Genomic DNA, 70,298 nt, shown 5'->3' with positions numbered 1-70,298 from the left:
TGCCTCGGTTTCTTCACTTGTAAACGAGCTGGAGTAGGAAATGGCGAATCGCTCCAGTATCTCTGCCAAGAAAACCCCAAATCGGGTCATGAAGAGTCGGACATGACTAAAACAACTTGACATCTCCTGCCTACTCTACAGCTGAACAAGAATTCCCCCCACCCCATACAGCCCCAGTGATTCAGCCCCTGCAGAGGTACCTTCAGGGAGAGAGGAGGGGCACCCACGGCTGTGCACCCCGCTCAGAGTCGCCGGTTCTGCCCTCGGGGGCCACCCTCTCCCCCACTTCAGCCCTTCCAACCTTAGCAGGCAGCAGTCCTGCCCCATCCCCAGTCTTCACGCTTGTGGCAGATGCGCCTGTGTCTGCCGGGCCCAGCTCAGAGCCCTCAGGTGAGTGGGCTCCCTGCCTCTCTCCTCCTCTGCTTCGAGCTCAGCTGCCCAGGGATGTCTCTGCAGCACACGCTGGGCATGTCACCTCTCAGAGGCGCCTGTTACTCACCTCTGCCAGGAAACACAGTCTTTTCATGTTGAGTCTCTCTCCCCACACGTCTCCCGGCAGACACCAGGCCGCTGGATGCTTCCTCTAATCACCAGCTCACTGCCTGTCTTGTTGAGGGGCTGCTCCAGCAGCTGCAGGGTCCTCGGCCCGAGGGGAGCTAGCTCCTCTTCCGGTTGGGGGCCAGACCTAGAACTTCAGGGCATCGCCGCCTCTCAGGGGGCTGCGACCCTGGCTAGGATAGTGGCAGCTGGTCAGGGTCTGTTTATGGCCTTGCGCTTCATGACAAAATTAACTTTATTTTTTTCTGAAGATCACCAGACTTAAGATTGACAACAATCCCTTTGCGAAAGGTTTCCGTGAGCAAGGGAAGAAGCCGAGAAGGTAACCTGGGCCCCTTGGCGGGGAGGATGGGCTTGGCAAAGGACCGGCCCACCCTCTGGGAGGGCCCCCTGCTGCACGGGACGGGGGGGGGGGGGGAGGGGCAGTGACCCATCCTCCCTCTGCTCCTATTAAAGGACAATGACTGAGGAGCCCCATCCCTTGTACAGGGCTCACAGACTCAGCCCAGCCCGGGGGCAGAAGAGGAAGAGGCTTGGGGAGCTGGTCTCCAGCCCTGAGTGTGAGAAATCTGGTAAGAAGAGGAGGGAGTTGATCTGGGAAGGAGGGAGGGAGGGCAGGTGAAGGATAAGGGGGGGAGTCTCAACCTGTCCCGAGAAAGGGAGGCCTCAGACGCCCTGGGGTGAGGCCATTCAGGCAGGAAAGAGGAGAGACGGAAGTGGGGAAACTGAGGCACCAAGGAAATTGACATGGGGCTCTCTGGCCCAAGGGCCGTCCTAGGCCCATGGGCACTGAGTTGGGCCCCTTTTCTCTTCCATGTTCCCTCCTGGTAGTTCTGGCCAAGGAAGAGACTGGGGAGGTCCAGGACGATGCCAGCCCTGGGTCAGTCAGCCGCAGGTTCTCCCCTTTCTGGGGGCCCCTCGGGCTCCCCAGGGCCTCCGCACCAGGGGAGCAGAGAGAGGAGCCACCGAAAGAAGCAGCAGGGCCCAGCCCCGGGCCTTACCCTGCATACAGGTGAGCTCCTGCTGCGGGAATCCCTGCGGAGGGAATCTCTGCGAAGGGCAGCTTTTGGGGTTCTCGTTTTTAACCGACAGTGAAATAGTAGTGACAGCAACTGTGATCAGGTGGAAAGTGTTCGACTTGGAACCCAAAGGCCCTGGGTTGGAATCCTGCCTCAGATGCTTCCTGGCTGTGTGACTGTGGGCACTTGGTCCTCAGTCTCCTCTGTAAAATGAGGAATTCAATTCCTTTTAACCAACCCGGGGCACTGGCTGGTTGTGGGCAGAAAGGGTGCTGGCCTTGGAGTCACCTGGCTTAGACTCCACAGCGCAGGAGGAGGCAGGGGAGGGAGTGGGGATGGAGGGGGGGCTTTGAGAGAACAGGCGCTGAGGAGCCTGGTTAAGGACCTGTGGATTCAGTCGCCACGAGGCTGTTTGAGGGCAGATTCAGAAAAGAGGTTGGGATGGAAGAAGCCCAGGTGAAGGTATGTCTCACTAGCCTCCTCCCCAGAAAAGGTTTAGCAGCCAAAGGAAGGAGAAAAGGGGTCTGCGGGTGGGCTGAATGAGCTTAGAATAGTAAACTCCATCCAACACACACTAAAAGCTTGAGGCAGCAGGTGGCACAGTGTTTAGAGCACAGCCTCGGGCTCAGGAAGACCCGAGTTCAAACCTTGCCTTGGACACTTACCAGCTATGTGATCCTGGGCAAGTCATTTCATCTCTGTCTGCCTCAATTTCTTCATCTGTAAGGCATCACGATAGCACTTACTTTCCCTGGGGTTTTTGTGAGGATCAGATGGGATCATGTTTATAAAGCGCTTTGCAAATTTTAAGTGCTGTAAGTGATAGCTGCGATTACAGTTATTTTGAAACGGGCACACGGCTATACTGGGAACATCAGGGTGGTCCACAATGCACCAACAATGCAGGGCCTCCCCTCATGAAAGGTGTTTACACAGAGATGGAGGGCAGGTGTAATCAGGGCACAGAACTGCAGGATCTCTCTAGAGGATCTCCAAGATCCCTCCTGGCAGATTTCTCCCATGCTTTTAGCTTTGCAAAGTCCTTTGAACATTTTTTAATAGATAACATGGTTTTATTCCACCCACATTTTGAGTGTCTCCTCCCCCTCCCCTCCAAAGTGCTTCTAACAAAGACTAAAACATAAAAATGAGCCAAAGCGGCCGGGATGTAGTGTTCCCCACCTCCATAGAGAAGGGCAGGAGGGGCGTTTTCCCGACCCATCTCCAGAGCCAAGCTCTGTCGTCTTTCAAATCAGACAGTGTGAAGTCTTGACTGTTTCACCAAACCAAGCATGGGAAGGTCAGCTCCAGGCAGTAACAAGACAGACGTTGCCTCACACAGGGACGCAGGGGCAGAGGTCATTGTGTAGAGAGGTGGGGCTGTCATGTGCATGGAGCCCCAGCCTTGGAGCTGGAGAGAACCAAGATCCAGACTAGGGGAAGGACTTATCCAAGGTCTCCCCTACAAGTAATCTGATGCCACAATGGACACTCACTCCAAAATACCAGTGTTTCACTCATGCTCCCATTCTAAAGAGAAGACTGAGGCCTGAAGGGGAAAGAGCCAGTCAGGAACCCAACGCCACCTCCTCCCACCTGGCTGCCTCTGGGGCGCCAGTGAGTGGGGGCTTCTGTGCTCTCAGATTTCTCCTTTGTTCTCCCCCAGGTTCCAGGACTATGGTCCTAGCATCTGGGAAACTATTCCTGTCAGTGATCGGCGGTCCAGGCCGGTGCTTCCAGGTTCTGTTCTCTCTGGGGTTGAGCCAGAGCTCAGACAGCTGCCCAGGGGCTGTGCTCCTCCAGACAAGGCTGGCCCCCATGGTCCCCTGTACCCTCCCTATAACCCAGAGGCTGGCTCAGGCCAGTGGCTGGTCCCCACACCTGCCCACGGACAGCCCCGGCCCTTCCCTGCCCTGGATGGTGCTGCCGCCCACGGGGGCTCCCCAGACTGGGGCCAGTGCCCCCTCTTTTCCTACGCTTGCTGGTGAGAGCAGTTGAGTCCTCCCCTCCCTCTTCCCTTGGGGCCTCAGGCCTGGCACCCGGCCTGGGAGGAATAATGAGAACCCCCAATACCCGGGCCCCTCCAGAGTGAGGCTGAGGCCGAGGTTAGAGGTGGGAGAAGAGCCTGCATCTGCCCTGAAGGTGGCTTCGGTGGCTGTGGGAAGGTGGGTCCTCGGTCCTTGGGAAAGTGGTGTCAGGAGAGGGTCCACCAGGCTGGGTGTAAGCCGCTGCAGGAATCCCAGCTGTCCTGTGCCATCCCCACTCCTGGCTGTGTGGGCCTCCGCAGGGCTCCCTCTTTCCTGACTCTGCCCCGTCTTCCTCCCTCTCCCCCTTCCCCACTGTCTTCCTGTCTTCCCCCTCTCCCTCTGCTCCTCCGTGGAGGAGATGCAGAGTTGGGGAAACCACTTGGATCCCCCAGTGCTCTCCCTGGTGGAGGGATCTTCTGGATGCCAGCAGTTAGCCTGGGTGGAAATGGATCCCCACTGCTGCCTCTCACCCACTGATCCACAGTCACCCAGCATCAGCAGGACCCACCCCCTCCTTCCTCTGCCCACTGCTCTGTCTGTAGCTGATGATAATAAAAAATCAAACCATCTATTGATCTAGTGAGAGGTTCTTTTGTGTGGGTCCCCTGGAGGTGCCCCCTCCCCAGCCTTTGGAAGCTGCTGGAGCCATCAGGAGGCAGAGAGATGGTATGGCTCTTGAGGCCCAGAGGGTATGGGCTCACCCAGTCACCAAAGGTGCCTGCCTTTGTGCAGGCTTAAGGAGAAGAGACCTTGGGGGTGGGGCGCTCGAATCCACTTACCCACTGTGAGAACTGGGAGCCTTGCCGCTGACCTATGAGGGAAGCCAAGTATAGAACTGGAAGGGCACCCCCACCTTGGAAGACCCTTGGGGTGGGGGCGGATTTCACCTCAGCAGAAAGAAGAGCCTTCTACCAATCCGAACCACCCCAGAGTGAGTGAACCAGGCTGACTTAGGAGGCAGTGGGCCACATTGCACCCATCAGTCAAGTCAATCAACAAACATTAAACACCGACTGTGTACCAGAAATGGTGATACGTTGTAGGAAAAGGATTCAAAGAAAGGCAAAAAACAGTCCATGCCCTCAAGGAGGGCTCAGTCATTGAAGGAGAATGCTATCACGGGACCTCTTTGGTGGGAGGATCAGAGTTCCAATCTTCTCTCGATTATTCTAGCTGGGGGGTCCTGGACAAGTCTTACCTTCTGTTGAACAGGAGTAGGAGATTCTCCCTCCAAGTGCTGTTGGGAGGCAATCAGATAATCAGTGGAAGATAATCAGTGGAACAGCCCTAGATCAATGCTAGGGAGTCAACCTGTTCTCTAGCATCCAAAGGCCCCTCCGGGCTCTGACGGGTGCCTGTCCTTTGTTTATGAAGGGAAAGCCCCTCCAGTCTCCAAGGAGTGGGCCCGGCCCTTCAGGGGTCCGTGGTGCCTAATCTACTCTGACTTCACACCTAAAGCAAAGCTTCTTATACTGGGGGTCGTGTAACTGAATGTGGGGGTCACAAAGTTTGGCAACAGTAAAAGGTGACATGCCTATCTGATATACTCATAGTCGTGTAAAACTTTCTCAGGATAAAAGGGGTCGCAAGTGGAAAAAGTTTAAGAAGCCCTGCTCAAGAGAAGGAAAATGGCCGTGCCCAAGGATAACCCGCTACCACTCACCAGGGCTGGGATTGGAAGCTCTGCTGCAGGGCCAGCGCCCTTCCCACCCCTAAGCTCCCTCTGTTGAGACCCAAGAAGGCCTCTCCGAGCATCAGTCAACGCGTGGAGGAACCGCCCGTTGGCCACAAATTGGGTTTTCCATCGCCGATTCCAGAGAAATGCTGGGAATGTGATTTATTTTGGAGGGGGGTAGAGACCCCTGGAGGAGGACTGAGACCATCATGAGGTTAGACTGGCTGAATTCCCAGAAGAGATAAGCTGGACAAACACCAGATGGGCCAAATGGTGGAAGACAAATTGGTGGTGGCCTATTAGGAGGTTAAATTTCATCTCCTCGACCATGGGGAGCCACAGACAGCGGCAGAGCAAAGGAGTGACTTGGCCAAAGCTTTCATTTGGGGAAACGCTCTAGGCGGCTGGTGGGGAAGGGCTGGGTAACTAACACATCAGGCACAAACTTCTGAGTTCCATTAAACAAGCATTTGTTACACCCCCAAAGGAGCATCCGGGGCCCTGAGGCCCCCGGCTGGTCTGTCCTGACCAAAGACTGACCGAAGGGTGTCAGGGCCCCAGGTGACGGGGTCAGTTTCATGATAGAAAGGCTGGCCCCCCCAGTTGCTGGGGACTAGCAGCACCTCAGAGGCTTGAGAGGAGAGGGGCTCAGCCCGGCTGCTGCTTTTCCTTAACTCTTCAGCTCGGGGTAGTGAAGACAGGAGCTGGAGATGGGCAGGCTGGGAGGGGAGAGGAGGGGGGATCTAGTCCAGGCTTTCTAGCTGAAGCAGCTTTATGACCCTAGTTTGGGGGCTGGTCCAGGGCCATAGTGGGGAGGGGGCTCTCACCCAGCCCAGTGGTACCTAGGCTTTGCTAGGGTTATCCTACAGACCCTCACAGAATTACCCCCCCCATCCTCATCCTCAGGCCTGGCTTTTTACACGGCAAAAGATGCCCACACCACCCTGGAGAGGGAAGTGGCTGTGGTGGGTCGAGCTCCAGGGAGGCCGACTTCGGCTCAGTAGAAAGAACAACCTTCTCCCAATCAGAACCGTCCCACAGGGAGCTAGGCTGCCTTAGGAGGGAGTGCGGTGCTCCCGGTAGGAGCCGTGAGTCAGCAAATATTAAACACCGACCATGTGCCAGGCACTGCTGGGGGTACAAAGAAGAGCTCATTCTAGCAGGGAATCAGCATGGAAATATCGAGGTGCACAGAGGACAGACACGGGAGAGCAAGGTACCCTGGAGGAGAGAGGCATTAGCAGGCAGCTGGAGGACCAGCAGAGGTCACCCACAGAAACAACCTCAGATAAGAGGAGCAGGGGAGGGGGCAGGGGGTGAAGAGTGCACGAGGGGAGTCAAGTGGGAGGACAGATCCTGGAGGTAATAGGGAGCCAGTGAGGGCCCTTGAGCTGGGTGGTGACAACCAGGCACCTGAGTGCAGGTGACTTGAGGCAGAGACTTGAGGCAGAGAGAGCAGGAAGGAGGCCACCAAAATATTGAAATCATCTAGGACCGAGGGCCTGAGCTAGGATTGTGGTGATTATGAGAGGGGACAAGGGGACCCAGGTGAGCGATGGGAAGGAAATATTTAGCAATGCAGTGGGTGTTCTAAGAGGCAGGTGGGGATGTGTGACTAGCTCAGCAGAGATCTTAGGCATGGGAATCACCGGCAGAGAGATGATCATTGAATTCATGATGAGATCACCAGGAGAACTGATAGAGGGGGAGAAGAGAGGAGGGCCCTGAACAGAGCTTTTTTTGGGGGGGGTGGCATGAGCAGGAGGAAGAAGAAGCAGAAGAGAATGAGGGAGAGATCAGCCAGGTAGGAGATCCAGGAGAGAGGAGAATCCCCCAAAACTAGAGAGGACAAAGGGGTCGACAGCTGCAGAGAGGTCAAGGAGGATCGAGATGGCGGGAAAAAGCCACTGGGTGTGGTCATAAAGAGACCAATGGTGGGGCAGCTGGGCGGTGCAGTGGATAGAGCACCAGCCCTGGAGTCAGGAGGACCTGAGTTCAAATCCGGCCTCAGACACTTGACACTTACTAGCTGTGTGACCCTGGACAAGTCACTTAACCCCGATTGCCTCACCAAAAAAAAAAAAGAGAGAGAGAGAGAGAGAGACCAATGGTGCCTTGGAGAAGTTGGCGGCAGCTGAATGATGCTCTGGAAGCCAAGCAGGAAGGAATCAAAGGAAAGTGCTCAGCAGCAAGGGAAGACAGGGAAGGAAGAGAGGAGATGGCCGGCCATGCTGCCAGTATTCAAGGGAAGGTTTGGAAGGCGGGGGAGCGTGGAGGAGCAGGGAAGAAGCCAGGAAGGAGGGACTGAAGATGAGAGAGGGTGGGGAGGAGAGAAGCTGGAAGGGAAAGGGACCCAGGATGACACCAAGAGGGACCAAACCAAGTGGACAGCCTGTCGTGTGGGGTCAAAACATCACCCTCACATGTACAGACAAGACGGGAGAGGAGGCATGCTCAGTCAGCAGCTGTTTCTCTTAGAACATTTTCCATATGTCTCAATTTTTCAATCAGTAAAAATCTCCCTCCTCCCCCAACCCACCCAATTGAGAATGAAAAAAAAAACAACAAAAAACAAAAGTCCTGTTCCAAGTGGAGTAAAGCCCATTCCACAGAGGCCAAGTCTGAAAATGATCGAGGTCTCATTCTGCACTGAGTCCTTGCTCCGTCAGGAAGTGGGAAGTATGTTCCATCAGGAGTCCTCCAGCATTGTGGTCGCTATGACACCCTGAGGGTCCATGCAGCCTTCAGAGTTCTTCGCCTTTGCCATATTGTTGTCTTTGTATGAAATAAATATTCTTCTGGCTCTGCTCCCTTCCCTGGGCATCAGCTCATATAGGTCTTCGCAGGTTTTTCTGAGAGCACCCTGCTCATCATTTCTTATAGCACAACAGTACTCCATCACAATCATAGACCACAGCTTGTTGGACTATTCCCCACAGATTCCCATTCTTTGCCATATCAAAATGTTAGGGGCCCAGAGCACCCCAGTTCTCTGGGCTACATCAAAGAAACTTCTCCTTCAGAAACTAATCCAAAGGACAGACACACCTAAAGAGATGTGGAACCAGATCTCAGCGGAGCTAGCTCCGGGACCCCCACCCTTCATTCTAGTCTCCCTCACCCCTGGGGAGATATGATTAGGTGTGGCTGCTGCCTTTGTGTCCTGAGGAGAGAGATGGCTTGAGAGATCCCAGCCACCCTTCACCCAACTCCTTCAGCCACCACCAGTGGGGGATGTTCCTCCCTCACTAAGGGAACTTTCCACAGTCAGATGATCACCCCCATCAGTCCTCTATAAAAGTAACTTCCTGTCTTCTGCCCGAGATTGGTATCTCTGTACCATGCCTTCTCTCCATGAGAAGTCCAAGTATTTCTCTCTTGGTTTCCCTTCCCCAGTCCCTAAATAAACTACTATCTTATTCTAATTGCTTTTGTGTGCAAGAGGGTGTAATTCTTTTTTCGTTTGTTTTTTGTGGGGCAAAGAGGGTTAAGTGACTTGCCCAGGGTCACACAGCTAGTGTCAAGTGTCCAAGGCCGGATTTGAACTCAGGTCCTCCTAAATCCAGGGCTGGTGCTCTATCCACTATGCCACCTAGCTGCCCCGAGGGTGTAATTCCTTAAAGAAGATTTCCTATGGACCCCAAACCCCTATCCCTTTCCCTAACCCCTACCCTATTTCCCCATGTCAAAAATGAGCTGCTATCTATATTTTGTATATCCTTAGAAGTAGTCAATCCCTCACTCAATCTAACTTCCCTCTTATTCCCCCTCCTCCCATGCCAATTCATTCTCCGTTGTCTCTCCCCCTTCCTCCCCTATTTCCCTGTGGATTGAAATGTATTTTGGTGTCCAACTATGGGTGTGTGTGTGTGTGTGTGTGTGTGTGCCCCTCCCCTGTCCCTCTCTGTCTCTATAGGATCTACCTGCTTAGCCTGTTACAGGACACTTTCCCCAAACCCTCCTTGCCTCCCCCTCCCAGGGCAATTCTCTTTCAGTCCTTTCCATCTTATCTGCAGAGCGTCAAGACCCAAGGGAAGGGCTCCCCACCTTCTCTCCTCCTTCCACGGCCCCTGATGGCGGGAGGGCTGGGAGGACACCACTGACCATCTCCCCATCTTTTAATGGAAGGGGCTTATTCTTGTTCGGCCCCTTACCTGGTTCATTTGCCTTTTGCCTCTGCACGTTGCTCTTAACCCGTGTTTGAACCACCGCCCCCCAGAAACCTTCTCATCGGAGAAGCCCCCTCCACCCTGTGATCGCGGCCGTTTCCCCGAGCCTCCATCCTCCGGGCGATAACCGGTCCAGCCCCACCTCGCTGCCCTCCCGGCCGCCCCCCCGCCCTGTGACGCTCCGATGAGGGGGGGGCTTTGTGTCTTCTCCGCCCCGCCCCCTTCAGCTTTCTTTGGCGAGCTGGCAGGTCCTCGGGCGCCGCGGTCCTTCCCGCTTGTATCTGCATTCCCAGCGCGGAGCTGGCCAGTTAGTGACACTTGTCCACGGACTTTGACCTCCCATCTCTTGGCGGTGGGACGCTCCTGCCACCTGGTGGCAGCGATGGGAATAGGAAGCATTAGGACCGACCGACCTACCACAATTAGTGACCACTGATGCTGGGAGGAGGGAGGGTGTGAGCCAGAGGCCCGGGACACTGTAGTTCCCCAAGCACTGGCCCCTCGGCCCTAGGCAGGAGGAGAGAATGGGCTGTAGTCCCCACTTTAGAGATGGGGAAAGTGAGGCTCAGGGAGGGATCACCGGACCTCAGGGCTGGAGCTGACAGGGGTCTCAGAGGCCACTAGATCAGACTCCTTCATTTTACAGATAAGGAAACTGAGGCCCGGGGAGGAGGGAGTGATCATAGGATCCTTGCCCCTAGGGACAGCTGCATTGCAAAAGTGATAGAGCTCTGGAACTGGAGTCAGCCCCAAACACTACTACTCTGTGTAACACAGGGCAAGTCACTAAAAAACAAACCTCTGTCTGCTTCAGTTTCCCCATCTGTAAAATGGGGGGGGGAGGGTTAAAATAATAAAATAGTGCCTACTCCGCAGGGCTGGTGCGAGGCTCAACTGAGATATCTGTAAAATGCTCAGCAGACTGCCTGGCACATAGTAGGTGTTTGTTTGCTTCCTTCCCTCACTAAAACTCAAGCCTTTCCTGTTTCCAGGCTCATCCCTCTACCCCCCTCAGGGTTTCCTTCTTTCTTTCAGGACCCAGTGTCCTCTACTCTAAGAAGCCTTCTGGGATGCCTCCCTCTCCAGCTGCCGGTGCCCCCTACCCCAAAACTATCTTGCACTGATTTGATGTGTTATCAGCATGTACTCATGTGACAGTTGTCTCTCGCTGACAAGCTGGGTTCCCAGAAATCTACTACAATCTCCTCTTGGGGCTTTAGGAGATGTTGGGGCTTGGTGGACAGAGTGCTCCAGCATGACAGTGCCAAGCCCCCAACAGCATGCTTCTCCCCTGGATTATCAGCTGATACCCACTCATCAGGCAGACTTAATTAGCATTTTAAAAGGGATGTTCACTGTGGTGGCATACTCAATATGGTTCAAAACATTGCTCCCCAAAGTCTGGGACCCTCCCACCAGAACATATTGCACACAGATTCCAGGGGGCTCAAGCCCAGAGAACGCAGGTGGCAAAGGGGTAACGGCTCCTGGTTGCTGGAAACGCCATTCTTCATGCATGTGGTGACTCTAGTTGGTCTAGAAGCACTGGCCTGGGCCTAGGATGCCTGGGGAAATCTGAACTCTTCAGACAAGTTTCATGAAGTCTTCTTCAGGGCCCTGGCTCAGCTGGCTTCCGCTCCGTGGTAGCCTGGGTTTTCTGAATTGGCCATCTTGTATCTTGTATAAAACCCAGAAGGTGGCCACACCTCCTTAGCCAAACCAAATGCACTTCCTGAGTTGGGTCATTCATTATCGAATGGATTCCAAGGACTTTTGTTTTGTTTCGTTTTGCAGGGCAATGGGGGGTTAAGTGACTTGCCCAGGGTCACACAGCTAGTAAGTGTTAAGTGTCTGAGGCCAGATTTGAACTCAGGTCCTCCTGACTCCAGGGCCAGTGCTTTATCCACTGCACCACCTAGCTGCCCCCAAGGACTTCTAAGCTTATCAAGGGTGTTTCACACCAGCCTGTGATCATTGCTTGACTCCAGAGATGTAGGGGGTCTTGCTCTTACCTCTGACTGGAGGACTGTCCAAGCACTTGTCAGTTATCCCAGAGGGGTGAGATGGGTGGGTTGTTTGTTCAATAGGTTTCTGCCCTTATGTGTATCTATTCACATCTTTGGTCCCTGTTGGAATGACTAGAGGATTGTATAGCCCTAACACTTAACACTGCGTCTTCATGGTACACAGAAGGTCCTGAATAAATATGTAATGAAAGATTGCATTAAAATAAGTGCATTTTATTACGTATAAGGTATTATGAGAGTAGATGAGGAAAATATGAATTCTGAGTGGGAAAGAATCAAGGAAGACTTCATGAAAGAAGGAACATTTTACAGGTGTGGGGTGCCCCAGGAAGAGAGGAGATGGGGAAGGTGAGGAAGTGTACCACAGACGGCTCTGCGGCCACAGCTTAAAGTAGCCTGGGACAAGCTCAAAAATGCCCAGAGGAAGATGCCCTGCAGGAGGCTGGCAACCAGGGACTTCCCCTGATTCTAAGACACCGAGAAGGGCTTTATGGGGCTGCCTGAGGATGGAGACTAGACTTCAGGGTGAGTAACTCACCAACGCAGGTTGGCACCATCTCAACCAGAAGTTATGAAGCACCCGCTGTATGCCAGGCATTGTGCTTCAGGCTGGGGAAGAAGAAGAAAGGGGGAGGAAGAGGGAAAAGAGGAAGAGGAAGAAGAGCTATTGTTTATGTGGAACTTTAACGTTTTTATCTCAATCCATTCTCACAACTCAGGAAACTACATGCTTATTCTCTTTATAGATGGGGATAATGAGGCAGACAGTGAAGGGACTTGCCTAGTGTATGTAAGATAATAAGTATGAGTCTGGATTTGAACTCAGGTCTCCCTGACTCCAAGCCCAGCACTTTATCCACAAAACCAGGCTTAGTGGATGGAGGTCTTATGGCAAAGCTTCCCTGGCTATGTTGCAGAAGATTCTTATTCACCTATGGGCTGGACTAGGCGACCCTTCCAAATCTGATGTGTTCTAAGGCCCCTCCCAGTCCTGACATCTCCTGTTCTAAGGCCCTCCCAGCTCTGACATTCTACCCTATTTTCTTGTCCATATTTAGGTGTTTGAGGTTTTCAGAGGGTTGTATTTTGCATGGAAGCAGGGTTCTTTGCTAAATCTTCCTACAGTTTCTGTTCCTACAGCTAGGTGGCGCCATGGAGCACCCAGCACCAGGAAGACTCCTCTTCCCAATTCAAATCTGTCCTCAGGCACTAGCTGTGTGACCCTGGGCAAGTCACTTCACCCCAATTGCTTCAGTTTCCCCATTTATAAAATGAGCTGGAGAAGGAAATGGCCAACCACGCCAGCATGAACCCCAAATGGGAGCATGAAGAATCAGCCACAACTGCAGAAGCCCAAGTTTCCCCTCCATTAGTCTTTTTTTTTTTTTTTGGTGGTGGGGGTGAGGCAGTTGGGGTTAAGTGACTTGCCCAGTCACACAGCTAGTGTTAAGTGTCTGATGCTGAATTTGAACTCAGGTCCTCCTGAATCCAGGGCCGGTGCTCTATCCAGGGCCGGTGCTCTATCCGCTGTGCCACCTAACTGCCCCTCCCTTCATTAGTCTTAACCCTAACCCTGGGTGAAGGCAGGTCCAATGATCCAGTTGCACCTGCCCACGCTCAGATGCTGACCTCACGCTCTCCCTGGTAGGATGTGGGCGGTCGGCTTCTGCCTGTGCCCCTTCCCCATACGCTGCTCTAGAACCTGAGCTCTCTCCAGAGCCTGCTCGCAGGCTAACATCCTAGCACACTAGAGACCCTCTCAGGTTCCCCCACTCTTACACCCCCACCCCCCAATTCAGGTGACAGTCACAGTGGTTCGGGAAGGGCCACTACTTTGAAATGTCAAAGTCCCTCTCACTTCCGAGTCTTAGATTCCCCATATGTTGGATGTCTGGAGGGCTTTCTCAATGAAGATTGGCACTTTCAGTCCTATCTGCCCACGCATTCTGGCCTTGTTCGTTTCCCTGTTAGCCTACCTTTGCTCACAGTCCTCACTCGTGGCCTGGCCCAGACCTTTCTTCTCTCCCTCCCTCTCATCCTTCCTCCAGCTTTGCCTCATGCTCCCTCCACATTCCTGGTCCTTTGCTCAGACCTCTCTTTGAGGCTTACCACAAGCAGTCTATGCCCCTGTCCTGATGGTTTGGGCTCCTTAAAGGCAGCGCTGGGTGCCCTATGCTGATTAACTTTAATAGATCTTATTTGACCAAGTATTTAGATCACGGGTTCTTAACCTTAGATAAGAATATGAGCCCTGGAGTCAGGAAGACCCAAGTTCAAATCCAGCCTCACACTTACTGTGTGACCCTGGGTAAGTCACTTAACCCCACATGCCTCAAAAAAAAAAAAAAAGTAGGAAAAAAGAAAATATAGTTCTACCCCATGGGGGTTCTAAGGGTGAATACGCTTTCACATTGACCGCTTTTTTCAAACAGAAGATTCTAAACTTGCCTCAAGAACTTGACCAATTGATCTACAAAGCTCTTGATGACAGAGCTGGACCTGATACTCCCCTGCTGTGACAGTCACTTCACTACTAGGCTGGCCTGAAGGTAGTCAGGACAGTATTTGAAGAGCTTAAATGGTGGCTATTAGTTAAATCCATTTCCTAAGACCACCAATGCTGAGCTGGAAAGGCCTGCAGAGAATACCAGCAGAGAGATCACTGAGGGTCCAGCAGTCAACTGCCAACCAGGTCTCAGAACCTGGCATCCTCACGAGTCACTGTCACCTCTCATTCCTCCAATTAAACTATTAATTTTTCCTCTCATGGGGTGGTTTTGAACATTAAAGGAGAATGTGATAAATGCTAGCTGCTCTTTTTTAAACTTTCATGAAAACTAAGTCGGGTGGCATTTGGGAGGGTTGTGGGTCCTCCAGGTGTGTGGAGTGGCATGGGAATAAGGCAATTAAGGGGCACCCCAGGGTCTGGGCTGGCTCCTGATTCCTGTCTGGAGTCACTCATACTTGGTCCAACCCTACTTCCTGAGGTACAATTGGCATTTTCTGGTTTACAAAATCCCATTCATTCCTTACACAATTTCCTTTAATTCTAAGTCCTGAAACCTAGCGACTCCCCCCAAATTCACCCAGGTAGGAAGGGCATAAAACTCTGACTCAAGTTCAGAGTGCAGTTGGCTCTGTCAGGGAGGAAGGACATAAGCAACGGAAAGCCAATGAGGTTTCAAACCAAAGCAGTTTCTGAGGATCCATTTGTCACCACGTACAGGGTCGACAGACTGGAGGCAAGAAGGAAAAGGAAACCGGAGCTTCAGTTGACAAAGCACCCAGAGGGTGGCGGGAAGGAGGGGGTGGGCTCGAAGGCATTTCTCAAACCGCAAATCTGAGATGGTTTCCACAGGGAGGCGTGGGATTAAAAACTCAAGGAAGAAGCGAGAGCTGGAAACCTTCAGGAGTCCTGCGGACATGAGGGACCCCCGAGAGAAACAAGTTCATCAGCCTCAGGGAGAATTCCCTGAGGAATTCCAACCCAACCGGCTGACACTGGATTCAGACCTAGCACTGCATTGGGGCATCCCTGTCTTACAGAACAAAGATTCCTGTTCTGACGGTCTTTCTGGACTCCCAGGCTTTCTGTGGAAGGGTCATGTGTGCGTGTGCCCACGAGCCTCAGGAATAAGATGAGGAAAAAAAACCCAAAGTGCCGCAAGTTGATGCAAGATTTATTCAGACAGTGTACAAACAGGCCACTGAAAACACTGGCTTTGCTGTCGGGCCCAGTACTGTGGAATCAATGGAGTAAGAAAAGAAAAGGCACTAATCTGTTAAGAAAAGACACTCGATGTATTCTAAGAATAGAAGTCATTTAATACTGTTAATTTTATAGCACAAAATAAAACAAGCTATGATCCCCCAAAAATAATTTTAAAAGCTTACACAGAAAATATTATTGCCTGAAGTTCATGATTTTTAAGTTACAGGTTCAAAGAGTCATCGTCTGTCCTGCTGGGGGCTGGAGATCAGCACCCCAGAACACCCTCCTCCTGGCTCGGTGCTCCAAGGCGGGGCTTCGGCAACAGGAAGTGTTAGTTGGGAATACCGTGTTAAAACCAAAGCCAAGAGCTGTCTCCTTCCCAAGATGCAACTGGGATGCTTCATCTCGGCAGCCCCGGGATCCACACCATCCCGTGCTCCTCCAGGTGGCCAGACCCAGGGAGCCACGGGCATGGAGAGAAAAGTTGCCCTTTGGATCAAGCCAGATGCACAAAGACTGGCACACGTGGCCGATGACCCAAGCCAGATGCCATCAGCCACCTCTTCTCCTTGGACCAGCTGAGGCTGAAAACCCCAGTAGCCACCTTCACCATCCATGAATGACAGAAAAAGGAGGGATGGAGCATGAGTCCTTTAACAGTGCACTGAATGAAACAGCCTCAAGACTGCCCAGTCCTGACGGAACCAAAGGATAAATAAACCACAGTGATGGCTCACGGAACATCCAGAGATTGGGGTGACAGACAAAGCAGGGATGAGAGCAAGCAGCACAAGCAGCAGCTCAAGGGGAAACGCTGCCCACGGAGCGCATGCAATCCTCTCAGGGCAGAGCGCAGACCTTCCGCAGACGGTGACCTGGGATGCTTGTCAGTGCCATGGGCCATCAGGAACCTAGTCTGCGAGCTGGGGGAAACACTGCAATGCCAGCCAGGCCATGGGAGGCTCTCGAGGGGCCTAGCCCTTCAGAGTTTCTCTCATACACCTCCTGAGATCCGGCTCCCTTTGCAGAATGTGGAGGCCACTCAGGCTCATCGGCTCACCGGAGTTCAGGAGCTGGAGGGGACACTAAGAAGTCATCCGCAGCCCAATCTCATTTTACAGGAGAGGACGTCAAGGCCCAGAGGAAGGGAAGGGGCTTGTCTCCAAATCCAGGGCTCTCTCCACTTCCCCAGATCGGACAAGGTGGACTCCTAAGTCCAGTCCCGCTGAGACTCGATTCTTCTTTCTGGGCTCTGGAACACTCTTGACATCACCAGATGCATGTGCCCCCTTCTGGGAATCCATGTACTTAGTGTAAAGAATAACTACGGGGAGAAGCCCCTTGCCCTCCTACATTTTTTATCTATTCCTTAGTGACCTACATCAACCCAGAGAGGATGAGATGAGTCTGAGGAAGAGCAGGCCAAAGAAAAGGCATCTCTGTACAGCGTGAAAGCACGCCCATGACTGACCTGCTGCTACCTGGGGCTCACCACGGCCTCCCGAGAGACCAGGCAGGCTTGTCCAAGCTCACAGATGCCAGGGTCAGTACAGAGACCTTTGGAAGGTGTGACCAAAGACAAGCCTAGCAGTGAATGCACAAAAGGGGTGAGTGGATGGAAGGCTGATCCTGCGGCCGTTCGATGAGAACGCCGTGCTGGACCTTGGCTTCTGGCTGAATAGTAACGGCAGAGTAAGTGTAACCAGAAGGGCATGTTTTCAGTAGGACAGATTGATAAATAGCTTCAAGTAGTTGTGGAAATGTCGGCTGAAGAGAAGGCATTTTTGAAGTAGGTCATTGCACACGCAGCCTGTGGTGAATAGTCACTGGCTGGGGAAAGCCAGGCCAACAAGCAATCTCCTCAAGTTTTTCAATTTTATTTTTCAAGTTTCTTGGTTCATTTTGTTATGTTCATGAGTATAATCAGGCTTGAGCTGGCTGTTGGCAGCCATATTTACTGTCCTATGGAAACCACAGGGAATCACTGAGAGAGGCAGAGTGGTGCAGGGGAGAGGCAGACCTGGCTTCCGGGCCCAACCTGGTGTGAGTCAGAGCCCATCGCCTCAATCCTCCCTCCTGAACCTCATTTCCTCATCTATAAAACTGCCTCTGAGGACTTCTATGCTGTAGCTCTTCCAGTTCTAACATTCTAGGAGTCTATGAGCTTTGGCTCAAAAATACAAGAACACGTTCTAAGTTGCTACAAAAGTCTGGAGGAAGGGCAGACCAAAAGACCAAACGAATTCACTACCAAAGGGGCACGTTCTGTTTGAAACTCGGCCTTGTCCTTTCCTAGTAGCAGAAAACGGTATTACCAATTTGAATTTTGTGAAAGTGTGGTTCAAATTCCCCCTCTCCTATTCGCAACCAATAAAGTGTGTGAAGTGTGTAATCAAGGGGCTTGGCTTTTTTGTTTAATCTAATAAAACTATCCTGGATAACAAAGTCTCCTGTGGGTTCAGCCGACTAGTACCCTGCCTCTCCTGGTCCCTCAAGCCTGCCCAAAGAGGGAGCCTGAGCCCTGGGTGTCTTCAGCTGGTGAAGATGCAGCCTAGGTATAAAGCCTGGAGCCTGACTGCTCTCTCCAGCCCCTTCAAAGGGCAGGAGCATAGACTGCTCACAGTCCACGGAGGTGGAGCCAACTCCTGGGCTCTGGGAACAATCTCACGGAAGGTGTTGCTGGTTCACCTTTAGAGTGGGCATTCATTGAAAGCAGACCAAAAGAATGAAATGGCTCCGCATGTGTGCGTGTGTGTGCTTTCAGGATGGCTTCCCCAGGAAAAAGGAAAGGAACTATTTCTCTTTGAAGTTTGTTTTCTACAGTTTTACCATGGAAGATGGAATTAAATAGGATGCTTTTGTTTGTTTGTCACATGGCAAAACAGGTTACCATTTACAACGACGAAGACATGATACAAAGACAGGCCTTGGCTTCGATGTAGTTCTTCCCTTAAGTCAAAGAAACTTCACCGTACAAGCTCAGAGGCGAGCAGAATCCCTTGAATCAAGAAACCTTGTAATTTATGCCTGTTTAGAAAAAACATTCCAATGATTCTTCCCCCAAAGTCCCAACTCAGTTTTTACTGTGATAGGACAGAATTCGCTCCTCCTCAAGTTCCATGATTTCCCCTCCCCCAAAAAAAAAAAAAAAAGATGGCACATCGAGCATCGTGCTGAGGACGAGCTATGCACCAAGTTCAAGTAGAATTGCCAAATGCTTTCCTTCTCCAAATGAATTTGATGGGATGAAGCCAAGAGAGCATCCAGGTGGGGGGAAACAGACCCTCTCCTCTTCAATGTCCTTTTGCCTGTGTGCTTCCACTCGGGCTTTCCAGCTTAAGATCCAAAAAGGTTCTACAATTGGCTAAGTCTGAGACGATCCAGCGATGGCTGCCAGCTGTGTGCATTCCAGATGTGTAGAAAAGACCACCCAACGGAAGCAAGCTGGAGAGCTGGGCCAGGCTCCCTAGCTTGCCTGTGACAGAGAATGGAATCCCATTTCAGAAGATGCTACTAATGAGAGCCAGAACATGAAGCAGTAGCGGCAGCAGCATGTGATGGGTGACAGGAATCACTCATTTTCATCTGGATTTTGAGGGTCAATGATCTTGACATGTGTGAAAGGAAAGAGCCCTTTGCGGCCATTGACCTCTCCTTCCCACTGACCGTTGATGTTCATTCTTGTCACTTTCACGATGTCACCCACCTGTTGGTAAAGGAGAAAAGGAGCATCATTATTTTCTCTTCAATAACAAGACAACTGACAAAGTCACAATTTCCTACCTAATTCAACTATTACTATATGTTAGAGGCCTCCTACCTGCAGGGCCCAAGGGACACTTGGATTTAATCTTATACTGGGCTTACCCTCAACTAAAGCGAGGAAGATAAGATCAGAACACAAAGGAGCAGAACAACATGCTCCAAGAGGTACAAGAGGTCACGTGAGAGCTGAGTGAGCAAAGCAAATTTTCAATAATACTGACTTTAGAACAATTCCTAGAAGAGAAAAAGGAAAAAAAAGGAAAATACAAATAGATCAATTTGAACAATTTGGTTTTCTTCATCAAGTTTGTATTGAACGTTAAGAAAATCTGTAAAAGATTTCAAAAAATAAAATCTGAATTACTTGAAAAAAATATTAAATAGCTACTTATTGCTATCAGGTTTCCATGCAAACAAACAGCACCATCCTATTTGACTTAGGTCATCAATCCTTGCATTAATCTTTGTTTGCGTCCTAATATTTCTTACTATAGAAAAGATAATTCACTGACCGATTCAAGGCAACGATTCCTCTATTTTGGCAGCTGAACAGCATGTGCAGAATGTGTGAATTTACTTTGCTTGGCTCCACAAGCAATTAAAAATACATGGGAGAGGGGCAGCTAGGTGGCGCAGTGGATGGAGCACCAGGTCTGGAGTCAGGAGGACCTGAGTTCAAATCCTGCCTCAGACACTTAACACTTACTAGCTGTGTGGCCCTGGGCAAGTCACTTAACGCCAATTGCCTCACCAAAAACAAACCAAAAATACATGGGAGAGAGCAGAATGAAGTTCTGAAGGGGCCACAGACAAGCAGGGCAACACCAGTGTAACAGAGATTGGGAGTGTCTATACAGTGCTCTTTCTACATGTGGAAATGTTGCATGTGGAAATGTTCATCTTTGTGATGCCTGTCAAATTCCTAAAAAAAAGAACATGGGTTTTTTGGGTTGTTCTTTTAATCAATAGCTCTCAACTCCTTGCTCTATCCCTGGGCATTGTTTCTCTTCTCTGACTTCTTACCACAAGGCCTCTGAGCCTCTATTAGTTATCCCTTCTATGTCACGACTTTCCCCACCATGGTTTCAATATGTCACAGGTCAGCATAAGAAATTAAATGGGAATTTTTTGGAGTTTTGCAGAAGCCTCAGCCGATACATGAAGGCCAGAAGACGACACAGAAAAAGTCTAGAAACTCAAAAATGCATAAAAATATGTATTGTATTGCATAATACCATAATCATTCAGACTTCTCTCATACAAAGGCAGAGTCACAAAATTTTATGTGGATTTTCCAGATCCCGGGGGGCACTGTGCCCCTCACCATGATGTAGAAGGGATAACTGTAGTGGGAAGTTACCATTACGCAGCCATGACTTCTCAGGAGATCTGTTTCTTATGACTGCTGACAGCCTATAATGCACCTACCAATGAGAAGATCCGGCTGTTGGACAGAGGGGGAGGCAACACCCCAAATTCCCCTTCTCTTACTTAGACTGATGACCATCAACTTCAAGGTTACTGAATCCTCAATTCTGGGGCAGGGACTTTTCAGTTTCCCCTTCAAATCCTTCACTGTTTCATAACTCATAGGGACAAGTTAGGGAACTAGAGCCTGAATGTTAGCCTAGAGGGTGCACATGGGAAGGGAAGATGCAATAATTGTCTGAGTATCTGAGGGACTGGCAAGCTGAAGAACTCAATTTATTCTGTGGTGTGTGTGTGTGTGTGTGTGTGTGTGTGTGTGTTTATACACATGCGTACACGCCTGCACGGCCAGCAGCAGTCCTGAGGCAGAGAGCTCTCTGGGAAAGTGCCAAGCCCTTCTTGCCTGGAGGTCTTTGAGCTGAGACTCAAAGGGATGCTGCCTAGGTACCAGGTGAAAGTCCAGTGCAGCCCAGGTTCTCCTGCAATAGCAGGAGGTGATGAAGGAATATTCTTGAACATACTCATCACTTGTGTAACCCTGACCAAGTCATGTTTGTTCTTAGCTTTTTTAAAAAGTTCATCTTGGGGGCAGCTAGGTGACGCAGTGGATAAAGCACCAGCCCTGGATTCAGGAGGACCTGAGTTCAAAACTGGCCTCAGACACTTGACAGTTACTAGCTGTGTGACCCTGGGCTAGTCACTTAACCCCCACTGCCCTGCAAAAAAAACCCCAAAAAACCCCCAAAAGTTCATCTTTTGACTTTGTCCCCTCCCTTCCCCATAGGCATTCCTTAATAAGTTTATTAAATTGTCTAGCAAAACGAATCTGAGCAATTCTAAGCATAGCTGAAGTGAACTGTAAATACTCATAGAAACACGAGTGACCTTGAAGAGGAACAATATAGACATGCACGGGGCAGAAGAACCCCTTGAGGCAGATGCCAAAGCCTTAGAAAGAAGCCAAGGTAGGGGCAGGAGCCTGGGGGGCAGAAGTGGAAGGCTGAGAGGCAGAAGCCAAGTCCAAGAGCACAGATATGCCCTAAGGACAGACAGCTTTGTCTACTCCTGTGACTACAGGAGTCACATAGGAGCCCCTATTGGTCCTAAAGGTTCTACAATAAAGGTAGTCGAGCAGCTCACCAGCACTCACATAAGCATCGAAGCAGAAAGAGGAAATTCTACCTACATCCATGGAACCTAAGAAGCCTGTGGAAAACGACGATACATTAGAACGTGTGCTTGGTTGGTACCAACCAGCACTCAAATAACGTGGACTTATCTGACGTTAAGAAAGAGTAAACGGGGCAGTTAGGTGGCACAGTGGATAGAGCACCGGCCCTGGAGTCAGGAGGACCTGAGTTCAAATCCAGCCTCAGACACTTGACACTTACCAGCTGTGTGACCCTGGGCAAGTCACTTAACCCCAATTGCCTCACCAAAAAAAAAAAAAAAAAAAAGAAGGTATAGGTGCCCCCCAGACAAATGAAAGGCATCTCAAATTTTGTCCCTGAGTTCCTCCATCCCAGTAGAGCCTTTCTATTTCAATCCTTTTCAGTTTCAAGAAATGTCTCTTAATGACCTACTCTGAGCTGAGTACTACTGGGAATGCCAAAATGGACTTCTCACAAAGGCTGCTCCTAGTCAATGCCATGACCAACTTTCATCCCAGAGGGACTTAGGGTTGAAGAACATAGGGTTGAAACATGTTTTGGGCCATAACTTAAGTGAGCATTTTGCCCAATTAGGGTTCTTGATTTTAAGCAGTTTGTTTCCTAAAAGGGGGGGGGGTAGAGAAGGGAGGTAAGAGAGAAAACAGAATACTGTTCGTTGAAAAAATAAAGTGAAATCTATTAAAATATCTTAGGGATATCTTAAAACAACAACAACAGCAACAAACCCCAAAACCTAATCCAAACATCAGCTGAATCATCAAATGCAACGTTCCACACCTACCACACTTTCCCAATTTTGCAAAGAAGGGAGACCTATGTGCTCCCATCTCTTTTTTGGGGCCAAGCTTAGACATAAGCTGAGTCCAAATTCAGTCATAGATACTAGCTGTGTGACCCTGGGCAAGTCATTTTACCTGTGTGCCTCAGTTTCCTCATCTGTAAACAGTGACAATCATGGCACCTACCTCCCAGACTTGTGAGAGGGGAAAGAGATAATCACTGCAAAGTGCTTAGCACAGTGCACGGGTGTCCAGGGTTGCGGCTGTTTATAATTAGTCATTTTGTATGCTGTTTCCTTGGTTATGTTTACTTCATTCTGCATCAGTTTGTACAAGTCCTCCCAGGTGTTTCTGAATTCTTCACACTGATTACATTCACATACCACAGTCTGCTTAGCAATTCCTCAAATGGTGGGCATTTACTCTGCTGCCACAAAAGGTACAGCTGTAAATGCTTCAGGAATTAGGCCCCCTTCTCATTTTGTCTCTGGCTGCTTTGGATCCATGTCTGGACCTATTTCTTGTTTTGTAAAGTGAAAGGGCAGGACCAGACAGTATGGACTTTAACAGTCTATGTCCACGACTCCCAGGTTCCAACACAAGTGTCTGCCCCCCACCCCCAACACAGTCGCCATTAAAGTCCTCCCATGCTAGGGCATGTTTATTAACTCCTTTTTTTGGTCTTCTATGATTATTTTTAGCATTCTTTTCTTTTTAAATTTTGAGTCCAAGTCCCTCCCTTCCACCCTTCTCCTATACAGGGAGAAGGTGTGGTAAAATTAAATGTGGTTGACTCATTTGGGAGGGGCCCCACCTGGCCCGCCCTGAAGTGACGTACGCTACTGAGGTCAGAAGGAGAAGCCTCTCTCCACAGGCAGTTTTTGAAGGACCTCCCCTTTTGGGGGAAGAAAATTGGATGCTCGCTGAGGGGAGTCTGAGTCTCTTCAGAGCTCTCTCTTCTTCCCTCTTCCTCCCTTCAGGTGGCGCGAGCAGGAGTCATTCAGGCCTGGCTGTAAGCTGTGCTTTCCATGGAAGTACAAGCTCCAGGTGGGAAGTGACTCTGCTCTTTTGAATAGACTTAGGTTAGAGCTGGGAGGGTCATCCGCATTTCTTTTTCCCTATTTCCTTGTCTTTGATTTCATTAATTTCACCTTTGCCGTTTACTTTATTCTCCCTAATAAAATATCTGTGGAACAGAGGCTATAAGGTTCCTTTCTCATTGGCCTAGAAGAAATATCTAAAGGCAGTTTCTGAGGGGAGGGAGCTTTAAACCTAGAGGTCCCTCATTATCTCGGGGACCCCAATATTTAGGCGAGCCACCCAATTAACTCTTCATATATTAAATTTGGCCCCCACAAAGGCAAACAATAGATTATCAATTATACATGTGAAATCACACACAACATATTTCCTTATTAGCCATATCGTGTAACAAAGCAAAAAAAAAAAAAATGAAAGCGGTGAGAAAATTATACTTCATCAATTCTCAGTTCTCTCTCTGGAGGTGGATTGGCATTTTTTCATCATGGGTCCTTTGGAATTGTCTTTCAGAGTCAAATATCATTACAACACTGCTGTGGGGCAGCTAGGTGGCGCAGTGGATGGAGCACTGGCCCTGGATTCAGGAGGACCTGAGTTCAAATCCGGCCTCAGACACTTAACACTTACTAGCTGTGTGACCCTGGGCAAGTCACTTAACCCCAACTGCCTCATAAAAAAACAAAACAAAAACAAACAAAAAACCCCACTGCTGTGCACAATGATCTCCCAGTTCTTCTCACTTCACATAGGTCTTGCTGTGTTTTTCTGAACTCCTACCCCAACCATTTCTGATCAGCACAATTAGTACTCCACTTGTTCATCCATTCCCCAAGTAATGAGCTGGTTACTATTCACTCTTAAGATGTAAGTGGGCCAGGGGAGCCGGCAGAAAGAGCAATTGCTGAGCCAATCCATTCAAACCTTCTCTAGTACCTGTGCTTCCGTACTTTTAAGGAAGAGCTTGAGGAGCCCTACTCGATGCACCACTTCATTCAGCTACATGGTCAAGGTGAGTCCAGCTCCTAGAAACTGGATGTGGCAGAAAGATGGAAAAACAGCCGTTTATCTCCAGGAATGCAGCTGGTTCCTCTCCACCGAAGGCCACAGTTCTCCTGTCACCAGCAAGCAGCACAGCCTCCCCCAGCCCCTGCTAGAGGAATGTGCCCATCAATGCTACTATCCATGCCACTGGCACACACAGGCAGCCTGCCCTCATCCATGTGTCCAACAGCAGTGTACTAACTCGACTCAAGCCTGAAAGTTGATGTGAACACCATGGAGAGCAGGTGGGGTCAGAATGGGCAGGGGGGCAAAGCCACAAAGCCCATCACCCATCCATCCAATGACCTAAGAGAAGCCCCTGGATGAGGAAGCTCCAACAAGGGCACAGATTCCAATGGTCATGCCACCCACCTTTCCCGAGCTCTAGAGAAGCAGTCTCTGGTCTATAGTTAATCTCCTCAATAAGACGCTGCGCTGCAGAGCTGCGAGGTACTTCTGTTCCAGGCCCAGCACAGCTGCCGCACTCGGGCCTACGTAAAGGTAGCAGGGCCATGTATTAGCTCTTTTGGTGTTCGACTCACAACAAAAGGGGAGCCACGTAGTTCCAGAAACAGAGCCAGACGAGAGCCACCATCAGCCTATCCTTATCCTACTCTTATGAGGTACAACAGCTGAGCCAGGACCTGGGCCTCGGCCTGCTCTGCTCCTCATGCAGTCCTAGGCAACCAACAATCTCTAACAACAACCACACGACACATGGAGGAAACCCAATAGCCCAGAGAGAGAAGGTGTAGGCTAGACCCTGGCTCCAGCCTGGAGCCATAAAAATGAAACAAGACCATCCCACACTCAGGGAGCTCTCAGTCCAACAGGGAGTACCCCACATATCGGCATGCTCTTATTTGTGATCAGAACAACTGACCACAAGATGTGTCCAATGGATAGGGATGAATGAGCAAAATGGACTGCAGATGAACACACTGGAATATTGCCAAGGCAGGAGGGAGGAATAATGCCCATGAATAATTCAGAGAAGCAAAGACCTGGATAAAATGATACAGAGTGAAGAGAACATAGGCAAAGAGACAATCAATAATGACAACACCACAAATAACCAAGCAACAAACCATCACAGTTAAAGGATACATTCCTCCTGTTACAACAGACAGACGGCTTTGAGGAAATGCATTTTGGTCGAGGGACTGTTTGGGTGTTTACTGAGAAGTGTCTGCCATGTTAAAACAAAATGTACTGATAAGTTAAAAATATGAAATGCTAAGAAGCACAATGTGACAGAATGGTAAGACAACTTGTTCTCTATGAAAATCTGAGCAGGGAGGGAAGAGGAATGTGGGAAGGCTTACTGCAGGAAGTTGGTCCAAGTGACTGGACCTTGAAAGAAGAGAAGTGTAGATGGGAATGAGGTTGGGGAGTTCATGCCAGGCATGTGGGAAAGCTTCCACAAAGGTCTGCGAGGGTTCCAGGGCAAAGACAGGCTCAGGGAGTTGGAATCACACCAAGAAAGCCTTCACTGTTGTGTTCTGGAGTTCACAGTTTGATCCTGAAGATGCAGACAATGGGTTTTAAGAAGAGAAATAATAGTCAGCCGTACACCTGAAACCATGTAAAAAAATACCCCAATGACCAGTGCTGACATTTGAGAAGTAGGTGTGGGGCATCTCAGGATGGAGAAAGGGCAGGAAGTCACCAAGCGGACATTCTTTGGGACAAGGCCTTTGAACCAGCCAAGCCTAAATGTAGCTCCAGTCTGCAGACACTTTTACCACCCAAAAGTCACATCTACCCATCACCACTCGGACAAGCAGTACGACATCTCGACCACTTCTGATCTACTAAGCGCCTGGCATTTTCAGCCCCGAAGCTTTGGTCCTAAAAATAAACACTGGCTCCTTCAGGTACGTCTACACCTGCTGCTGCTGCTCTTTATCATTTCCAGTTCTGTGTGCAGTGTTAAGGAGAAGCACCTCCTCCCTTCCTGGGGTTCCATCTTCTCTAACATACTCTGTCATCTCATTAGCATGAGTACCCATTTTCCAGTGATACAGACCTCCCCAGATCTTGTGGGCAGGCAGGCCCAATGCAACAGATGCCTTCCTTGGTTTGCTCCTCCCAGAGTCTTTGGGCTCCTCCCTCATTGGAGGAACGACTGGCTCTATGACATCTTGTACTCCCCATTCTTGTCCAAAGCTCCCTACTGGTAACAGCAACACTGTGTGATGAACAATGGGGACAGACGTGGCTCCTCTCAGCAGTGCAATGACCCAAAACAGTTTCAAAGAGCTCGTGATAGAATATGTTCTCAACATCCAGAAAAAAGAACTGTGGATTATGAATTCAGACTGAACCAGACTATTTCAACTTTTGAACCTTTTTTTTTTTAAGTGAGGCAATTGGGGTTAAGTGACTTGCCCAGGGTCACACAGCTAGTAAGTGTTAAGTGTCTGAGGCCAGATTTGAACTCAGGTACTCCTGACTCCAGGGCAGGTGCTCTATCCACCTAGCTGCCCCCTGAACCTTTGTTTTTATCCTTCTTTTGTGAGGTTTTCCCTTGTGCTCTGATTCTTCTTTCACAAGATGACTAATGTAGAAATACATCTAATGTGATTATACATATACAACCTATATCAGGCTGCTTTCTATCTTGTGGAGGAGGGAGGGTGGGAGAAAATTTGGAACTAAAAATCCTATGAAAACAAATGTTGAAAACTATCCTTATATGTAACTGGAAAATAATAAAATACTTTTAAAAAGTTCCCTACTGGTTATACATAGTGAAACCTGCTCATGCTCATCATCATCCCCCCGCCCCCGTCTCTTTCCATTGCTTCCCATGAAACACTTCCCTGGCTCTCTCCTATTTGATTGTCCGTCTGTCCTGTGTATCCCAGACAGACAAGCTCTACAGGTTGTCCATCTAACAATGCCATAATCTGACCAATAGCTGCTCATCTGTTTGGTTTTTTTCCTAAAGGGGTAATTAAGTAAAATTTCTTAAGAAAAAGCTCTTTGAGGTATCCATCATTGGCAAACACCTTTGTCAAGTGACCGCTGTCTATTATTTTGTGCCTCCTCCACCACGTCTGAGGGCTGAACAAGGTTATTTGTTTGGTCTTTCAGGGAATCTCAATAGACTCCATCACAGGCAACAACAACAAAAAATCTAAAGCCATTTACATCTGGGTGAAGAAATATATGGCTTAAAACAATATTAAAGATTAGCCAAGGGGTAGCTAGGTGGAGCAGTGGATAAAGCACTGGCCCTGGATTCAGGAGGACCTGAATTCAAATTCAGCCTCAGACACTTGTCACTTACTAGCTGTGTGACCCTGGGCAAGTCACTTAACCCTCATTGCCCCGCCAAAAAAAAAAAAAAAAAAAAAAGATTAGCCAGGACCCACTGCAAAAAGTGCACTGGTTTGCTGTAGGGCCCCACATGGGCCCAAAGATAAGACTGCTGTGCAAGGAACAGCATGTTTTGAGAGGTTCAGTGGCCATTCAGGGATCTACTGTTCTATTCATAGTAAGTTGAGAAGCTATCTACTAAGTTGTACAGGAGCTGGGACGGGTATTGGAAGAGGGAGCACCCAATATAGTGAGACCCTGTAACCTGAGGCATGAAGAGTGAGCTCATGGGGCAGCTAGGTGGCTCAGTGGATAGAGCACCAGCCCTGGATTCAGGAGGAGCTGAGTTCAAATCCGGCCTCAGACACTTGTCACTTACTAGCTGTATGACCCTAGGCAAGTCACTTAACCCCCACGGCCCCGCAAAAGAGTGAGCTCACCTGCAAAGGTGTAGCTACAGGGCCAGGAGGGTGGAAGGAGGGACTGTGGGAAGCCAGGCACAAGAGCAGAGCCCCTAGTGGTGGAGTTGTGAATTGGTCAGTCCATTATTCTCAGGCCCAGCCTCCTTGGCTCTAATGGAAGCAATAAAGAATGAAGCACATCCCTAGTAGCCTGGGAAACTCCTCACATTCTGAAACTCTGATAGAAAGCCCAGGAGGAAAGGCCCAGGTGGCCACAGCTGCATCATTTGCAGGAGCCCACTCTGGGCCTCTCGAGCTGCACCCAGAATCCCACTAGCTGGGTGAGCCTCATGCTCCTTGGCTGCAGGGTGACAAGTCACTTCAGCTTTCTGAGCTTTCTTCCCTGGCTGTAAAATGCCAATAAGGACCCTCATCACAGTTCCAGAAAAGAGCTGGATTAACTCCTTAGAACTAAAAGCAAGACTCAAGGGAGACAAAAGCCCTGCGAGGCCCTCTGCACAGCTCTGCCAAAGAAAACCCTCTGGAAGGGTTACAGGGAGGTGACCTGATGCTGTTAGGCAGAACCCTCCCAGGGTGGCCTGCCCCTAGCAGAACTCCAAGGCAAGGCAAAGTGGTACCAAGACTGTCCGGCATCCCAAGAGCCCATACATACAGGGTGCCGCGGGCTTCCAGAACGCACTTTTCCCTGACTGCTTATGGCCAGCTGGTCTTTTTTCATCACTTCATGGTGAAACAAGACCCTGCTCTGTCCTGCCCTCTGGAAGGGCTCCAGGCAATCATCTCTCCCTTCACAACTTTCCTGGTCTGGGACTGTCTGTAGAATCCCTGAAGGCAGGGGTTCTACCATCTTCAGCAGCCATAATCAAAGTTTGCGAAAATGAACTAAAGCAGGTGGTGCCAAGGATCTTCTCCTTCTCACAGACCAGGGACTTTAGCTGGTCTTATAGACAAGAGACTGAGTCCTGCAAGACCTATGACAAGGTCTTCTGAGTGCCAGGGCTGGGATGCAGACCCAGGGCCACATCCTGCTGCTCAAACTGACTGACTACTTGCCCCCGAGCGGCCCAAGGCCAATCCAGGCTCTTCTTACAGTAAATACCACGATGTGGGCCAATCATGCTCCAGGAGACAATCCAGTCACATGACCTATCTTAGAAGGGCATTCTGACTAGGGCACAAGAATCTATGAATGAGACTGACCAGAAGCTTGGTCTGACAGGGTTTTCAGCTATTTCTCTAGGAGCTACAAATGACACAACCATCACTGACTTAAGACTCACTTAATGACTCACGTTACCCAAACATGTATGTGGTTCACCTTAGGTATTGGCCAATGTCAGAAGATGAGTATGAAGGTCCTCCCTAACAATTCAGTTCTACATATGCTCCTCCCAACAGGTGAGGCTTCCTGCAAGGCCCCGCCTCGCCTGCAGCTGAATGGGCACTCGTTGGCTCAGTCAGTCCCCAGAGACCAGAGGCCAACCAGATGGGTCGGATTGGTGTGCCCACACTTTCTTCCCATGGCTTTCAAGAGCCCAGTTCTGTACAAAGCTTTGTGATGGAGATACACTACTGACATGGCTGAGAATCATGGGCCCCCACAAATAACTGACAGGGCGTCGGGAGAAAGTCCCAATGGGCACAATCAGGCTGCAGGGTCACCAATGAAGGATCAACTGCAGGAGACAAAGGAACACAGTCTCAACGGAAGAGACCAAATGAAGCTGCCATGAGGTTCAAAACAGAAGGGAGAAGTGGCAGGATGATGGGGGAGGGGGGGGAGAATCAGCATCCCAAATCAACATCAAAGAGACAAGCAGAGCCAGAGGAGCAGATGCAATGAAGAATCGGGGAATAGCCTGAGCCTGTGGCCAGAGAACACAGTGGCAAGGCCAGGACAGCTAACCCATACTTCCAGAGAGAGACTCCATGCAAAATACATGCACGTGCCTGTGTCATGTCATAGATGGGCTGGTCTACCAGCTACCATGTGTGCATGCGCGCACAATCAAGGAGTGTGAGACCATGCAGGGAGCAGCTAGGAATCCCTAAGGCTCTCCCGCACCCCTCAGCCCTTTCAGATTGCTCTTATCAAAGAGTTGGGGGCTAGGGAGTGGGAGGTGGGGTCTTACACCCACAAGTTTCTGGCTGGAAATGAAGCACAGCAGGAAATTGGAGAGATATCCCCATCAGCCTTCCTTCTCCTTATTGTTCAGTATTTGGTACAGAAATCCTAATGGGGCCATGTGGAATCTTTTCAAATCATGGAAGTGGGACAGCCCAGGGCAGAGAGGTATCTCTCATGGGAAGATCAGAACCAGATTAAAATGTATGGGAGGGGGGGCACAGCTAGGTGGCGCAATGGATAAAGCACTCACTGGTTCTGGATTCAGGAGGACCTGAGTTCAAATCCGGCCTCAGAAACTTGACACTTACTAGCTGTGTGATCCTGGGCAAGTCACTTAACCCCCATTGCCCCACAAAAGAAAAGGAAAAAAGAAAGGAAAAAAGGCATTGCACATGTACAAAAATATAGCGGCTCCCTTTGTGGTGACAAAGAATTGGAAATTGAGGGGATGCCCATCAATTGGGAAATGGCTGAACAAATTGTGGTATATGAATGTAATGGAATCCTATTGTGCTGTAAGAAATGATGAGCAGGAGGATTTCAGAGAAACCTGAAAGGACTTACATGAACTGATGCTGAGTGAGAGGAGCAGAACCAGGAGAACATTATATACAGTAACAGCAACACTATGTGATGAACAACAGTGTTAGACTTAGCTCTTCTCAGCAGTGCAATGATCCAAGACAATTCCAAAGAACTCATGATAGAAAATGCTCTCCACATCCAGAAAAAAAGAACTATGGATTCTGAATGCAGATTGAACCAGACTGTTTTTACTTCAGGGTTGGTTTTTTTTCCTTCTTTTTTGAAGGTTTTCCCTTTTGTTCTGATTCCTTTTCCACAACATGACTAATGCAGAAATGTTTAATGTCATTGTACATATATAACCTATATCAGATTGCTTTCCATCTTGGCAGGGGAAAGGAGGGTAGGAGAAAAAATGGGAACTAAAAATCCTATGAAAACAAATATTGAAAACTATCCTTACATGTAACTGGAAAATAAAAAAAAATACTTTTATAAAAAAAAAAGAAAGAAAAAGGGCATCGCCAGTCTACCATTCTCTGCTCAGACCAGCTCTAGAACACCGTGCTCAAGTGGAAGGAAGCATCTGGATGGGGAGGGGACCAGCTGAAAGAAGGAAGGTGGGAGGGGCTGATCTTCCACTCAAAGGGCTCTGGGAAATGGACCAGGCTTCTCCCTGCCCCAAAGCAGAAGCTACAGAAAGACAGACCAAAGCTCTGTGCAAAGAAAAAGTTCTGAGACCACTTGGTGCCACTGTATGGTCAAGTTGAGTCTGGGGCCCCAGAAAGACACTGGAGACAGATCCTCTCCTGTCCAGGGGAACCACCAGGCCATGGCCAGGCCATGCTCATACTCCCTGACTTTATTAGGTGGCATAAAAGACTCCACTGAAGAGAGGGGAGCTAGTCAGGCTCCACTAATGAGGGGGTACAATGTGAAGGGGCCATCGCCTACAGGTAACAACAAGAGGGAGACCTCTGAAGGATGGAGAACCTAAGAAAAACAGGAGGACTCCACAGGGCCAAGAGAGCAGGGAGCAGGGGGGCCCAGGAGGCAGCGATCCAGTGGCCCAGGCAGGCACCCGCTGCCTCTTTCTAATGCTTGGGAGGAACTTTACCCACCCAAATCTGATCATTCATGTTTCACCTGGGGGGTAAGAAGTTAACTTCTTGGGGACCAAGGCCACTCAATTACTTTTGGTTTATTGAAAAACAAAAAAGGTTTCTGGTGCAGATTTGTTTCTGTGCTGAGTACACAAGTGAGGCAGCTGCCTTTCCCAATGCTCATCAGCTCCTGCCCCAATGGTGGTTAATTGAGTGGAGTGGGTGTTGGATTCAAATCCAACCTCAGACATATAGTAGGTGGGTGGTCCTGGGCAAAGCACCGAAACTGTCTGCTTCAGTTTCTTCATCTGTAAAATGTTTGGGCAGCTAGGTGCCGAAGCTGAGTTCAAATCCAGCCTTGGACTCTTAAGCAGCTGTGTGACCCTGGGCAAGTCACTTGACCCTGTTTGCCTCAGTTTCCTCATCTGTAAAATGAGCTGGAGAAGGAAATGGCAAATCACCCCAGTACCTTTGCTAAGAAAACCCCAAATGGGGTCAGAGAGTCAGACACAACTGAAAACAACTAAATAACAATGAAAAATGAGGGTAATAGGGTCACCGAGAAGACAGAATGAGATAATACTTGTAAAGTGCCACATAAATGTTAGCTAGCAATTGTTATTATTCTAGAGAACCGTTCAGGACACTAAGAGACAAGCGCTTGCTGGAGAGCTTCTTGCTGTGTGATGGGCCTACCCATCCTGACCTTGGTTTGTCCTGAGGATAACTCCCCAGCGCCCCTCACACACTGTGTTGTGCCATGCCCTCCTAGCGGCCTGAGGAGCAGCCTCTAGGAAAGACGTCCCCTCTCACTTGTCTATGCTGCAGGGTGCACAGACAGTCCTGCTGGTGAACCCAGACCGTCCCCCACCACAAGCAGGACAGCATTTTACTGTTAGCATTTGACAAGAATGACAAGGATGACCCAGAGCTCTATACTCCATGCTTGGTCCCCTCTCTTTGCTTTTCTGGAGCCCCCCCCCCCCGAAAGGGCTGGAGCTGCATCTCTAGAGCCATCCTGGGACCACTCCTCGGGCATCCCTGGACAGGCCAGAGACACTCCCACAAACAGCCTGAGCAGGCTGCATTTCAAGTCTGTCAACCAGCTTCTTGAAAACTAATCTTAGGATGCAATTTTCCAAGTCATTTCCAGCAGAGTCCCCTGAGCCACCATCCTTTAGGCCACGGACGAGGGGCAGACTCTGCCCGACTTGCCTCTTCACTTCACATTTTCCCGAAGACCTAATCGCAGCCCTCCCAGGAGCAGAGCAAGAGTCGCCTTGCTTTCTCTTCTGAAGCACGAGAGGTGTCACTCTGCCCAAATTCTGTCAATCAACAGTAGATAAAGACAGGCTGCCTATAAGTCTCACTTCAACATGCACAATTGACACTTTCCAAGTCTCCTTTGGTTTTTCTAATTTTATTTACTCCATCCAAGCCAAGCTGGTACAACTGGTGACGTGCCCCGAACCTCTGGTGTCTCACTCTTGGGAATCAATTACTAAGAGGCTCAGGTGTAGACAGCGACTAGGGACTCTGAGCCCCAAGATGAGGATGTGGGTGTGGGATAGGGGCCCTCCCTGCCCCCGCCCCCGCCCCCATCCTCTTCCATCCAAACCCAAGCACAATGTGATGCAGCTTCTCAACCTCTCCCACACCCTCATATGGAGTGAATAGCTTTTTTTCATGCTAGCATTACAACTAATTACAGAGAAATAAATAAATGGGGCAAAGTTAATAAAGATAAAGGCAGCTAGGTGGCGCAGTGGATAAAGCACTGGCCCTGGATTCAGGAGGCTCTGAGTTCATATCCAGCATCAGATACTTGACACTTACTAGCTGTGTGACCCTGGGCAAGTCACTTAACCCTCTCATTGCCCACCCCCCCCACCCCCCCCCCCCCCCCTAAAAAAGATAAAATCACAAGGAAGCCTTAAAATAACCTAAGAGAGAGGCTTCCTGGCAAAATGAAGTCAGGAAGCTGTGGGTCCAGCCCTGTCTCTGACACAACAGCTGGCTGGCTGTCCCGGACAAGCCCTGTCCAATGCCCACGGGGCCCAGATTGCTCCCTTGGAGTGTATTTCAGGCCCACATTGGCAGGAGGGGCTTCCCTACACCAACAAAAGCCCCATCATAACCAGGGGACCCTACCATCAAGCTGGCCAAGAAGGCACTGTTCACGGGATCCAGTGCTAGGCCCCAGGTGGGTAACTCTCAGCACCCCTCCCCCCCCCATTCCCCACCTCCTGTCTCCCTCCCCGCTGTGAAGAAGAGGCAGAGAAAGCCCTTGGATGGACTGAGCTACAGGACCCAGGAAGGAGCAGAGCACAGGGATGCCTCAAGCGGCTTCTCTGAGGATCCAAAACCAGACCCTTAAAAACAATCCTCGTGGTGGTGGCAATATCAGCCCTTCCTGCAGCCGGGCTGCACTATCCCTAAATTCAGGTCAAAGGGCCCCCTTCCTTTTCTGGTTCAGTATGACTCCTCCCCGTGTATGGCTGGAAGAGCTTCCCCTAACTGGCCCAGACACTAGCAGGCCCTCCCTGCAACCCGGGAATGAGGTCCAGCTATGGGGGCAGTGCAAGGGCTGGGAGGCTGGACGCCCCAATTCTCTTCTGGGTTACACCATCACCTAACTCTCTCCTGACAGCTGCTGGGGCTCACACGGAGCTCTTGCTCTTCTTATCCAGCAGCCCACTGGCCGCTGCTGACACACATTACAAAAGAGAGCTTTTCCAAGACAGATTGGTGAACAAAAAGAGGAAGATTGTCTAAAGTCCTTAACTGACCAAGAAGTGCTATGGTCTTGGGTTGTCTTTCACTGACCAGAAAATGTTACGAAACTGGGACCATGCATTTACACGACTGATTTAACCTCAGTTCTTACTTAAAAATCACGTATGGTTAAAGGTCCCATTCTCTATTTCAGAAGAGGAAGGTGATGCCCACAGTGACTAAGTGACTTCCCCAAGGTCACACAGGCCTGACTCTTCCTCCACTGTGCCTTTATCAAAGTGTCAATAAGAATATCTGGTCTTCGTTTGCTCCCAAGAATGCCACGCAATGTCATACACATTTCCAACAGACTCCATCAAGGAGAAAGGAAAGGTAAACGATGGGTATCTTTGGGGAAAGATGCTAACCGCCCACACGGAGCCCCAAACCGAGCTTGGTCACATTACCTCCAAGGCCAAGGCAGTCTTGTCATAAGCACACGGGACTCTCTTCTGAATTGCTTTTGCAAAGACAGGTCCGTTCTGGGTAGAGGGCAGGGGGCTCATCACTGCCCCCGGAGGACTGGAGACCGAAGGAAGAGGGCTGGCTGTCTGAGGCTGGGCATACGCATGAGCAGGTTCTGGGATCCCATAACTGTTGGAATTCCGATTTCCGTGCTTCCCATGTGGGGAAGATCTCACAAGCTTTTCTACATAAGGCACAGGAATCATCCCAACCTGCCCATCCTTGTTACGTGCACTCCACCACTGCTCTTCAGGCTTCTCAACGATGGCCAAGATCTCACCCTTCTTAAACGCCAGATCTTCAGGGTCGTTCCCAGAAAACTCATAGAGAGTCCGCACGTATTCCACACTTTCTTCTGTGGGAGGCAGGTTGGGTGCTGAGGCAGAGCCCATAGGCGGGCTTGGATACCTGAAACAACACCAAACAGAGGTTAGTACGACTCTAAGTAACAAACAATGCCAATAACAAGTGAAGCTCAGAGAGGTGAGAGTATTCATTCAAGGTCACAACGTCAGGAAGCTTTTTAGTCGGGGTATTGAGACCCCAAAACCGGAAGAGTTCAAATCTGGCCTCAGACACATAATGGTTTGTGTGACCCTGGGCAAGTCACTTGACCCATTTGCCTCAGTTTCCTAATCTGTAAAACAGATTCAATAATAGCATCTACCTTTCAGGGGTTGTTGTAAGGATCAAATGAGATCTTAGCGCAGTGCCTGGCGCATGGTATGCTCTACATAAATGTTAGCTATAATTATTATTAGTGGCAGACCCAGGTTTACATTCTGGGTGCCATTTCCTAGCTAGGTCATTGACCCTACATCTCCCTAGCCCTAAAATGGGAACACGAAGTGGGATTACATTTCAAATTCATAAAGCACTCTATAAATGTAAGGTAGTCTTCTTCATCTGAATGTCATAAAAGATGTACCATTTCCCCCAAGCACAGGACACGGAGAACTGAAAGCGCTCCCAGAAGCCCTCCCCAGAAGAACCATGCTGCCTCGGAGGGGACTGCCCCATTTCTGAACACATCTAAGGGCTTTAAAGTTATGTCTTAATCAGCGTCTCTGCAGTCTCCACCCACTGCTCCCATTTCTGCCCTCGACCCTCCAAATGACTTTTTAAAAGCTCTCCTGTTCCCAGTGAGGCTTCTCTGGTCCAGACTAAACACCGCCAGATCTTTCTGCCAGTCCCCACATGGCAGGGCCTCGACATTTCTCACCATCCTCAATGTCCCCTTCTGGTCACTCTACAACTCCGTGTAAGATGAGGACACCAACTTTTAAAAACCATTCCATTGATTTAATCTGTCTCTCCTGACTACTTCCTATGTGTTTATCAGATGCTGGTAAATGGGGCCTGAAGGAGGAAGATAAATGAGGTGCATTTCATACAGAGAAGGGGCCGGACAAAGGAAGTAGAATGAAGGAGGCGTGCTAACAGAAGGGCCAGCCAGGAGATCTCTGCGGTGGGAGCTACTTCCTCCGGGTGTTTCAGCAGAGCTTCGATGTGAAGAAATTGCTGCTGCTGGCAGGCAGAGCAGTGCCTGGGCTGGACAGGACCCCTGGCCCACCTCCCTAGAAGCAGGTACATTTTTCACATAATCAGTGAGACACTGAGGCCAGTAAGTGCCCGGCGGCAAAGCTGGGCAGTGACTCACACTCTCCTTCAAAGTCTCCTGCACTCAAGTCAGTGAGTGCAAGGAAGCAGCCCCAGCTTCTCCCCTACCAAAGGAGGATCCCACCCCTCCCTTGACTCCTCCCTCCCTGGGGCTGGAATTCTGGGCTCTGCTTTTACTTTCAATTCTCTTTTTTCCAAACAGCCAACAGACAATAAGGACCCATGAAATATACCTGGACAAGGTCTGTTTATGTCCACAGAGCTTCTTTCCCATTTTGTGTGACGGATTGCCTCTGACAATCTGGCAAAGCCTAAGAAATGCCCCCCAGCAGAGCTTGTGGCAACCCTTCCTAAATGAAGGAAATACTCCGTCTCAGGGAGAGGTTAGGGAAAACAAAGCACCACTAGGACTCCCCAAAACCCACCCATGGGCACCAGATTCAGAGGCACCCTCTAGAAAGCCTTTTGTCAAACCAGTGCCACACCCTCCTTTATCTGCCCCACAAACAGAAGGCCCAGTTCCTGGGTGAATGAGAGGACCCAGGATTAGAATCTCAAACTCCGAGGCAGAAAGTACTTTGTGAATCTGAACCCCCGAGAATATTCTGCCTACAAAGCCTAAGCCAGGATTAGTTTGGTCCATTCTGGACTCCACGCCCAGGGATTCAGTTCTGGAAGATCTTTCAAATGAAATGAGTCAGGAGAAAGCTTACTGTTTACAAAATGATTTACAGCAGAGAGAAGCCCAGAGGGAGGGGGGCTGGACCCCAAGCTCCTTCTTAAGAGTCTAGTCACCCCATTTTCTAGGTGGGGACAGAAGAGACTTCTTTCTACTCTAAGACCATCCCACAACATTTTTTTGGGGGGGGGGGAGATGGGTTAGAGAAAAAGACAACTAGAACTGTAGGAAGGCCTCAGTCTCTTAAAGAGTCAAATATTAAATAACCCCACTGAAACTTCAAGGCCTTTGTGGTCAAATACTAACTTCCCAATTTAAAATAGAAAATTGGTTCCATTACTTTGGCTTCATCACCAGATTAATTACAACCCAACTGTCAACACTGTCAAGTCCTTCTTTAGAAAGCCCTATTTAAAACCTTTTAATTGGGCCAACCTTTAAGTAGGCCACTGAGTAGGTCTCAGTGCAGATGGGCCCAAATATAGCCTAGCCTGAGCTTACACAGCTGATCAATACAAAAAGGGGCCACTCTGCCCTCTGCTAACAAGTCCCCATCCATCCATCCATCCATGGCCATTTCAATTCAATCTCCTTTGAAGTTACTGAAACATCTAAGAATAAGAATAATTGGGAGAATAAGTCTATTTTTTTTGGGGGGGGGGTGTGAGGCAATTGGGGTTAAGTGACTTACACAGGGTCACACAGCTAGTAGGTGCCAAGTGTCTGAGACTGGATTTGAACTCAGGTCCTCCTGACTCCAGGGCCAGTGCTCTATCCACTGCACCACCTACTGCCCCATAAGTCTGTATTTTTTGAAAGATTTACAATATTACAACAGAAACATGAGTGATCTAACCAATGGGTGTATTATTCTATATGAGAAATGTCTGAAATGGTTCAGTATAAAACATGGGCTGGAGTGGGGGTGAGGGGCGGTTTACTACAGCTATTTTCACCTTTGGGCTGATGGCCTCCTTTGCTGCTGTCAAAGGCTAGCCACGGTGGTGTATTTAAGAACAAAATTATCTGGCCCCCAGCCTTCCTGCTTCCTCAAATGTCTGTAATGGTTCCAAGTCCTGAAAGGGGGAGGTGAAGGAGGGAGGAGGGCCACAGAAAACAACTGAGAATAGGCCAGTCTTGTCAAACCTGGGCCAGAACCTCTAATGGGGCAGCAGGCTGGGAACTTGTCCAAGTGTTGTGACAGCCCCTGCTCTAGTCGAACCCTTCAGCCCAAACGAGACAAGGCACAGAATTAACAGAAACATTGAGAGGGAGAAAAGAAGTGGGAGCCCCAACAAAAATCACACCCAGACTGCTCTGGGAACCTGGAGGCAGCCCTAAGAGCCCAGTGACAGTTTGCAAATGTCTCCTTCAAGTCTCTGCGAGCAGAGCCCAAGAACAATTTCTACAGTGACATGATAAAGAAAAACCAACGTGAGAGATGTGAGACCTTCCTCACCGCCATGCCCAACCAGCATCCCAGAGGAGGGGAGACAAAGGCTGCTTCCTGAGAGGTCCCGGATGTGAGGGACAGAACAAGACACAAGATGTGCAATCTGGGACATGGCCAGGGTGAGAATGTACATTGTCACAGGGTCTCTGTTTCTCCCTCAATGGGAGTGCAAGTGTGGAAAGGCGAGGAAAGATGGAGGACAGGGTGGCCCCTCCCCCACAGAAGAAAGGTGGTTTATTGAGGCATCTTAAAAAAAAAAAAGATGCTGCAGAGGAGGCCAGAAAGAAGCGCAGAAAAGCAGGACAGCTCTGAAAACTACATGTTGAGGTTACTACATATTTGAAAAGCAAGTGGTACGGAAGAGATCTGCAGATTCCAGCATAATCTTCTTGCTCAGTTTTATGTATATGGAAATACCCATTTTATTTAGTGGTTAAATAATTAAAACAACATTTATATAGCATTGTGCTAGGTGCTTTACAACTACTATTTCATTTGATCTTCACAAGAACCCTGAGGTAGAGGCTGTGATTATCTCCATTTTAACAGATAGGGAAACTGAGGCAAACAGGTTTGTTTATTGTTGGGTGTTTTTTTTTAAGGTGGCTTGCCCAGGGTCGCATAGCTAAGGAGTGTCTGTGGTTGAATTTAAACTCAGGTCTTCTGAGGTTGAGAGTAAAAGTAAATAATTTGGGGCAGCTAGGTGGTGCAGTGGAGCACCGGCCCTGGAGTCAGGAGTACCTGAGTTCAAATCCGACCTCAGACACTTAACACTTACTAGCTGTGTGACCCTGAGCAAGTCACTTAACCCCAATTGCCTCACTAAAAAAAAAAAAGTAAAAAATTAAAAAAATATATATATATATCCTCTCAAGCAGCAGACCTTCATGTGTCACTGAGGCAGCATCAGGCCGGTGCCTGAGCTTGGCCTCTTTCCTTGGTGCCCTCTTCTCCCCCTTCTGCTGGCCCACGTAACATTCTGGCCCCTTCTTCAGAAACTCATCAGTGCTCTCATTTCTGTGGCCATCCCAAAGACCTCCAAGACCCAACACGGGCCAATCCATTAATGGCTCAGAATTCAAGGCTAGATGGCCTAGGCTCCCGTCAGAACTCAACCTCTCAAGAGGGTGAATTAGGGTTTCATCTCGTTAACCCTCAACTGCCTCTGTGGAAAGGGCATTATAATAATATCTAAGGGGGTGGGCATGAGAAATGGGGAGTAGAAATCATGAGTTATTACTACTGTTATTTGTTGAACTGAACAGAAGCTAAGACAGGTCACGTGGGTCCTGGGAGACAGCACAGGTACACGGAACGCTGGCTCTGGGTAAGAGGAGAGGCAGTAACGCCCTCCCTACCTGCATGAGGTGCTGCCTGAGACAACAGTACTAAGCCACCACGAAGGTCCACAGGACTGGACAAGATTATCATGAGGACGGTCAGCAGAGGAGAGGCGAGTGTGAAAAGAAAAGATCTAGTATGTAAAATGTTAAACATCTAAAAAGCTCTCCTGCCCAGGTCAGCACATTCCAGACAACATTCTTCAACAGGCCAAGACAGGCTGCATCCAACAAGCTGAAACAGAGAAGGATCCACGAGGAAGGACCCATGTAAAATCACCCACACAAGCATGGAGGACTGGGGCAAGAGAAAATTCTGAAAGCAAACTGACAGAGTCTAAAATGAAGCAATCCCACCCCCACCCCTGGTTTAGAGGGCTTGGTCCAGCAGGGGTGAGGCCTCTGGGACTCAAAGGGAGTAGACAGCGGATATGCAGCTTGCTGCCTTGGGAGGCTATGGTATCCTCAAGTATGCTAGAGAAGCAAGATGGAGTCAGGTGCCTAGTGGAGTGTCAGGGGGACCCAGAAGCAAGGCAAGCAAAAATGTCCTTCCTAAAGAGAATGGAGAGTCTGTCCAGGTACAGCAGGGTCTGTGGGTCCCTGAGCTCAGAGAGCCATGGAATGAGCCAGAGGCCCCAGGTGCCTCTCTCGATGTGAACCTCAACAAATCATGACCCCCTTCTCTGGGCATGTTTCCTCAACTAGAACATGAGGGAGCTGGTTGGTCTTGCAGCTCTCTACGATCCTTTCCAATTCCCTGTCTATGATTAACTTTTACTGTACTAGAAAATCTGCCGCCAAATCTGAAAAAAAAAAATTACAAATTATACACGGAAAAAAAAACCATTAAAGTCTCATCATTTAATTTAGGAATAAACTAAATACGAATCAATGTGTAAAATACTGACAACGGCAAAAACAAAGAGAAGACAAATCCCAGCAAAATAAAAATAACAAAAACTGCCTCATTCCACCAACAGTGAATCAGTCTGCATTTTTCCACATCCCCTCCAACATTTGTTGCTTTCCCCTTCAATCATTTTAGCCAACCTGATAGGTATAAAATGATATTTCGAGGTTGTTTTAATTGGCATTTCTCTAATCAATAATGACTCAGAGGATTTTTTATATGACTATAAATTGTTTCGATTTCCTCATTGGAAAACTACCTGTTCATATCCTTTGGCCATTTAGTAATTGGAGAATGATGTGTGTGCTTGTATATTTGACAAAGTTCTTATATATATATATATATATATATATATATATATATATATAAATATGATATGAAACCTTGATCTGAGAAACTATAAAAGTTGTTCCCCTCAATTCCTGTTTTGTTTCTGATCTTGGCTACATTTGTTTTATTTGTATGAAACTTAAAATTTAATGTAATTGAAATGATTCACTTTACCACTCACTCTTTTTCTCTTGTTTATTCATAAATTGTTCACCTATCCATGTCTGATAAGTAACATGTTATATGTTCTTCCAATTCTCTTGTAAAATCTCTCTTTACATATAGGTCCTGTATACATTTTGACCATATCTTTTTTTTTAAGTGAGGCAATGGGGGTTAAGTGACTTGCCCAGGGTCACACAGCTAGTAAGTGTTAAGTGTCTGAGGCCGGATTTGAACTCAGGTCCTCCTGACTCCAGGGCCCGTGCTCTATCCACTGCGCCATCTAGCTGCCCCTTGACCTTATCTTTTAAAAAGAATAGAAATCATCAATTTCATTTGTGGAGAAAAGATTATCAAACCACTTCTTTCCTCAAAGTGAAGAGATGAGGCACCTGAAATTTATATATGCTTTCAGATACAATGTGTTGGTTACTTTTCTTTGTTGAAAGGGAACGCTTGGTAGTAGAGTGGTATACAAGGATATTATTGATGTTTTAAAAAGCAACAATAAAACTTCTCAAACAAACAAACAAAACTGCCTCCTCTTCCCCAGCTCCAGCTTCTCCTAGGCAGGAAGCCTTGCGCAGCTCTGGTCCTTCCTTATCCCCCTCAGTACCAGCTCTGAATCCACCAAGTGGCCCCTTCCTCCCAGAGCTGCTTCTCCTACTGGCTCATTTCAGTCCTCATTAATTAGCCTCTTCTTCCAGTCAGTCCATTCTTCACAAGGTGGCCAGTCATCTTCCTAACACAAAAGTCAGCTCCAACAGTCACTCAAGCCCTCAAAAACCTGCAGGGGCTTCTTACTTCCTTACCAAAAAGACACAAAGTGTCTGAGGCTGGATTTGAATTCAGGAAGATTATTCTCCTAATTGCAGGCCTACTGCCCTGTGCCCTAGCTTCCCCTTAGCTTGGACACTGCCCATCTGGGGATTTGTTTGCTCATCTATTCATAGTGTTACAAGGGTTTTGTTTTTCTTCTAGTTTTAATTGGGAGGGGGAAAACGGAAGGCAGAAAAAATAAATGCTTGAGTGAAAAAATCAGAACTCCCCCAAATTTACAATCTATTGTTATTTGTGTATTGACCTTGAAAGGTGTCCTGTGCAAAGCAAATAATGGGAACTTTTCTTTGAAAGAAAATTAAAGGCGCAGCTAGGTGGCGCAGTGGATAAAGCACCAGCCTTGGAGTCTGGAGGACCTGAGTTCAAACCCAGACTCAGACACTTGACACTTACTAGCTGTGTGACCCTGGGCAAGTCACTTAACCCTCATTGTCCCGCCAAAAAAAAAAAGAAAGAGAGAAAGAAAATTAAGGGGCAGCTAGGTGGCCTAGTGGATAAAGCACCAGCGCTGGATTCAGGAGGACCTGAGTTCAAAACCAGCCTTAGATACTTGACACTTACTAGCTATGTGACCTTGGGCAAGTCACTTAACCTTCATTTCCCTACCCAAAAAAAAAAGAAAGAAAATGAAAGCCACATGAGGTCTGAATGTGTAGTGTGGAGAAGAAAAGATTGGGAGGGGGAGACAAGACACTCTCTTCCAGTATTTGACAAGCCATCCCTTAGAGAAGGGCAAGCCTTTGACTAGGGAAGGTCAGAAGAGACAAACTGAGGCCTGAGACCAGAAAAGCCTTCCATAAAGGTGGCCTGTCCACTCCCGTAAGTCAGGTACCCCATGGTTCATCAATATCTCCTCCCCCTGAAGATCTAACAGTCCAGGGGGTGAACTGAGCTCCTCAGAGTCCCAAACAGCCCCTGATGTGCTGACCTCAGACAAGAGAAGGCCTGGCTAAGGAGCAGGGGGCAGGTTCTCCAACTTTTCCAAGTGAAACAAACAGACATAAGACTGGAACCAGGGCTCTAGACACAAGGACGGCGGGGCACTGTGCTGTGAAGTGAAACTACATCATGAGCACACAGACTTTCCAATGACCCCAAATAACCTTGTGATCTTGAATTCTAGAGCAGCAAGGGAGCCTGAAGGCCTAAGTCAGGAGTCCTTGAAGCACACTCCGCCAAGTAACTGCCCAGCCTCTAATGCCAGGAAGTTCACCATGACTTTCTGCACAACTGCCATCCTGGGAGGAGGCCTTCCCCTCAAAGCTTTTAGACTAGACACTGCATGGGGGCAGGGGGTGCCACAGAGTAAGCACTCCATGAAAATTTGGGGACTGCACACCTTGTAGTTAGGAAGCCCCTCCTCACCCAAGTCAGCCTCGAGGTGACTTTTAACCTCAGGCCCAGCTTTGTCTTGAGGCCAAGCACAGTCTCATCTTGGTTCTGGAAGGCAGTATTTCTTCAAGCATTTGAACGACCATGTGCCCAACTAGGAAAATGATATTTCTTTTCTGAATTTTTTTTTTAGTGAGGCAATTGGGGTTAAGTGACTTGCCCAGGGTCACACAGCTAGTGCTAAGTGTCTGAGGCAGGATCTGAACTCAGGTACTCCTGACTCCAGGGCCGGTGTTCTATCCACTGCACCACCTAGCTGCCCCAATGATATTTCTTTTAATGGGCCCCCATCTTTCCCCTGGAAAGCAGGCCACCTCTCAAGACACCACCGTTTCTGTGTTGTTGCACGAATGTTGCAGTCTCCAAAGAGTGAGAATGTGCATCGCCTAGACAGCCGGCATTGAAAGGAAATGTGGTGAGAGAGTGAGAGAGAGAATGTGCAAGAAGAGGAAAGAAGTGAAGGATGGAACTGCCAGGTGGCAAGAGCCAGGGCTATCTTTAGGCCAGATGGTCCATGCGCTCTGCCAGCACCTGTGAGAGTCAGGAGGAAGCCAGGAAAGCCCCCCCCCCCCATAGATGGGGTGGACACGGTGTGTGGCTAACTGCCCGGAGAGTGGGGGTGAAGTGCAATGCGGGAAGAGGTCACAGTACTTTAAAACAGGTCAGGCGGAGGCAAACTGCACTCATCCAGAAAACGTTCCCCCCATTCTTCACTCCCGGGCAGGACAAAGCTGGACAGCGAGCCAGGTTTGGCTGCAGGCTTTCAAAGTGCCCCTTCCTAACTGGGCAGCGGTTGGTCCTGCTGAGCCTGAGAAGGGCTCAAGAGCGCTCTCAGGCCTCTGGCAGCGTAGACTAGGGGACAAACCGAGGAAATCAGCCACAGCCCGGACGTTCTCCCATCAGAGCCGCAGCCCTTCACAATCTCGCTCCCAGCTGGCACACAACTCCCCAAGACCTGCTTACCTGCCCTTGGCTAGAGGCAACTTTGCACAGCCTCCAAGGCCCAGCCCCAGGCCTGCTGACCCCTCCCCTTCCTTCCTCAGGGGCTGCCTCCTCTTAGAGACCAGGCCCCAATTCCTGCTTCTCCCTCCCATCTTCTTTGGGCCTCGAGGGCATGTTCTCTCAGGGGATTGAAGCCAATTAAAATGATGGAAGGAGAGCATCAGGATTGTAGACTTGGGACCCTCCCTTTTAATTGGCCTAAGACTCGAGGTCAGGACATTTATGGGGAGATAAAGATGCCCATAAAGGGCAATCGATGGAGACTCAGGGAACTGCTGAGCTAGGAGTTCTAGAAGTTCACTCCCTCGTCCCACCCCCAGCATCACTCAATAAATATTTACCAAAAGCACCCAGCTCAGGCAGGCCCCTTGAGCAAGATCAAATGGCCAAGTGACTTCTGTGAGATTCCTACTGATGCAGAACCACCCCCCCCCCCCCCCCCCCCGCCTAGCCTTCTCTACTGAGAACCCCTTTCCTTCCACCATTTCTTCCAAATGCTTGGCCATCCGGCTAGGGCCACTCCCCAGGTTTTAGTGTTCGGGCCTGCCCCCATATGCCGAGTCCTAGCTCAGGCACAATAAATGCCTGTGCCTCAGTGTCCCTGCCTTAGCTACCTCACAGGGCTGCAGGATGGAAGCCTTCCTCGTTTCTGTTGAGGGCATGCATCCTGAAGGCACCCAGGTCAAACCCTACTCCTCTCTTCCCATATATCAGCTCAGTCGTCAACTCTGGTCAAATCGATCTCCACCTCTTCTCTGCCTTGCTCCCTCCATTCCCAAAGGCAGCCTGTTAGGCCAGACCCTCCACAGTACACCAGCACCTCTCCCAGTGCTTACTACAACAACAGGCTTCTAACTAATAGTCTGTCAACCTATCTGATCCATCCTCTGCTGAACAGCCCAAGGGACCTCAAGTGTAGTTCTGAAAGCCACGTCCGGGCAGTTCCCTTCTGTCTCTAGGATCAAACTCCATCCATTGTTTGGCACTGAAATCCTGCCACAACCTGGCTCCAATCTACCTTTCGAGGCCCGCCATATAGTCCTCTCCTTGGGCCAGCCAAATGCCTCCCTGCGGTGCCTCCCTCACACATATTTCACCCACCATCTCCAAACCTCTGCACAGGTCTCTCCCATGGAAGGTCTGATTAATGGTTGCTCATGGATTTTTCCCCCACCTCATAAGATCCATTTTCCTCTCCAAGGCTCAACCCAAACACCCTTTCTTACAGAAGGAATAATTCCCTATGATGCAATGACCTACTCACCTAGCACAGTGCTAGGCACATGGTGCTGACTGATGGATGGGAATAATGAGGAACACTTCCTTCCACACAGTCCCCGAAGGCTTAGGGACTGGTTTGCAGGTGCTGCTGAAGTCAGAAAACTCTCTTAGCTAGTGGCTAGCCTAGCTGTGCTAGTTTCACTACCTAATCAATTAAACACTAATTAAGCGCCTACTATGTGCCAAGCACCACGCTAAGTGCTGGGCACACAAAAAGAGGCAAGGACAGTCCCCAGGCTGAAGGAGGAGCTCAGTCTAATAGGGCCAAGGACAATAAGCAAACAAACATATACAAACAAGCTATGGACTGGATAAACAGGAAATCATTAAGAGAGGGAAGTCATGGAATTAAGAGGGGGTGGGGAAGGCTTCCTGTACAAGACCTGGGACTTAGAAGCCAGGGAAGTCAGAGGGTGGGTGGAGCACCGAAGAGTGGTCCAGGCTTGGGGGACACCACAGAAGGAGGGTCTTGTTCATGGAACAGCCTGAAGAGAATGTGATGGGGAGTGAGGTGTAAGTAGACTGGAGAAAGGAACTGAGGTAATGGAGGGCTCTGCATGCCAAACAGAGCACTGCCTCATCTTGGAGGCAATACGGAGCCACTGGGTTTACTGAGTAGGGGACTCGCATTTTCGGAAAATCACTTTGGTGGCCGAGTGGAGGATGGCCCAGAGTAAGCAGAGACTGAGGCAGCAGACCCTTCCCCACCCCCCAGCAGCTACTGCAGCAGTCCAGATATAAGGTGATGAGGGCCTACACCAGAGTGTGGGAGCAGTGTCAGAGGAGAGAAGGGGATGTATTTGAGAGATGGGACAGAGGTGAAATCAACAGGTCTTGGCAAGAGCTTGGAAACGATAGATGGGGTGAGAGTGAGGAGACCAGGCTAACCTATAGGGTGCAAGGCCAGTCCTGGAGCGAGTGCTCCTCAGAGATAGGACCTGCCAGATGGGGTTTACCAGGAGCATCATATAAAGACCCAGGATCTGCCTAGAATGAGACCCACTAAAGCCAACTCTGGCTCTCCTTAAACAACACATTACTGGTATATCTTGATCTCGAGTTCACAAAAATCCCTTAATTTTTCCCCATCAGAATTATTACCAAGTCAGACAGGACAGAACATTTAAAAAAATCTAACTGTAAAATCCCATTCATTCTTCTAATTAGATCCAGCCTGTTGGGTTCATTTCGATTCTGAGTCTATCGCCTGTCTCCCAACCTCCCACAAGCACCTTCCCAATTCTGTCTTCCACAAAAATACGCCTTTCTCTCTCACGGTCCAAATCACTGATAACACTGAAGAAACCAAATAGTTCACCATCCAGAGCAGAACATGACAGAATGAGCCCTTAATAAATGTCGGAATTCTAGTGTGCCACTGGGACCTCAAGAATGGCCTCAATCCATTTTTACAACAGTTCCCCAGCTATCAAAATCATACGACTTCTCCCTTTGATAGGGCAAGAACTAGGCCTATTATATAAAACTTGAGGACAGAGCCCAGCACTTGGGGCTTAATAGATTCCCCACCCCCATCACAACAACACACCTTCACTAAGCAGGGAATTGATTTACTTACACACCGATACATCAATTCCAAGCCACTGTCCTAATCTGGTGTGAGATGATGCTGGAATGACACTGTATCCAGCCTCGCCTGAAGGAAACACCATCTGCTGCTGCTTAGAAATGACTGTTATTCAGCCATTTGTGTTCTAATCATCTTTGTTGTCTCAGAATTGATCTGCACCCCTTTCTCCTGTCAGTCATGCTCTTGTAACTATCACTCTTTGGCGTTTTTCTGGAGAGGTTCAAAGTAGAGACAAGGCACTGTAACTGTCCAAGAAATACCAGCTGATGGACCCCAGACTCATAGATTTAAAGCCAGAAGGGGCTCTCATTTGAAAGATGAGGCCCCTGAGGCTCATCCTATTTTTGTAGGGGTGCCATCATCCTTGAGAACCTCTTCCTCATAAGGGCGGATCACTTCACTGGTCTCCCATCGCTCCCCTCTGCTGCTCAAGTGATTTTCTTCAAAAAAGGTTTGACCATTTCACTCCCTACTGCCCTTAGGACAGAATAAGAACCCTCCTTTGGTCTTTAAAACCCTTCCCAGGGGGCAGCTAGGTGGTGCAGTGGATAAAAGCACTGGTTCATTATTCAGGAGGACCTGAGTTCAAATCTGGCCTCAGACACTTGATACTTACTAGCTATGTGACTCTGGGAAAGTCACTTAACCCTCATTGCCCCATTAGAAAGAAAAGAAATAAAACCTTTCCCAATAGAGCCGAACCTCCCCTTCTGAGTAGATTGGCCTTCTTGCTTGGTCTCCAGCCACCAGGCCTTTGTCCTGCCTGAATTGCGTGAAATGCACTTCTTCAGCCCCCATGGGAGGGGGGCCTCTTAAGAGGTCGCACTTCCTTGGATTCCTCATTTCCTTTCAAATTCAGATCTAATGGCACCTTTGAAAAGGAGCCTTGCCTGGCCCCCCAGCTGAGGGAGATGGGGGGCGCCTCTCCCCAAAGGATTTAGTTTATGTTCTATTACCTGGGAAATGCATGGGGCAAAAGCAAACAACTCATATCGCACGGACCTTCATCTTGCCTGATTCTCCACCCCACCCTAAGGTCAGGGGCCATTTCCTTGGTCCTCTGCCCCCATCCCCCAGCACAGGAGGTCCTTAACGAAAGCCTGTTGCCCGACTGAGGCATGGATTGTAAGACCACTAGGATGTGAGGGCAGGACCCAATAAGGCAGCCAGGAAACATGCAGAACAAGGCCATGGGAACCAGCACTTGGGCTCCCTCACACTGTGGGCATTCTACCTGCACCAGCTCTGTCCAAGCCTCTTCTAGGCTCAAGGCTCTGGCTCTGGGAACCACAACGAGGGCAGTGATGAACCAGCAGCAGGCTGGCTCCAATCCCAGGCCAGCAGGGGGCTAAGAGCAGGCAAACATACATCCAATGGGAACAACAGGCCCAGTCTGGAATGGCTGGCCCACAGGATGCAATGGGAGCGAGCTCCCCATCACCAGAGGGGCAGCTGTGACTCATGGGGGGGGGGGGGCCGCGCTGGACAAATCCACTTCTGAGAACCCAACTTCCGGATTCTGAGAACAAACTATTCTAACTAATAAATCAATCACCCCTACCGAGGCAGGGCACTCTAACCTCTGCATCAGAATACTCCCCTGCTGCCAGCTGTGTCCCTGAACAAGTCATCGAACTAGGCCTCAGTTTCTCCCCATGACACTGGGGCTGGGTGAAGAAAGCAGGTTTTGTAAAGCCGGCAAGCACCATACAAATGGGAATTAGCAGCATTTCCATCCTGATTGTGACTCTGGCTTGCAAAAAAAGAAAGTTCCCTGTGCAAAAGACCTGTTCTCTGAAGGCACCCCTGTCCAGGTGGGAAGCTGTGCTCGACTACAGCAACATGGCAGAGGGAAGTTCTTCCAAGACAGGCCAGCCCCTATCAAATGCCACATGCAGACACCAATTCAAATCCACAGAGAGGCGGGTAACCCAGATTTCTGTTTCTGCACACTGAAATCTATTTTCATCTCGCAATTCTCCAGCTGGGGATCCAAATGGAGAACGTGATGAAAGACAATTAGAATCTGATTGAACTAAGTAACTCCAAAGCTACAAATGGCAGAGCCCAACCCCATCATTTCTACTGGTGTCTCCCCAGCTCTGGGAGCAGAGGCCTGGACACATCCCGCTTCTTTAAGGTTCTTCCTTCCTTCTAAGCGGATCACACACATTTGATCCCATCCTACTCCCCACCCCTCCTGCCAAAAGGGCCTCTCCTCAAGGGTCACTGTCCTGCCTGACACTTCATCTTCCACATGACTGTCCCCCACCCTCTTGGAACCCCAAGCTTCCTTCTGAGTCCACCCCAAATGGTGTTTCCTTCTGGAGGCCTTTCCCAAGCCCCTCAGTGTGTCAGGGCCAACACCCTGATGGGGTTTTTGCTTTGCTTTAGCCTGTGTGGGACCGTACGCTATCTCGCTAGCAATGACAAGCACAACAGCCGGCACTGATGGAGCACTTTACACATCAACTCATGAGCCTGGGAGGGAGGTGTTAGCAGTACCCCCATTTTATAGATAAGGAAGCTGTCGGAGGTAGGATCTGGCCTTTAAAATGAACAATAGCTAACATTCACATAGCACTTAGCCCTTTCCAGTGATTCTCTCATCTGGCCCTCACAAGCACCCTGGAAGGTAGGCATCCTCATTATCTTCATTTTACAGAGGAGGAAACTGAGGCAAACGAGAGAGAAGCAATTTGTCAGACAGGACTTGCCCCCGGTGCTCCATCCACTGCACCATCTCGTCTCCTCAATGCCCATGGCCCATAGTAAGCTTGCTGATCGGTCAGTTAATAAATTGCAGAGCGGGGTCTCTGTTTTTAATGTTCCACTTCCCTGATAACTCAGATCCCAGCAGGATGAACAATGGCAAAAGCTTCAAAGAACGACACTCCATCTGAGGAAGGGCAAACCTCTTAGCAAACAAGCCTCAAAGAACACACTCAGTTCCCAGGAAGGGACCCTGCTAAAGGGATCAGGGAAGAGGGGGCAGAAGGGCCCCAGGGATCCTCCAAGTGGAATCCCCTCGTTTTGAGGCTGGGGAAAGGGGAGGGGCTTAGCCAGTTTCACAGACCAGTCAGAATCCTGGAACCTAAAAGATCTTCCTGGAACAAGCCGGCCCACTCCCTGGCGCCTGGGCCAAGCAGCACCTTGGCAATACGCAGCCCCTTCCTTCTCTAACCCTCCTCCCAATCAGAGAAAGGAGAGGCCATGCCGGGTAGTGGAAATCGCCGCCGGACATGGGAGCCAGAAGACTGGGACTAGCTCCCATAATGCCCAGGAGTCACACTCTGCCCTCCAGCCCCTGGTAAAACGAGGGCGTTGATCTCCATGTAATTATCTAATCCATGTCAGGGGCCAAGCCGCAAACTTTGTTTCAATGAAACCGTCACAGATCCGTGGACAGCGTATCAGCAGTAGCGAAGGGTCCTTCCTGAGAAGGCTCTAAAAATACCCTGGCCTTCCAAATCATTCTCCAAAAGCAAAACATCCACAAAGAAAGAGACTTATTTCTCCCAACTTAGGACTGGAAAAAACCTTTATAGAGAATCCTCATTTACAAGAGAAGAAAGAGCTATCTCCCCATCTGCCACCTCACTTTCTGTCCCTACACAAGTGCCCATCTGGGTCCTCACTGCTGCGTGGCAATCTCTCTACACCTGCCTTACCAACTGTCCTTCCCAAGCTTTTCATCCCTCCTCAAGCCTGCCATGACTTCCTCTCTCCCTTCAGTCTCAGCTGAGACTCATTCTACAGAAAACACAGAGGCCATTCAGAAGGGAGCTCCCTCTCCTCCTCACCTCTCACCATTCAGGTGCCTACTGCCCGGTCTCACTCCTTACCAAAGCTGACCCATCTACCTGTTCCAGTGACTTCATTCTCTTCCACCTCTTCCAGCAGACTTCGGCCTCCATCACCCCCGCCATGTCTCTACTGGCTCATTCTCTCCTGCCTACATGTCTCTATCATCTTGAAAAAAATTCTCACTGATCCTTCCATCCAAGGCCAAACTCCTCAAAAAGGTTGCCTACAACAAGTGCCTCCATTTCCTTTCCTTTCGCTTTTCTTCCCCTCTCCAGTTACCATCTCTCCAATGCCAAGCCCAAGGGCCTTTCCTCCCCCTCATTCTCCTGCGCCGCTGTCCATCCCTCTGTCCTCCTTGAGCCTCTCTCTCCTGGCTCCCCCCCATCACAGCCTTTAACCACAGGTGTCCCTCGGGGGATCCGTGCTGGGCCCTCTTCTCCTCAGCTCCTCTGGGTTTAATGACCATCTCTAAGCAGAGGACTCTCAAATCTACCTTTGCTGCCCCGGTCTCTCTGCTGACGTCCAATCTTTAATCTCCCAACTGCTCTCAGACCTCTGGGACTGGGTGTCCAGTCGATAGCTTCCACCCTGTCCAAAACTGAACTCATCCCCTTTCTCTGAGCCCTCCCAACCCGAGTCATCCTGACTCCTCACTCTGTCACCCCCTATTTCCAAGCTGCTGCCGAACACACCCCCTTCTCTCCTCAGTGCAGGCCCTCGCTCATCACCTCATGCCTGCCCCAAGTCTCTCCCCCCTCCAGGTAACTACAAAGCGCTTTCTCCCATCTGCGTCCCCTCTGACCTACACCTTACTCCCCAATAGGCCTTCTTCTGCCCCCCTCCCCGAATTCCCTGAACAAGACGGTCCATCTGTCAGCTAGGCATATCCTCTGGCCTCCCCCACGTATGGTCTGGAATGCTTTCTCCTCCGTCCACTTGCCCAGGGACCTCCCTGCCTAATATTTATTTATTTATTTATTTAGGCAGGGCCAGGAGGGTTAAGTGACTTTCCCAGGGTCAAGTGTCTGAAGCCGGATTTGAACTCAGGTACTCCAGGATCCAGGGCCGGTGCTTTACTTTACCACTGCCCCCTCCCCACCCACCCTTAATCGGATTTAATTCCGAAGCCCACTACGCGCCCGTCCTCTCCCCGGTTCGGTTGTGGGCGCCTCAGGGCCGGGCCGGACTCGTGCCTCTCCCTTCGGGGCTGGGCGATCAATACGCGTTTATAGCGGGGAGAGCCCCGGGGAAAACGCTCATCCAAGGTCACAAAGAAAAGCGGCGAGGCCTCGGAGCCCCCCCCCCCGCCCCCCCTAGAGGTCATCTCGTCCAGCCTCGCTCCAGATCCCCGGACCCGCCCCCCCGCCCGGAAGCTCCCGTTTGCCCGGGAGCTCCTCGAGGGACCGGGACCTGCCCCCGGTGAAATGGGGACGCGACGCCGGCCCGGATGCCCGCCCCGCCCGCGGGCCGCACCTGGGCGCCGGCTCCAGCAGCGTGGTGGTGTCCAGGTAGTGGATCTTGTAGAACTCGAGCAGCGCCGGCAGGTGCTCGAACTCCTGGTCGCCGATCTTGAAGCGCCGGTTGGGCAGCGAGTTGATGATGTAGTGGGACACGCGCGAGTTCTCCGACACGGAGAGCACGTAGTCGCCGGGGCAGGTGGACGAGTCGCGCACCAGGAAGACGCCGTGCCGCTGGCCCTGCAGCCGGCTCTGCGCCTCCTGCCGCGACACCGGGCCCACGTACCAGGCCGAGCGGTCCGACGAGTCGAAGCGCGCCGCCGCCATGGCCGCCGCCGCCGCGGGGCCGCGCGAGACCGGGCGCCGGGGGCGCGCGCCGGCTACGGAAGCCCGCGGGCGATCTCGGGCCGCCGCCTCCGCTCCGCCGCCGCCGAGGGGGCCGCTCCCCGCGCCGCTCCCGCCCGCCGCCGCCGCCCTCGCGCCCTCAGAGGCCCCGGCCCGCCCCTTGCCCGCGGCACCGCCGCCGCCGCGCCCGCACCATCGCGCGCCGGGGCCCGGGCCCCGCCGCTCCGCGCCGCCGCCGCCGCCGCCGCCGCCGCCTCGCCGCCCGCCGGCCCTCTCCGCTCAGCCGCAGCCCTGCTTCCCGAGAGCCCCAGCAACAAAATGGCGGGCGGCCGGCCACCTCCCCAGCCTCTCCGAGGGCGCCCTCTGCGCACGCGCGGCGCCGGCACGGCGCCCGCCCCGCCCCTCCTGGACGTCGCCGATTGGACGGCCTTTCCACCGCGCGCCCAATGAGGATCGGCGTCCTCGCTGCCCCGGAGCTCGCGCCCATTCGCGGCGCCGCCCTCCCGTCCGTCCGCGTGAGCGAGCGCCGACGCGCGCGCCCGGCCCGGGGGAGGGGGGCGGAGCGGAGGGCGCCCCGAGCTTCCTTCGGTTTCGAAAGGCCGAGCCTAGGTGGGGAAATTTCTGCGGGAGTCAAGGCGGCGGCAGGGGCGGGGCGGTAGGGGCCGGGCGGGGCGGGGCCGGGCGGGGCCGGGCGGCGCGGCCTTAGTGATCCGCAACGATGCCCCACTACCTCCCGGTCCGGCCATATGTATTAGTAATGATCCGCACCAAAATCAGACTTAAGATGGCCCCGTCCCTACCCGCCCCCGGCCGTATAGATGAGCCCTAAGGTGTTCCTGCCCCCGCCCCCGACCGTATATATTTGTAATGATCCGCCTCAAGATCAGCCCTAAAGCTTCCCGATGGCCTGACCAAATAACTCAGCCGTACATATTAGTAATGCTCCGCACTAAGATCAAACCTAAGGGGTCCCAAGGACCCGGCCTTTCTTTAACCGTATTTATTAATAACGATCCGCACCAAGCTCAGTTCCAAGACGTCGCTAACCTTGCCCGTCAGCCGTATATATTATTAACGATCGGCCTCAAATTCAAATCGTAGGTTATCCGAGGGCTTCACTTGGATAACACGGGGGGCGCACAGGGTGCTCGGGAGGATCCGCCCCTCCGGTGGGGGGGGGGGGCTGCTCATGCACCTTCGGTGTCCACCTTCACCCAGCTCTCCCCTGTGTCCCCGAGAAGCCGCAGCACGTGCAGCGGCCACACCCCAGTGCACCCGCTCCTGACAGAATGGGCGGATGAGAACACTTCGTGCCCGTGGCCAGAAAGGCATCCATCCGCGTCCTCCCCGGCCGGGCGATGACTGCCAACTCTGCCTCTCTTCAATCCTGTCCGTGCCCAAGTCCAGGCTTCACCCCGTGATGTCATGGGTCCTCTCCCAAACAAAGGAGGCGCAGGACCGCCGACGCGCGCCCCCAGGACGCGCGGGGCACATTCTCACCCCTGACCAGGGAGGCAACCCCGGTATTTATCCCCATTTATACAGATGAGGGAACGGAGGTAGATAGAGGTTCAGTAACCTGCCAGGAAGAGTCTAGGCTGCATTTGAACTCAGGGCTTCCTGACTCCAGGCCCAAAGCTCTTTCCATTGTCACTTACAGCAACTCCTGCGCATGCCCAAGCTGAGCCCCAGGGCACACACCCCGAGAGCCCAGCGATGGCCAAGAGCCCAGGCAGGTCCAGGTTAACCCAAGCCTCGGCCCCACCCCCACCCCATTCCCACCTTGCCGTATTTCCAAGTAATGAAGGGCCTGCACAAACAGGGGGACCTGCTAATCCTTCCCCATCCCCCTCCACTGATGATCCGCCAGAGAAGTCAGAGCCAGGTTGTGCTGAGCCGTCTTTAGCTTGTCCTTTCACAGCGGTTTGCACCTCCTCTGCCCCCTTAAACCATGTGCTGCTGGAGGGGGTACTGAGCACAATGCCTGTCTCGCACAGTAGGTGCTTTATCAATGTTTCCTCCTGCCTCATTCACCCCAAGCTGGGGCAGCACCCTAGGCTTTAGTGACCTCTACAACCTGTGCCCAGGTCTTACCCTCTTCCCTTAGGAATGACTGCTTCTTCCCCTGGGAGGTGACGGTGATGGGGAGCTCCAAAGTTCAGGTTCTGCTGCCTGTCATTCCCCAGCTCATGCTCCCAGGGGTCTGAGGGAGCTGGGTCTGGCAACAGGCAAGCCGCTGGATCCGAGGAAAAAGATCTCGCTGCTGGTGCCCAGGATGGACCGGCTCTCCTTTCCTCCTCCGGATTCCTTCCCGAGATTCACAATGCCTGGTGGTCCCTGGGCCACTTGTAATTGCATTGAGAACGAGACTTTCGTGAGCAAGATGGGCCGGGCCAAAGGCTGAAGTAGCCATGGAGCTGGGTCATGGAGTAGCCAGGGGGAGATTATTTGGGTACTGGGCAGAGGCAGAGACGAGGAGGAGGAGAAGGGAGACAGCCTTTCCCCCCTCCCTTTGCCCACTTCTCTTCTTATAGCCCTTCCTCTATTCCTTTCGATAAGCTGTGGATGTAGGTGACTCCAGAATTCCTGTCCCAACCTCTGATCTGGGAGAGCAAGAGGGAGGAGGCTCTGAGATGATGGGAGGGGGTCACTCCTTTGAGTTGTGCTGTGTTCCACATACTCTATGCCCCAGGATGTTGAGCACTTTCGAGTGTGGAGGCACATGCCCCACTGAACCGAGCAACAACATCCCTTTTCATCCCTCGCTAAATTCTGAACCGCATCGGCTGTTTCAACTGCTAAGCATCTTCTGCTTCAAGCCTGCAGTGAGGGGCAGCCTAGACGTTTATCGTCTAACTACCCTCTGGTGGCCAATGGCGGTATAGCAGCCTTTTCGGAGATCCTTCCACCTTCCCCAGAAAGGAACTGGAGTGGCTACTGCGTTAATGGTTCAAAGTGAATACCGCCCGGTGGAAAATTCAGGAATCACGCTCCTTCGGTGGATAATCAATATAGAGACATGCTGTCATCCGGTAGGCTTAAGGAAGGCATACAACAGTCAGATTTGGACTGCTCACACTGCAGTGCCTCTAGTATGTAGTACATGTAGTGGGGGGGGGGGGGGGGAAGCATTTTCCTATCAAAAAGAGTTGGGAGAGGGTCAACTTGTTACGGCCTCTATGGCTTTTGGACAAGTCACTTTCCTTCTCTGATACTGTTTCCTTATCCATAAAATGAAGTGATTGCATGAGATCGACCAACCAATCAATCAGCAGTCATTTATTAGGTGCTTATTGTGTGACAAGTGCTGCTAAGCTCTGGGGATACAAAGAGAAGCAAGAATCCCTGTCCTCAAGGAGCTGACGTTCTAATGGGGGGGGGGGGGTAACAACATATAAATCAGAACTCACAGGATAATAGAGAGATGGCACCAGCACCTGGGGGACCAGCAAAGACATTCCAAGAGACCCAGGTTGGGAGGGAGAATGTTCTAGGCTGAAGACACTTCTTTGCAAAGGCATGGGTTGAGAAATGTTCTGTTGGAGAAAAGGTAAGTAGACCAGAGTGGCTAGATCCTAAAGTGTGTGGCTGTGCAGGGCCTTAAATGCCAAACAAAGGGACTTTTATTTAATTCTGGAAGTCATGGGGAGCCACTGCAGTTTGTCAAGCAGGGGGTGAAGGCATCTGACATACTCAGACCAAATACTGACGAGGGAGTGAGGGATGGATTGGAGCCCAGAGAGACTTGAGGTTAGTGTAACAGTCCAGGGCAGAGATGACTAGGACCTGCAACAGGCTCATGTGGTTTATGTGAGTGGAGAAACGTAGAAGGGTGGAGAGAAAAGCCAAAATTAACAATGGATGAGAGTGAGGAGGCAGGGGTGATACCAAGGTTTTGAAGGTGGGTGCCTGGAAGGGTCAAGTTCTTCTCAAAAAGCAAATTAAGGGGGCGGCTGGGTGGCACAGTGAATAAAGCACTGGCCCTGGATTCAGGAGTTCCTGAGTTCAAATCCGGCCTTAGACACTTGACACTTACTGGTTTTGTGACCTTGGGCAAGTCACTTAACCCCCATTGCCCCGAAAAAAAACAAAACAAACCAAAACAAAACAAAAAGCAAATTAAAACAACTCTGAAGCATCATCTCACCCTCACCTCAGACTGGCTGAAAGGACAGAAAAGGAAAATGACAAATGCTCAAGGGGATGGGGGCTGATGAATGCACCGGCTGATAGAGTTGTGAACTAGTCCAACCATTACTAAATGGGGGGAGGGGGCAGGAGGGGAAGGTGACTACTGTGTGGGGCACTGTGCTAAGCATTTTTTCTTTCTTTTTTTTTTTTGTGGAGCAATGAGGGCTAAGTGACTTGCCCAGGGTCACACAGCTAGTAAGTGTCAAGTGTCTGAGGCAGGATTTGAACTCAGGTCCTCCTGAATCCAAGGCTGGTGCTTTACCACTGCACCACCTAGCCGCCCCCTGTGCTAAACATTTTACATATATTATCTCAAACCTCACAACCACTCTGGGAGGTGGGTACTATTATGGTCTCCAGATGAGGAAACAGAGACAGGCAGAGATTAAGTGACTTGCCCAGAGTCACACATCTAGGAAGTGTTTGAGTCAGGATTTGAACTCAGGTACTCCTGACTCCAGGGCCAGTGCTCTATCCACTGCACCATCTAGCTGCTCCACAAATAATATTTTTAAAGAAAAAAAAAACCAACAGAAAGAAGGGGGGGTTAGTAAAACTCATCAATACATCAAAAAAAGTCTGAAAAATAAACGCTGTGTTCCACACCCAGGGACTGTCCCCTCCTTAAAGGAGGAGGCAGCGAGGGTGGTGTCTCTTTTTTCTTCTGGGCTATGCTTCAGCAAGCACTTAGTAAGGCATCATCTGTGGCCTTGGCAAGGGGAGAGCCCAGCCCTTCTTCAGAGACAGAAAAAAAAGAGGGAATGGGTAGGAGATAGCGTGGTTCTGAGGGGCAGAAACAGGGAAAGAGTCCACAAGGTTGGCCTCAAAGCAGGTGGTGAGGTCCTCTGCTAAGAGGAAGGGTGAGAAGTGTCTGCAGTGAAGGTTTGGAGAAGCCCCCTCTCATGGATGTGCTGCATACTCAGTCTGGAAAGGATAACAAGATTATTATGCTGAGAAATGAGAGCCCCGTTGAGATGGGGGAGCATGAAATTGCAGTAGATGCCTTCCCTCTGTTCTCAGAAGGTGTGAAGGACCTCCCTCTGGCTAAAGGTCCCATCTCCTCTTCAGATACTTGTTTCTCAATCACCCATCCTCCCTGGAGCTTCAGTCTCTCCCTCTTGGCAATTTAGCCTTCTGCTCTGCAAACATGTCCTCCATCCTAAACTTGGAGTCAACAAGAGTCAATAGTCCTTCAATATTTATCAAGTGGCCAAGTGCTTTGTTGTTGAGCTAAGTGCTAGGGATGTAATTACCAGGAAAAAGAAGATGGTCCCTGCCCTCAAAAGGCTTACACTCTAACGGGAGAAGAAAAAAAACACAAAAGGAAGTTGAAAAGGAGGAGGGGGAGAAGGTACCCAACATGGTGGAGAAGTCAGTCAGCAAAGTGCTACAGTAGTTCAGGTCTCCTTGAAATGCAAATTAAAAGAACTCTGAGGTTCCACCTACCAGTAAAATCACAGGCCCATGGAAAAAGAAGACAATGCACCCTGCTTCTCTCCATTATTTCCTTTGATCCTTAAAACAGCCAAGGCAAGGATATGGAACATTATCCCTACTTCAGAGAGCACTTTCTTCTCTTCCACCTTTGAGTGGGTTTGCTCTCCTTTATATTGTAACTTTGCTGTGCTTTGTGTACCATCTCAACTCCCTTTGGAAGCTGGTGGGATTAAGAGTACTGAAGAATTGAAAACTTCCTGTATCTCATCAGTGCTTTTCAACAATTTGACGTGTTCAACCAAGTTAGGGAACTCAAAGACCAAAAGTAGTCCCTCCCTTCAAAGAATTTCCATGAGGCAGATCACAGGTCCTTCACACCTGAATAAATGGCTAAAGAAATGTCATGACTTATAGGCCAACCACCCAATGTTGGGCTTTTCTGAAATAAGTTAAGACAGGGAGGTGTAGGAGAAAGAGTTCAGACCTTGCAGTCAGAATTAAAATCTCAGCTGTGGGACCATGGGTACCTATCACTTGACCTGAGATTCAATTTCCTCGCCTATAAAATGGGGATAATAGCATGTAGGATTCACATTACATGGTCATTATGGAAATTAAAGGAGGGAATATATAGATGGTATTTATTTCTATACCTTAGGGTGCCATATAAAACAAGTTGTTATTATTATTATTATTATTATCATCATCATCCTTATTATCAGCTGGGCTGAACCCAAGATGACATACACACTGTGATGCTGAGCCCTGTGCTCCAATTACACCTGCTCCTCCTGTGAGATTCTGGGTCACATCTTTCCATAAATCCTCTCATGATAGTTAAAGAAGACCCAGAAGCTGTGGGCCCCTTTGGGGTCCATAAGACTCATGTATATTGTAGGTTGTCTCTGTTCTGGACACTGGCTGTATCTGTTCGTGCTCCCCAATGCTCCTGATCCCAAGAGTTTTGCTTTAGGTTCTGAACCTGCATCTCTTTTGTGAGTTAAAATAAGCTACAGGGCTTACTGGATTTCTGCATTGCTGAAATTTGTTTCCTTTTATTAATTTTTATTATTCAGGGTGCAGTGTCATTCCTCCTGCAGCTTTCGGTTAACTAAAAGCCCATCTTGAATTAATATCAACCATACCTGACCAAAATCTGACTCCTAGAATTATGTTAAGGGAAGACTGTTTGACATTCCTCAATAAAAGTCAAAGGGGAATTTGAAATGATTTAGTTGTTAGCCCCTTAGTTAACTGGGTAAAGAAGGGTTTCCCTGGAACCAGTTTTCTTGGTTTTCTTGGTGCCATGTAAATCTTCCTTAATCAGCCTATCATGAACCCTCTAAATGTAGTTTAATCTGTAACCTGACTTAGTTTACCTCTGGAGTCTATTTAATTTATTTCTTTAGGGGATGTATGAGATCATTACTTTGTTTAACTAAATTTTTATGACATTGAAGAAGGCGGGAGATTATGAATCTGCCTTTAACTTTTATCGTCTAAGAGGAATGTACAAGATTATAACACGTAAAACAATTAGTTCTCTGTCACTCCAATGTAATTTTCTCTATAAGTGACCTTGTTAGAATACTAATCTGGTTTCAGATTTGTTTCATGTGTTGTATTCCCCAAGATTAGAGGAGAGGTAGGGACTGTCTCACCTTTGTATTTATATTCTAAGTGCCTAGAACAGTGCCTGGAATAGCTAGATACTTAATGTTTCTTTAACTTAGTTTACCCAGATTTCAGCAAAGCAATATTCTTGTACACAACATGGAAATTTGTAGAGTTATATGGATCAGTGATTTTGAAACTGGACCTAAAAAATATTGATTAAAGTTTTATCATCAAACCAAAAGGAGGTCTCTGGTGGAGTGCTATGAGGCTCTGTCTTCAGCTCTAGAGCCAATATTTTTATTAGTGATTTGCATGAAATATCATCAGATTGTGGACATTAAGAAGGTGGGAAGACTCTTCTCCTGAATGACAAAATTGGGCTCCTAAAGGTCCCAACAGTCTGTAAATGCAGGGTGATGTGAATAAGATGTTTACTGGGAACATACGATGCCTACACTTAGTTCAGAAAATAAGCTGCATAAATCAATGATAGGGGAAGACATGGCTAGAAAGCAGTCCATGTGAAAATGTCAACAGTATGACATGAGACCCCTCTATTTAGAAGGTTGGTGACTGGAATGGGCAGGTCCTACTCTGTTCTGCCCTTGCCAGACAATGTCAAGAGCTACCACTGGAGGGGAAGAGCAGTGACAAATTGGATTTAACCCTGGAAAGAGCAAGAGGAATAGTGATGGGGACTAACTTGGAACCAAGGCTGTGGAGGACCTATTGAAGGAACTTGGGATTTTTTAGTTTGAGGAAGAGAAAAGCTGTCACTTGGAAGGACTCGACTTAGTCTCCTTGGCCATTTTCAGATGGAAAAACAAGGACCAACTGGTAGAAGTTACTAGAAAGCAGATTTTAGATCCATATTGCTGCCTCAATGTGCGATGGGTCGACTTGGGATGTAGTGAGTTCCCTTTCTCTGGTGGTGTCCTTTCAAGCAGAGGCTGGGTGATGACTTGTCCAGGATTGGCTTCATGGTTTGGGCAAGAGTTGGACTAGATGGCCTCTTAGTTACCCTCCAATCTGTTGGCCAACCTCTCTAAGATTGTTTGCCCCCTTTTCCACTGAGGGTGGGTGCCTAGTTTATGCTAGAATGTCCTGGAGGTGTCCTAGGTGGAGAGGAAGGAGGCAGGGGAAAGAAGAGCCCAAAGTTCTTGCCTTTTCCCTGGCCAGAGCCTTGAAATTTCCAGGCAAGGACAGATACATCCCCTCCTTTCCCCCAGTATGTTGACTCTTACATGAATTGTGGAGGTGGCCTTCCATGGACAGTGACTTCTGTGAGCCAAGATCCAAAGGCCATATGCATTCCTGCAAAACCTGCTGGGCAAGAGTCACCACGACCTTAAATTATCTTCCTAAAACATAGGTCTGACCACAGCATTCACCTACCCAAGCAGCTTTAAGTGGCTCAGCCCTTTGGGCTAACATACAAACTCCTGTTTGGCATTTACTATCTATCTGCATGATCTGTCTGCTGTGGTGAGTAAAACTATATGTGCTCACCTTATTTATGTCCCAAGTTTGGGGAAAATCAGCTGGGGTTTCTAATATATTGCTACTTATAAATTAGAAGCTTTAGCACCAGTTTTGGGCCATTAAGCATTTATTAACACATATTAGGTATTAGTAAAGATAGAGCAAGCACATTGGCCTGAAATTTAGGAAAGCCTCGCTAGTATCTAGGGAAGAAGAGAGAAAAAAAATACCTTCACCCATGAGTCAGGCCAAAAAAGGAAGTCTCTCTTCCTGTGTGACTGGAAGCTTCCTACAGGTCCCAACAAGAGGAGGTCCTTATACACAGCTTCAAGCTAATTGGCTAGCATCACCCAAATCCATTGGTTCACTGGACTTGAGGGTGTTCCATGAGCAGAATGTGCCCAGGGGAGAGTTCAGAGAACACCGCCCCCCCCCCCCCAGGCTCTCAGGTAGGTGTGGTTTCAATCAAGTCAGCTTTAAGTGAGTTAATCTGCAAAAGTCTATCCAATCAGCCACAATATTATCTTCTCAGGAGTGGGCCTCTGGGCATCCCAAAACCCATTATTTTCTCACACTTCTATCTACTTTTCCATAACTGATTTTACATTCTTCTTCTTCTTCTTCTTCTTCTTCTTCTTCTTCTTCTTCTTCTTCTTCTTCTTCTTCCTCTTCCTCTTCCTCCTCCTCCTCCTCTCCCTCCCCCTCCCCCTTCTCCTCCTTCTTCACATGCTCTAGTTTGGGTCTTTTACCTTACTTTGTTTCTTAGCACACAGTAAGTGCTGAATAAATGTTTATGGAGCATCCAGATCCAGGCATAGTGGTCTATTCTTTTTTTTTTTTTTTTTGCGGGGCAATGAGGGTTAAGTGACTTGCCCAGGGTCATACAGCTATAAGTGTCAAGTGTCTGAGACTGGATTTGAACTCTGGTCTTCCTGAATCCAGGGCCAGTGCTTTATCTGCTGCACCACCTAGCTGCCCCTCAGAGTGGTCTATTCTACATGACTTTCCACATGCCTTTGCACAGGTTTTCCTCCATACCTAGTTCCCTTGTTGGACTCCCTCCTTCCTTTGGAGGCTGAAGTGCCATCCCCTACAAGAGAACTTTTCTGATCCCTCTTGTTATTAGTGACACTCCCTATCCCCATTAAACTTAATTTTGAAAATATTTTCTGTTTACTTATCTGCCTGTGTTTGTTTCCTTTCAATAGAGTTGATATGAGGAGAAAGCACGTGGGTCCTTAGAATTCCTCTGTAAAGAATTACACTCTCAAGCAAGTCCTATTTAGGAATAAAAGAACAGGTTTACTGGGGTACAAGAGAAACTGGCCGGGAGGAAGGTTTTGGAGAAACAAAACGCTTTCCTCCCCAACTAGTTTGGGGAGTGCTCTTTTATAGGGTTCAGACGGTGTGGGTAAGAATGTCCCTTATTGGGTGATGGGTTGGGGGGTCCTCTCGTGGTGGGCTGGGGTAGGTGATGATCCATAGTGAGCAATCTGGTGATGGGCGTTAACTCCATTCTGGTGGGTCCAAGCAGCCTGCTGGTGGGCGGTTCCAGGTGGTCTTCTCCTGGTGTAGTCACTCCCAACAGGATTACCTCATCCAGGTGGTCAGGAGGGCACAGGCGATTGGTTCTGAGATCAGCCGGTGGACAAAGAAGAGTCTCATAGAGCGGTATGACAGACCCATAGGGACTGAAGCAGGCGGGGAAGAAGGGGTGAAACAAGAACCAGGTAGGGAATGAGTCTGAGGAGCAGGAGGGGATGGGGTCCCAGAGGAGGTGCCCAAAGGGTTAGCTAATTGCTTGGACTTGCAGTGATTTTCTACCGGCAAGAGGACCTCATCCTTTCCTTTTGACTTCTGGTTTAAAGCCATAAAGGCCAATATGTATGGAATCTCTGTCCATCTCCCGCAAAACTTGTCCAATTGCACAATGGTGTTATAGTTAAAGGTTCCGTGTTCAGGCCAGTTTCCTTTGACCCTAGCAGATATTGTGGTCAGACAATGTTCCGATAATGGATCATGCATCTCTTTGTCAAGCTTGTAAGATCTAATTTATTCCAATCTCTTAGGATGCACCCCAGCGGTGAGCGGTGAGCGGTGAGCGGTGAGCGGTGAGCGGTGAGCGGTGAGCGGTGAGCGGTGAGCGGTGAGCGGTGAGCGGTGAGCGGTGAGCGGTGAGCGGTGAGCGGTGAGCGGTGAGCGGTGAGCGGTGAGCGGTGAGCCTTTCGGTACACTCCCTTTCTGCCCCATGGCTGTACCCGGATATTGTCCTGTCTAAGGAAAATGGTCAGAACATGCTCAGATGTTAGGTAGAGCTTTCTCAAGGGAGAGAGGCGCTGGTTGCCTGTCTTGTGGAAGAGCAGAGCTCTGGCAAGGGATAGGCACACAAGCACAAAAGTTCTTACCCAGAAACGTAGAGTCCGAGGGTTCGAGCGTAGTTCAGACGTCTAGCTGAGCTTTTGGGGAGGGAGGGAGTCCCAGGCTGCCCATCTGCTGTTGCATGCAAAAGCTGACCATCTCTACCTCCCTGTGACTCAAACGGGAGGTTGAGTCAGGTGGGAGAGGGAGAAAGGAAACCCAGAAGGGAGGTTCCCACTCCCAGGTTTTGTGTGACAAGAGGAAAGAGGGAATTTCCTGTACCCTTCAACATTGGGCGCCAAAATGTCATGGGGAAAATGAGGTAAGGGGTAAGGTGTAGGGGTAGGGGATTGGGGTCCTTAGGAATTCCTCTTTAAAGAATTATACCCTCTTGCACACAAAAGCAGTTAGAATAAGATGGTAGTTTATTTAGGGGCAAGGGAAGGGAAAGAAAGGGAAACCATGAAAAATCCTTGGACTTCTCATGGGGAGAAAGGCATGGCACAGAGAGAGTGTCTCTGAGATACCAATGTCCTTGAGCAGGAGACTGGCAGGTAATTTTTTATAGAGGACTGATGGGGGTGACCATCTGACTGTGGAAAGTTCCTTTAGTGAGTGAGGACCATCCTCCACTGGTGTTGGCTGGAGGAATTGGGTGAGGGGTGGCTGCAGATCTCCAGCTTTCTCCTCAGGACACAAAGGAAGCAGCCACACCTAATCTTATCGCCCCAGGGTTGAAGGGGACTAGAAAGAAGGGTATGGGTCAGGGAGCTAGCTCAGTCTAATCTGGTTCCACTTATCTCTCTAGGCATGTCTGTCCTCTGGTTTAGTTTCTCAAGAAGGTTCTTTGATGTGCCCCAGAGAAGGTCTGGGGTGCTACGGGCCCATACAGAGTGTAAACTCCCAGAGAAGGTCTGGGGTGCTACGGGCCCATACAGAGTGTAAACTCCCAGTAGCCAGTACAGCGCCTAGCCATAGGCTGGGATTTAGAGCAGGGCAGGCTTTAGAGGCCATCTGTTATGACCCCTTAAATTTATTTACTTTAAAGTGATTTTATTGATGTCTTTTGTTTTTGCATCACCGCGGTTTCCTCCAGTATCCCTCCTCTTCCCAGAGAGCCATCTCATATGAAAATACAAATAGTTGGTTTATTCATTTATTTATTTATGGGGGGTGGGGGCAGGGCAATGAGGGTTAAGTGACTTGCCCAGGGTCACACAGCTAGTAAATGTCAAGTGTCTGAGGCCGGATTTGAACTCAGGTCCTCCTGAATCCAGGGCCAGTGCTTTATCCACTGCACCACCTAGCTGCCCCCTGGTTTTTTTATTTTTAAAGACAAGAAAAAGAGAGGAAAACCATCACAACTGATTGATATATTGAAAAAGTCCTGTGTGATGCACCAATACTTCCCACCTCCACGAAGAAGTAGGTTGGGAACATCCTCTTATATTCCTTCTTTTGAGTCATGCTTATTCTTCATACTTTTTTTTAAAGAGAATATTTTATTTTCCCCATTGTAAAAACAATTTTTAACATTTTTTAATAGTTTTGAGTTCCGGGGGCCGCTAGGTGGCACAGTGGATAAAGCACTGGCCTTGGATTCTGGAGGACCTGAGTTCAAATCCAGCCTCAGACACTTGACACTTAACTAGCTGTGTGACCCGGGGCAAGTCACTTAACCCTCATTGCCCTGCAAAAATTAAAAAAAAAAAAGTTTTGAGTTCCAAATTCTATCCCTCCCTCCCTTCCTACCCCTCCCTGAGACAATAATCAATTTTGGGGTTTTTTTTGTTTGTTTTTGTTTTTTGCTTTTAGTGAGGCAATTGGGGTTAAGTGACTTGCCCAGGGTCACACAACTAGTAAGTGTTAAGTGTCTGAGGCCACATTTGAACTCAGGTCCTCCTGACTCCAGGGCCAGTGCTCTATCCACTGCGCCACCTAGCTGCCCCTGACAATAATAAATTTGACATAGGTTTTACATGTGCAATTGTGTAAAGCATTTCCATATCAGTCATTTTATTTTTTTCATAAAAGTATTTTATTATTTTCCAGTTATATGTAGAGATAGTTTTCAACATTTGTTTTTATAAGATTTCTAGTTTCAAATTTTTCTCCTTCCCTCCCCTCCCCCAAACAGCAAGCAATCTGATATAGGTTATATATGTACAATCACATTAAACATATTTCTGCATTAGTCATGCTGTGAACGAATCAGAGCAAAAGAGGAAAACCTCAAAAAAGAAAAAGAAAAAAAGTAGAAATAGTATGGTTCAATCTGCATCTACATTCCACAGTTCTTTTTTCTGGATATGGAGAGCATTTTCCATCATGAGTCCTTTGGAACAATCTTGGATCACTGTATTGCTGAGAAGAGTCAAGTCTATCACAGTTGATCAACACACAGTGTTGTTGATGCTGTGTACAATGTTCTCCTGGTTCTGCTCATTTCACTCAGCATCAGTTCATGTAAGTCCTTCCAGGTTTCTCAGAAATCTGCCTGCTCACGGTTTCTTACAGCACAATAGTATTCCATTACATCCACATACCACAACTTGTTCAGCCATTCCCCAATTGATGGGCATTCCCTCAATTTCTACATATTAGTCATTTTGTACATGAAGACTCAAACAAAACTCACGGAGACAGAGACAGAGATAGTATGCTTCAGTCTGTATTCAGAAAACATGAGTTCTTTTTCTGGAGACAGTATGTTTCATCATTAGTCCTTTGGGATTGTCTTGGATCATTGTATTGCTGAGAATAACTAAGTCATTCACAGTTCTTCATCATACAATATTGCTGTTACTATTTAAATGTTCTGGGGCAGCTAGGTGGCGCAGTGGATAGAGCACCGGCCCTGGAGTCAGGAGGACCTGAGTTCAAATCCGGCCTCAGACACTTAATACTTACTAGCTGTGTGACCCTGGGCAAGTCACTTAACCCCAATTGCCTCATTTAAAAAAAAAAATGTTCTTCTGGTTCTGCTCACTTCACTTTGTATCAGTTCATGTAAGTCCAGTTTTTTTCTGAAATCAACCTGCTTATCATTTCTTATAGCACAATAATATTCTGTTATAATCATATACCACAGCTTGTTTAGCCATTCCTCATTTTCCAATGCTTAGCTACCACAAAAAGAGCTGATCTAGATATTTTTGTGCAAATAAGTCCTTTTCCCTTTTTAAAAATCTCTTTGGGATACAGACCTAAGAGAGGTACTGCTGTATCAAAAGGTACGAACAGTTTGATAGCCCTTTGGACATAGTTCCAAATTACTCTCCAGAATGGCTGGATTAGTTCACAACTCCACCAGCAGGGCATTAATGTCCCAGTTTTTCCACATCCCCTCCAACATTTATTATTCACCCCCACCCTTTTTTTCTGTCATGTTATCCAATCTGAGAGGTGTGAAGTGGTACTTCAGAGGCTTTTTTGTTTTTGTTTTTGTTCTTTTTGCAGGGCAATGAGGGTTAAGTGACTTGCCCAAGGTCACACAGCTAGTAAGTGTCAAGTTTCTGAGGCCAGATTTGAACTCAGGTCCTTCTGAATCCAGGGCCAGTGCTTTGTCCACTGTGCCACCTAGCTGCCCCCTCAAAGGTTTTTAAAATTTGCATTTCTCTGATCAATAGTGATTTAGAGCATTTATTGTTTTTTTTTTTTTCCCCTTTGGGTGGTGCAATGAGGGTTATGTGACTTGCCAGGTTTACACAGCTAGTAAGTGTCAGGTGTCTCAGGTCACATTTGAACTCGGGTCCTCATAAATTCAGGGCCAGTGCTTTATCCACTGTGCCACCTAGTGGCCATTAGAGCATTTATTCTTTATACTTTTGCAACATTCACTGTTGATTTTTGTGCTGTGGTTGTTCTTTCCATTGACATTGTTGTAGTCAGTATCTATATTTCTCTATATTGTTTTCTTGGCTGTGATGACCTCCGTCTGCATCATTTCATGTAGAACTTTCCCTGCTTCTCTGTATTCGTCACATTCATCACTCTTTATATCAAAGTAATCTTCCATTACGTTCACGTACTAAAATTTGCTTGGCCATTCATTCCCCGATCAAGGGGCATCTTTGTTTTCAATTCCTTGCTCTCCTAAAAAGTACTACAAGTAAAGATTTTGGTGTATGTGGGAACTTTCTTCTCTCAGTGGCTTCTTTGGAGTATAAGCCCAGCAATGGAATCCCTGAGTCAAAGGATAGGGATATTTTGATCAATTCATATGCATAATTTAAAATTTCTTTTCACTATGGTCGTGCCAATACATAGCCTCCCCCAAAATGTATTGGCTTGTCTTGTCACAAGCCCTAAGCAACATCAACTGTTACCATTTTCTGTTATTTTTGCTGATTTGCAGGGCATGAGGTGAAACACCAGTTGTTTTGATTTTTGTTTCTCTTATTAGGATTAGAGCATTCTTTCATATAATTATTAATACTTGGCAATTTTGTTTGTTCCTATCTTTTGAGCATTTATCTACTGGGGAATGGCGCACACGCGTGTGTGTGTGTGTGTGTGTGTGTGTGTGTGTGTGTCCTACTGCAGTCATCCTTCGAGGGAAGTAGAAGAGGAAAGCTGATGTGGAATGAGACCCTTCAAATACCTGAAGATAGCTCTATTACACTTCCTCACAAATCTTCTCTCTTTCAGACTAAAAATTCAGTTTTTCAGCTGGCCAAGAGACAAAGGAAGCTTAGTCTGGAAGGCACCTGATGTCACCTAACTCCCAAGTCATTTCCTTTGTGTCTTGGCCACAACAACCAGTAGAATTTCTATGCCAAACTTGCCTTCTCAATCTGTTTCCATTCAAATACACATCTACTACATTGCACTGTGATGGCTACTTGAAATACAAAGACAAAAATGGAACCAGGGTGATGAAAGCTCTCTAGATCACCATAGATCTAGATCCTCAGGAACTGGGGGTGTTTTGCCTGGAGGACAATGGGCACAGGGTAACTGGCATTAAGTGTTTGGCAGGCTGTTGTGTGGAAGAATTGTTCTGCTTGGCCCCAAAGGCCAGAACTAGGAGCAACAGGTGGAGATTGCAAAGAAGCAAGTCTAGGCTTGTTCTAAGTAAAAACCTACTAAGGATTACAGCAATCTGAAAGTGGGATGGACTGCCTTAGGAAGTGCTGCGTTCCCTCCCGTGGGAGGCCTTTAGGCAAAGGCTGGATGACAACCCTGTTGAGTGTGCCATCCAGATTCTTGTTTGGATGCAGGTTGGACTAGATAGCTTCTAAAGGAGGCAGTGTACAGTGGAAAGAGCTCTTGAATTAGAGGACCCAAGGTCACATTCCTATTGTGACTATGTAACCACGGGCAACCCACTTAACCTGCCTCGATTTCCTCACTTGTAAAATGAAGGAGTTGGACTAAGTCGTTTCTGGTTCTTCCAACTCTAGATCTACACAGCTGGTATGTGTCAAGTGTCTTGAGGCTGGATTTGAACTCAGGTCCTCCTGAATCCAGGGCTGGTGCTTTATCCACTGTGCCACCTAGCTACTACCCCCTAGATCTAGGACCCTTAAATAGTTCCACTTCTGGGATTCTGTGAAAATAGCTCCTGTTGTGGGGCAGCTATTATAGCTTTTATTTTTTCTTTAGAACACTGCCCATTCATATCTTGTGACCATTTATCAATCGGGAAATGGCTCTTATTTTTATAAATTTGACTCATCAAGTCTATTTTTGCTTTTGCTTTATCTGAGATCATGATTGCTACCCTTAACTTATTTACTTCAATCGAAGAGTACCAGATTCTGATCCAGTCCTTAAACTGTCTTTGTCTCTTGCAAACAACATATTGTTGGATGGTTTCTCATCCATTCTATCTGCTTTTGTTTTAG

General features: G+C 49.1%; 3 protein-coding genes across 4 annotated transcripts in view; 1 reads left to right on the top strand and 2 right to left on the bottom strand.

Moving 5' to 3' along the window:
* The window catches only part of LOC122744163 (T-box-containing protein TBX6L-like), a 7,264-nt gene extending 2,922 nt beyond the window's left edge, over positions 1-4,342 (top strand). The window contains exons 6-11 of the mRNA XM_043989570.1: positions 810-880; positions 1,048-1,130; positions 1,390-1,570; positions 3,244-3,561; positions 3,608-3,742; positions 4,231-4,342. Of these exons, the coding sequence (XP_043845505.1) occupies positions 810-880; positions 1,048-1,130; positions 1,390-1,570; positions 3,244-3,561; positions 3,608-3,742; positions 4,231-4,342 (900 nt within the window). The remainder of the gene's footprint in view (positions 1-809; positions 881-1,047; positions 1,131-1,389; positions 1,571-3,243; positions 3,562-3,607; positions 3,743-4,230) is intronic.
* Positions 4,343-15,134: 10,792 nt separating this feature from the next.
* On the bottom strand, positions 15,135-53,395 carry CRKL (CRK like proto-oncogene, adaptor protein). The gene is made up of 3 exons (XM_044005400.1): positions 53,036-53,395; positions 35,098-35,563; positions 15,135-18,893 (listed from the first exon to the last, which is right to left on the bottom strand). The coding sequence occupies exons 1-3, from the start codon at positions 53,344-53,346 to the stop codon at positions 18,759-18,761; spliced, it is 912 nt and encodes a 303-aa protein (XP_043861335.1). The 5' UTR covers positions 53,347-53,395; the 3' UTR covers positions 15,135-18,758.
* Positions 53,396-68,145: 14,750 nt separating this feature from the next.
* SNAP29 (synaptosome associated protein 29) overlaps positions 68,146-70,298 on the bottom strand; it is a 25,299-nt gene continuing 23,146 nt past the window's right edge. For both annotated transcript variants that reach the window (XM_043981175.1, XM_043981178.1), the window contains exon 6: positions 68,146-70,298. This exon is cut by the window's right edge and continues 3,773 nt beyond it. The gene's annotated coding sequence lies outside the window, so the exon portion shown is untranslated.

This window comes from Dromiciops gliroides, chromosome 1 (assembly GCF_019393635.1).
Source record: "Dromiciops gliroides isolate mDroGli1 chromosome 1, mDroGli1.pri, whole genome shotgun sequence".
NCBI lineage: Eukaryota > Metazoa > Chordata > Mammalia > Microbiotheria > Microbiotheriidae > Dromiciops > Dromiciops gliroides.
This window is presented reverse-complemented; position numbering and strand designations above follow the sequence as displayed.

Excerpts from the sequence above, each read along its gene's own strand:
- CRKL (XM_044005400.1), bottom strand. The coding sequence starts at position 53,346 with ATGGCGGCGGCGCGCTTCGACTCGTCGGACCGCTCGGCCTGGTACGTG. Across the intron at positions 35,564-53,035 it reads CTGCTGGAGCCGGCGCCCAG|GTATCCAAGCCCGCCTATGG; the intron begins GTGCGGCCCGCG and ends GTGTTGTTTCAG. Across the intron at positions 18,894-35,097 it reads AGACTGCCTTGGCCTTGGAG|GTGGGTGACATCGTGAAAGT; the intron begins GTAATGTGACCA and ends CTTTACCAACAG.